Source organism: Mya arenaria, chromosome 4 (assembly GCF_026914265.1).
Source record: "Mya arenaria isolate MELC-2E11 chromosome 4, ASM2691426v1".
Classification (NCBI taxonomy): domain Eukaryota; kingdom Metazoa; phylum Mollusca; class Bivalvia; order Myida; family Myidae; genus Mya; species Mya arenaria.
This window is the reverse complement of record NC_069125.1, coordinates 70,856,940-70,929,028: the sequence shown is the minus strand read 5'-3', so window position 1 is coordinate 70,929,028 and position 72,089 is coordinate 70,856,940. Positions and strand designations below refer to the sequence as shown.

At 40.2% G+C, this 72,089-nt stretch overlaps 4 protein-coding genes across 4 annotated transcripts; all 4 read right to left on the bottom strand.

The window, feature by feature from the left end:
- Positions 1–12,761: 12,761 nt before the first annotated feature.
- LOC128229832 (amiloride-sensitive amine oxidase [copper-containing]-like) lies at positions 12,762–24,263 on the bottom strand. The gene is made up of 4 exons (XM_052941661.1): positions 23,955–24,263; positions 17,905–18,026; positions 17,093–17,326; positions 12,762–16,041 (listed from the first exon to the last, which is right to left on the bottom strand). Exons 1-4 carry the CDS (start codon positions 24,135–24,137, stop codon positions 14,079–14,081), a joined length of 2,502 nt encoding a protein of 833 aa, XP_052797621.1. The 5' UTR covers positions 24,138–24,263; the 3' UTR covers positions 12,762–14,078.
- Positions 24,264–40,167: 15,904 nt separating this feature from the next.
- On the bottom strand, positions 40,168–53,027 carry LOC128231054 (hornerin-like). Its single transcript, XM_052943474.1, has 4 exons — positions 52,739–53,027; positions 48,985–49,334; positions 47,366–48,537; positions 40,168–41,614 (listed from the first exon to the last, which is right to left on the bottom strand). Exons 1-4 carry the CDS (start codon positions 53,025–53,027, stop codon positions 40,168–40,170), a joined length of 3,258 nt encoding a protein of 1,085 aa, XP_052799434.1.
- Positions 53,028–56,516: 3,489 nt separating this feature from the next.
- On the bottom strand, positions 56,517–57,644 carry LOC128231053 (putative mediator of RNA polymerase II transcription subunit 26). The gene is made up of 2 exons (XM_052943473.1): positions 57,222–57,644; positions 56,517–56,867 (listed from the first exon to the last, which is right to left on the bottom strand). Exons 1-2 carry the CDS (start codon positions 57,642–57,644, stop codon positions 56,517–56,519), a joined length of 774 nt encoding a protein of 257 aa, XP_052799433.1.
- Positions 57,645–60,088: 2,444 nt separating this feature from the next.
- LOC128231052 (probable serine/threonine-protein kinase clkA) lies at positions 60,089–62,200 on the bottom strand. The gene has a single exon (XM_052943472.1). It carries the CDS (start codon positions 62,198–62,200, stop codon positions 60,089–60,091), a length of 2,112 nt encoding a protein of 703 aa, XP_052799432.1.
- Between the last annotated feature and the right edge of the window lie 9,889 nt (positions 62,201–72,089).

The following is a 72,089-nucleotide window of genomic DNA, read 5'->3' as shown; positions in this document are numbered from 1 at the left end:
TGTACAGCCGCACTCACATACATCCCTGGCAACGACAACGAACCTCCTTCACACATGCATACCTCGATACAACCACCAAACCTCTACACACATACATCCCTAGCTTGGACCACCAAACGCTACACTAACCACTAGAGTTTTATATTTATCATGTTTATTAGAACACGATAAATTACCTTAAAATTAACAAGTACAATTTTGAAAAAGGGGAACAACTATTTTTCCCTGTCTACACTAGGTACCAATGTTTAAATATGCCCGCAAAGTCGTTTTCATTTTTTATCAATTTTATTTAAAACGTTTACAGTGTGTGTTTACCACGTGATAAATTACGTCATATACTGTATGCTACGTCGGATGCTACATGAAGCTTAAAATAAAGACTTAAATCAAAGATAAATCAAAATAATGTTTTGACAATGCTCCGTCAGACGGCCATATTGTGAAAAGGTTTGTCGAAGTGTTTTAAGAAACTAAACTCTCCGTCAAACTATGGTTTAACGAAGGCGAGGCTCCGTAAGCGGCGTAGACTGAGCTATGTTTCATTTAATATGGTAAAGAAATGGTGAATTTATCCTTGTCTTCATTCCAAGCAAAATATTGCATTCCGAAGTAGCATTTATGACGCAATTTATCACGTGGTATACACACACTGGTTTATATTCAAGGGAATTGCATTTTAATGCGTAAATATCAATTCAAAACATAAAAGATGCATTAACATGGATCAGTCCTGAAAGGTTATGAAATGATGTAACAAATATTCCGCAAGTCACAGACTACACAGGTCATGGTTCAAAATTACGAGTATTTACAAACAAACGCCACATGTTATAATGAATTAATTTGGCATAACGTGTTTGGTGTTCAGAACTGCACCGGCAAAGAGGGGATTAATTTGGCATAACGTGTTTGGTGTTCAGAACTGCACCGGCAATGAGGGGATTCATTCCTGTTGTATGTCAGATTTTGTCATTCACCACAGAAATGGAATTGACTATCGTTGATGCTGCACATTTTTCAGCATTGCAGGTCTCTTTACCAGTGTCATTATTATAAAGAGTGAATTAAGGAAGTTGTTGGTGGACTATTTATAAGATACTAAGCATGATTTGTGTTTTTCCTCTGGCATTTCAGAATAAAAAAGAAGTCCGTTTTCGCAGTCACATGCCTAGCTGTATGTAACATCACGTGGTCAACTATCCTTATAAACTAAAATTTACACTGCACCTGGTTATTGGACGGATTTGTATGCCTGTGATAGGATAAATATTATATTTTGCAATGTTTCCTCTTCTATGTTGGTCAATTATTGGTATTTGTTTTCCTTCAGTAAAGCGCTCGTGGTTAAATATATTGATTTACTCACATTGATACCTGCTCAATTATATAATATCTACATACAGTAATACTACATTGTTCCGGACTTCATAGAAGAAAGTGACATTGAGGAATATCTGGCTGTATAAGTCAGAAAGTGACATTGAAGCAGTTATTGTGCCCGAATTCTATGACCTCTTAATCTCTCCTTCGTTTATTAGGCTACTGTCGTGTCTAAGAAAACACACATGTAGGCAACGTATATCGAGTTACGAATATTACAGGTTACAGGTATATACCGCTTGAAACGTGATGATACATACTTTTCCTTTTTGTACACTACGTATACGATCAAATTCGCTTTTAGCCTCATTTCTTTCGCATTTGATTCGCTCACTCAACACATACGTTTCATTAATAAATGCTTGTGTTTTACCTTCAAAGACGATAAAAATGATGTTTATTTGCAAACATATTGAATGCTATGCTTCTTTCAGCGCTGTAATACAGCCGTACATCCGGCGTCTTTTTTTCTGATTCTTTCATTATTTTCACATTCACTACCAAAGCAGCAGTTGAACGCATACCTATGTTAATACACAATTATGTGGTGCTCTGTGTTTTGTTTTAGTCCCAATCAAGTTTAAGATATAATGAATGGAATTGTCCCGTTTGTTTTTAATATTAATATATCTTGTTTTAGACTAAAATTGGGAGTATCATCATAATTTTGAACGCTGTGTTCTTGTTTTTTGTTTATACAGTTGTTTTTTTCTTAGCGAATAAGGATCATTCATTTTGATCATGATTCTCATTTCCATTTATCTTTAATAAACCCGTGCTTCTTGACCGGAAGTACAAAACTGTTACACAGTACGAATGGCTCGGGGCTCGGGTACTGTAATCGAAAGCTCTTTTATCATAATAAGGAATCATCTTTTGTACTTTCGATCAATTTAAAAGAGTGCTAGAGGCATTGGTTTGTGCTTTAACCATAAATTCAGCTCAAGACATTAACTTTAATCAAAGAAGTCATATAAACGATATTTCTTGTTGTTGAAATTTCACCGAATCTTTTCTCAACAAAGCAACGTCCCTAGAGTAGAACTACGCATTGCAGTTATGGATTACTGTTTGATTTTTCACATTCCATTAAATTACTCCATTATCGATATTTATACTAACGCTTTGAATAACAAAAACAAGTTTATTCAAAAATTAATGGCGTCGCTGGTTTTCACGTATAGTTAGTTATTCGTGACTTGTGACTTATTTTGTAAAATGCAGTTTTTATGACGAAATAAACTGTGGTAAATTTTAAGAAGTTTTAAAAACTTAGATATTGGTTTCTGGAACACTGCAACAAATATTGATTTATGCTTAAACATTGTCTTTGAAGTCCACGATTTTTAAATCGCGTTAGTAACGCTTTTCAACAGAAGGCTTAAAGGCTAAATTATCCCTCAGCTTATGTAAGAGTCCTTGTTGGTGAGCTGTTTTGTTGTCAGTTTTCTAAAAAAGTATTGAATGTATCGGCGTGGGCTCGCTCCCCACTTAAACAACTTATTTTTTTCTTTTTGCAATTTCGGTATCAAAGAGTAATGTAATTATAATATAAGTGTTTTAGATGAAAAAAGAATAAGCGCGGCCCTATAACTAATTCCAAGCGATTAAAATGTTGTCCAATTCAAAGTTGTTTAAACTATGAAGCTTTATTTATGACTCATACAGCATATGAATAGTAACTAGGAGTAGGATTAATTCTTCGGATACGGATTTAACTTTACTGGTAGCTATATGCTCTAAATCAAGATCAATTAACTGGAAAGGCATTAAAAGCACATGTACATGTAAAGATTATTATCTCCAACCAAAAATATAATATGTCAACTAATTGATGCCCCTGTGCTTCCGAAATATGGGGTTATACCAAGTAGAAAGAGATTAAAATAATTCACTTAAAATTTTGTTAACGTGTGTTTAATGTTTGGAAAAATACATGTATATCTAGAGTGTTTATGGAGGGCGATGCAAAGAATGTGAAATAGTTAAAGAACAAATGGTATTACACAAATGTTTTGTAAAATCTCGAGCTTTTCTGGAGACGATTTATGGATAGCGTTATGTAAATGTCTTAGTGCCAAAGTTTTCCTTGAGTTCAGTCATCTTAAACCTGATGAGCAATTTTTTTCGAACTGGTTTTCCGCAGCTATATATAGAGGACACAGTTAGAGTCAAGGCTTTCAAATCGGCACTGAAGTACATTAGGATACACCAAATAAATAACTCCCGTGAATATGACCTGGACTTTCGCTTTTTGGGCTAGCACGGTATTAATTCAAAATATAAACAAGAAATTGTTATATATGTAAACAAATCAATAACAATAAGACGTCGTAGAATGAGGAAAGGTAATGAAATTACAAAACTATGTTTCATTAACTATATATAGGTACATGTATAGATGCATAGTTATCATACAGTATAACTAGATGTATTATTTATAGTTATCCATCTTCCCTGATAATTTGTTTGTTGTATATAATTTATGTAAACTTTTGTTCTATATGTTTTCTTTGTATTATGTTCTGATTATAATGTGCCATGTCCCTTCATATCGGAGGAAATAAAGAATCTCTCTCTCTCTCTCTCGCGCGCGCTCTCGCTCTCTCTCTCTCTCTCTCTCTCTTTGTCTACAGTGCTATGATTATAATACGCACTGTGTATATATGCAAGCATTATCTGATTGTATAAACGGTAAGAATTACTTTGTATCTAAATTAATGTTAGAAAGCTTTTGAGCAATTATGGTTTCCTTATGACTCCTTTTAGCAAGAGTGGAATGGATCTATAGATAGTCAAGTTCTGTTTTTGTATACCAACAGTTGAATATGAAAATTACTTAGACGTTTTACATAAAAGTGTACGCCTTTTTTGTAGACATAAGCTTTCTGTTCATCATTTAAGAAGTCAAAAGGGCATACGGGTAGACATAACCGCAATCGTACTCAACGTGTAAAAGTATTATGTTTATGTTGCAACTCAAGAGATATAGATGACGAATTCAATTTTGAATGTATTTATCCCTGTTTTGACATTATTCGAAGAAAATATAATAAATGATGTTATTTTCTTCGACCGTCTTTAATTTCTAGATCAATTAACTGCAAAAATAGACAAGAACTTATGAAAAATTTCTATATGTAACAAAAAAGCTTTGTGTCTAGGACAAAAAATTTTGAATGTTATATTATTAAACAACTATTAATTATTAGCCACACAGCATTTGCCTCGCCCAATAATACAAAGGCCTCCTCTATTACAGTGCCAATATCTATATCAGGTAGCGCCCCCGGGCCGAAAAGTGATATAAATATAAAGTCCGCATTTTAAAGAATTTGATTGGCTAATTAAACAGGGCCAAAAAAATGATATAGATTCCAGCTGGAAATTCGGAAACGGCAGCCATTTTATTTTAAAGTCAGTATTAAAACGTTCGCCGACAATTTGAGCACGAAACTAATTCATAGTTAAAGCGTATACAGAAAAAAAACACGATTTAGTGGTATGTAACCGCTGTGTACGTAAAATTTACAAGCGTTTATATTCACTCGGATCAATGCAGAAGAATGTCGTCTAGAGCTGCTAGCTAATTATGTATTATCCATGGAATACAAGGAATCCTTTAAGTGCATGGAGTCATTTAATAAAATTTTTATAAAATAAGTGATTTGACATTGACCCTGTTATTTGTCCTCGGGACAGTCGTGCCAATACGACTGCCCTCGGACAAAAAACAGGGCCAATATCAAATCACTTATTTATTAACATATATTATAACACGTTTTGTTCATCCTCGCCTAATTTGATCATGTCCATATAATTAGTTTCATAGTATGTTGGTATTTTATATATTCTAGTATGGTTGTGAAGACGATGTACATTGTAGTAGTCTAAATAAATTATCTGTTCTTGTCTTTTCTGTTCTGTTTATAAACAAACTCGATTTAGCTCAAAATTAGTTAGTCTGAAATGAGACGTCAGACAGTTTACACTGCTGGGACGAGGGTGACACTCACTTATGTAGTGATAATTCCTAGTTCTCACGTACCTTGGTGGTTTCTGGATTCTCCTCTGTTTAGGATTAGAAGGGCTGCCGTCTAGCCTGGGCGGAACAGTCAATTCATTCACATCGATGCGACAAAAGTGACAAGCACTTAGAAAGTGAATTCTTAGTTCTCACCTTGTGAGTTTCTGGCTTCTCCTGTGTATTGGCGTTTGAAGTCAGTTCATTTAGAATTTAAGTGTTACCGAGGTAAATACTTATTTCTTTAAAGACACGGGGGTTTTGATCTGTTACACCGTCGGTGTTGTTATAGAAGAATAGGAAATAGGTTACACTTAGTCCATGTCAGTCTGTCGGTCGGTTGGTTGATCTGTAGATTAGACCTTGTCCAAGAGAACTCTATTGCCTAAGGTCCTACTGGGCAGAAAGATTCGAAATGACTATTAGATAAACCCTTTTGATTTTAGGTCAGTTGGTCAAAGATCAACGTCGCGGGACCTGAATATATTTTTATGTTAAGGCCGAACCAAATTAATCATCTGTTCTACAGATTTTCCTAAAAAAATCTGGCGAGCGAGCGAAAACCCCCCAACAAACTTTATTTTTATTTCAAAGATATAACGAAGCGGAGAAAGGCGATTTAATAAACAAATGAAACAACATTCTGAAGACTAGCGAAAAAACACGTCCGAACCGGATTAAAACTAAAGAACAAGTGAGAAAGGCGCCAACAAAGGTGCTCGTCACATTGCCTGGATACAGTAATACATTTTTTTTTTATAATTTTTTTTTTAATATATTTTTTTATTATTTATTTTGGTCAAAATAGTGAATATATGTCATTTAAAAATTATTCCACATTTTTTTCATGAAAGAAAATTAGTATAATATATAAATAAATATAAGGTAAACATGTGCAAAAACTCATCAATTCCAAACGGACCTTATCAATAGAGCATAGTTCCTAAAATAATTGAGATAATCTAATGATTTTAACTGTTCTGATAAGGTAAGATTCCCATCTACAAGAAAAATATAACTTTTATGCTAGTAAGATTGATCTTTACGGCATATTCAAACAAAATGCACCGACCAGAAGCTGAAATTCGCCATTACGAAAGAACCGGGAGGTTGAAAAACAACGGATTTTTTGCACATGTTTACCTTATATTTATTTATATATTATACTAATTTTCTTTCATGAAAAATTGTGGAATAATTTTTTAAATGACATGTATTCACTATCTTGACCGAAATAAACAAATAATTAAAAAAATATATTAAAAATAAGAAAATATGAAATAAGTATGTATTACTGTATCCAGGCAATGTGACGAGCACCTGTGGGCGCCAACATAAAAAAGGGCTGACAATTAAACATTCGGCGCTGAGTTCCCTCCCTTGATAATTATTAAATTTTCTTAAAATTTGTTATATTATCTTTATGCGTACAGATACAATATAAAATCAAATCGACATAGCAGTAGTTTTACATGAACAGTGCGTTTGAAATAGAAAGAACACCACTACCTGTACTCTTTTGTACAAAATGTCACACCACCATGTATTAAAATGTTATACATTGTTATACACTGGGAATTTGACATAAGGGAAAAATAGATGCTTGTGAACAAGCAGTCTATGCGAAAGACCAGGACACGAGGACATGTAATCTGAAAATTGTTACAAGACCGACTAATCTACTTCTCTTACACACCACTTGTAAATTGAGTCGTCAAAAACTGATGTTGATTACACATCATTTAACCTCAGGAGTCAGTAGAAGTCCTGTCCATATAAACAGGTCAACTGTCAATCACTGGGAGATTCTCTGGCCTTCAATATTGTTATTGTTTCTAGAGTTTGAATCATGGTCAAATCCTCATGGACTTTCTTCACGCCAGATTCTCAAATACAATCTATTTACTGTCATGATTGGTACACTTTGCCCATCTTATGTCTTGTCTTGTCGATATCCCAAGGAGCAGAAAACATTGGGAAACTGCTAAGCACACACACTTTCTGCTTTCAGGGTGTTTAGAACTCCATTTTTAGGCTCCCATCTTAAAATAAACTGAAATATAATCTCCTATTAGTCATGATAAGTCGAACCGCAAAATCATATCCGAAAACTGAACATGTCCGAAATGAATGACAGTAATTTACCACGACATTAACTGTTGTACCAAAAAGTCTTAATCAACCTGGTTTTACGTTCAGTATCAGGACGTAGGTGGCCCTTAAGTCGGCATATTTTGAATAACGCAAATTCTATTCCTGCTGATCACTCGAAGTGTGAAGGCGGGATCAATTTTAAACCAGAAATATTCAGCTTTCTTGTGCTATTGCTGCAAGTAAGTTATTTTTAATTACATAGAGGATATTTGTTTATTTCAGTGTAAGATCGTATTTTATTTCACGAGTGTCATAGAAAAACATATTTTCACGAGTGGCGAAGCCACGAGTGAAAATGTAGTTTTTTATGATCACGAGTGAAATTAAATACGATCTTACACTGAAATAAACAAATTTTCTGTTTCTTTTATGCTTATTTTCGGAGTTTTATTTGTTTTTTATTTATTTCTGAATTACCCCCTTTTTTGAAAAGGGTGGGCTTTACGCCGCTACCCGTGGGGCGCCCCTCATGCATAATTATAGCTGTCAACTTTTCTACTTTCGGTTTGCTGGGAAATAGTTCTCTGCTATTCATTCTTATTGCTTAATATTCGCTCGTTTTTTATTGCAAAGCTTTATGAATAGTAAACATGAAGTATTATTAGTGCACTAATGTTCCAAAAAATAATGAAAACACTTTTTATTTTAACCAAATTACTACGCCGCTATTTATAGAATGAAAATTTGGAAGGTCAAATGTGTTAGCAAAACAAATGTGGATACTCATTGGATTTTAACCATTCTTCTTAGTTTAAGACTGCATATACGCGTGTTTTTAAAGTAAGTTAATATTCAGTCATCTTACTGTCAGAGACCAGTCTGTTTCGCTTTAAAATGTTTGTTTTCCGGAAGAGTAAATGCCACGCTAGTTTGTTGACACATTTTGAGATGTGGGTGGGGTAAAAATATCGGATCTATCTGTAAATTGTTGTGTGAATTCTCCAGGAAGCTCATTTTACGTACTACAACGGTTAACAGTTCAAACTACATTTGAACGATGCTATAAAATTTTATTTATGTTCGAACAGTTGTTTTTGTCTGTTATTTGTTTGGAATGAAAGCAAATGTCCGAACATTCAGCTTCAAAGATCAGTAAAATGTTTGATAAACGGGATAACCGGTAATAAACGGTAAGTTGTTAATTTCCAATTATATATTTATTTAAATTTATAAAATATTTCTTTATTTTTTTAAACATTTTTTCACATTATTTACTGAAGTCCAGTGTTCTGTTTTGACCAAGGCAAGTACATGTAACAACAAAGGATTTTAAAAGTAGTTCTGAAAATTGATATTTTCACTCCTTATTTTGCAGTGAAAATATCAAATTTATATTTTCACTGTTGTTATTTCACTGTTAAAATCCCATATTTCATCGTAAAGCATGAAAGAAATATGCGTATTGCCTTTCCATTTCAATCACTAGTCTGAGAGCATATTCTGAAATCCAGGCGATGAAAATGCCAATTCTCACCCCTTTTGGCCGAACGCATATATACTGACTCACGAACCAATTGTTGAAACATTTATGAACAAGAAGTCGATACTAACTATTTAAGGTTTGTCTGAGTTGACTCCCTTTGACCATAAAGAACAAGAAATTTGCCGAAATGCGTGATAAAGTAGATGAAGACTTTTGGGGCACATTCGACGACTTTAAGGCCATGAATATTATCATGCATGAAAACGACTAACAGTGGGTTTTAATATAAGACAAAATAATTAATAAATGAATAGATGAATGCATGAATAAATTAATAAAAATTCAATTAATTGAAATTCAATGTATGAATGAATGAATGAATGATTGAGTGAAAGAGTGAGTGAGTGAGTGAGTGAGTGAGTGAGTGAGTGAGTGAGTGAGTGAGTGAGTGAGTGAGTGAGTGAGTGAGTGAGTGAATGAATGAATGATTGAGTGAAAGAGTGAGTGATTTTCAGACATGGAAAGAAATAAAAAGTCGCCGATTTAGGAAGTGGTCTCATGAAAGCATTCTAGAGGCTTATGAGTCCGTGAGAAATGGTCGGCTCAGTATTTCTGGTACTTCCAAAAAGAATAACGTGCCGAGAATGACCCTTGCGGACAGAATTTCGGGAAAAGTGAAACATGATGCAAAAAATGGGGTGCTCTACGTATCTCTCAGCAGATGATGAACGATCTTAGTGCAACTACATTGATTACAAGGCCAAAATAGGCTTTCCATTGACAATAAACGATATTAAAGGTTATTCCTTTTTAATGGCTAAAGAATTTGGAAATGCCGAAACATTTGAAATAGTTGGGCCATCGAGAATATGATGGAGGGGGCTAAAATAATAGGCACCCAGAGTTCGGACTGAGACGAACTGATGCTTTAGATAGAAGGAGGGCCCAAATGGGGGAGTGTCCGTGTTGTAAAGCAATACTCTTGTCCCTTGAAGGATACCCTTGATGCCAACAGCAAGTGGATAAACCTAAACTAGTATACAAGTGTGACGAGGCATCACTGTACCCGAACAAATCTTCACAAAAAGTCATCGTTCCTGTGCGTCAGAAGCATGCTCATTCTGTCGCCGCTTCATCCAATGAGCACATATCAGTGCATTGTTGTGTGAACGCGGCGGCCTGAGCCATACCTCCTATGGTCATATTCTCAAGCATTATACCTGGTGGTCCTTATCACGAGAACGGACCTATGCATGCGCTATAATCCTGTTCAGAATCGGGCTTCATGAACAAGGGGATATACTTCGAATGGTTCAAAAAGTGCTTTGTCAGGTATGCCGTCCCAGAGCGACTGCTTTTCCTAATACAAGACGGAGCGTCGTCACACATAAACATCCCACTTATTCGTTGTGCAATGGAAAACGACATTATCCTCCTCAGTTTGCCACCCACGACTTCTTATATACTACAACCACTAGATGTTGCAGTGTACAGGAAGTTGAAACTTGAGGCTTCTAAAGTCATGTACCAGGTTAATTATTACCTCATAGATATTATCTTACTAGGTCATAAAAATGTATGTAATTTTTGCAATGATAAGACGTTAAACATATCTACAATTTGCATCCAGTCTATGGTTAAACTCTATAATATTTTTTATGATGATAACACGTTAGTTAGTTTACAATTATTTCATGCTTAACTTGTAAATCAAATCTTTGGATGTCCAAGAAGTCTGTGAGCTTCGTCTTCAAAATTATCTTCGAGAAGTCGTTCACACGATCGTCGAGGGGTTACGGAAATGTGGCGTGTATCCTTGCAATCCCAACGCGATCGACGAAATCCTCCTCCTTCGTTCGTGTGAAGACATCTCCGCTAAAATATTGATTTGACAAAGAACGTGGAACAGGCAAACAGTACTGAGGAACAAAGTACCGCTGACGACGAACCATGTGTAGCTGATGGCACAAACACTCTCGACGCGTCAGTGTTAAATATGTCTCCTATCCCGACTTTCTGTGTCATTTACGTTTGGTCAGCTAATTTTGTCGTCAGCGAAGACGGCATTTTGATATTGGACAGGCCACACACAATCATGAGACTAATCCGGAAATATTGAGTACGACTATTTGCCCGCCGGAACTTGCGCTTAAAGCTGTAGAACGCTCCATGACACCGAGGAAAAATGTGCAGGTGTCCTTGAAAGAGACGATATACTTAGTAAATGGAAATCTCATAAACAAGAAATTGAATCTCACAGTTTCGACGCACTGACAATCTGTACTCCCACCCTGCCCTATCTATATCTACAGACGCAATGGCTACTGCAGTTCCAGTTAAATATGATTATGAAGAGAGTAAAAAAGACAGCAAAGTTCACCCCCTGTTAAGAGCCGGCCGAAGAAACAAAAAGAGGAAGAGAAAAAGAAAAGGATAAGACTGAGGGAACAGAACAAGTTAGACAGACTTATACTTCAAGGAAAAAAGAAAAAGGCAACGATTGCTAAAATAGAAGAGAGAAAGGTGAAAGAAAGAAAAGGAGTTAGAAATAAAAGAAAGACAAGACAGATAAACAAACAGTCAAGCTGGTTAGTTAACAGGCTACGGAAGCAAAAACAAATTAAAAAAAGGATTCCGCACGATTAGTTTATGAAATTATTACTTCCAGCCTGGTAAAATCTGACTTTTTCTTGAGGCCAACTGATCTTTCGTCCACAATTTCAAATCGCATTGGACCGCAGCAAAGTTGCGCATTTTTGTTTAAATGCGAGGAGGAACACATTCCTTTCGTCAGAAACATTGCTACAAGGCCCCGTTATCAACTGACTGGTGTATACGTACAAGTGATGGAACTTCCGCAAGGCATAAAACATGACATATTATTATTCAATTACTTTTATGAGCAGTTAAAACATTGCATCCTCGGACGATCACAAGTTTTGTGTTGTTGTTTTATGTAGTCAATATGGGCAAGACATTTGCTCATATTTCAAATAAACTCGTTCGTTCATGATAGTTAGTTTTTTTTAAATGTTTGGTTATTGTAACGTTTCAAAATGTTAATGGCCAACCATGTATTGATACGTTTATGTTAAGTGTGGTGTTTTCATACAAGTAAAAGTGACTGTGTTGTTAACAACATACTGACGACATAAGGTCCGTAATGACAACTTTTGGACCATGACAATGACTACTCGAGGGCCTGCTGGTCCCAATGTCAGCAGGGCTACCCCTGTATACGTATAACGATGTAAAACTACATGTATTTAGATTGCCATGTGTATAGACAATTGAAATAGCTCCCCTGATGTTCATTGTATCACATAAGACCGTTTTCACCGAAAGACAATGATTTCGTTGAGTTCAACGTAGCAGTGAGACTTAAGGAATACGTACCATCTACACGTATTAAACAAACAATTCAGACAGTTTGACGAATTCGATTTATCCAAGAAAATGCGTTTTTTTCCGATTCGTTATTGTTGATATTCTCGAGTTATCGACTTCCGGTTCCGCCAAGGATGATGTAATTTGCCAGTTTATTTGAAGATTTACTTCTTGAAAACAAAGCTTATATGATTTTAACAAATAGGCATCAATAAGTTTGATAAAAAAAATTGAGAGGACATATTTAACATTTAATATGTAAACTTTTCAAGAAATAATACGAACAAATGTTAGTCTTAGCAAAATTCTAGGTACGGGCGCCAATATTGTTTAAAAGTACTTTTTGCATTTTGGAAAAAAAGAGGTTCAGTAAATCCGACGAACAACTGATCAATTTGTTGTGACCTTTAATGGAATATCATACAACAATGTGTGTTGCATAAAATTGCTGTTTACAAACAATATCAAGTACAGTTAAAAAGCTGTAGTTTTTTCTCAGCAATCACAAGTTTAAGTATTTAGTCTGTTGATGTAAAATATGTAGCTAAATGCCCATTTTTGTTTTAAATACTCTGTAATATATTGCTTTACCAAATGATGCAATTAGGCTAGACCATTAATTTACAAAAACATATCGTTATAAAATTTTGCATTATTAATTTTGGGTTCATACAACATTAAATTCACCATATATTGTTTAATCTCTTTAATTTAAAATGCATTTTAAGATGAATCCACGGGAGGTTTCTTTTAAAAAAATTGGTCAGTAAAGTTGACTGAATAATTATACATAATAAATGTCTTTAACAGTACACGTTAAACATTCAGACCCCGTTGAAGACATTGCGTAGAATTAGTTGATATAAATGCAATCATTGAAACATTAGTATGACTTTAAGAAATCTAGCGAGTTATTCAGCAACGTCATAGTCGATAAGCTTATATATTAGTTTGCAGGGGGTCCAACGTGTTTTGTGTTTGCCGAATTTTAAGTGAGGGAATTGTGTGATGCGCCTACTCGGAGGCCAGACGTGTAAGCTCCTCTCAGTTTTTAAACCTATCTTTCTAGAGGCATTAACAAAAAAGTTATTGAATGTATAAGCTGAGCGATTACTAGTTTACAAAGTAAAAATAGAAAATTGCGTGACATGAAACTGTTTTTAGTCATGTGCACCTTCCTTGTACCTATTTCAGCTATTTTTCGTTGAATATTTGCATTTTTTTCGACGATAAGTGCTCTTTCATGGGCACTATACGGCCGATTTTTCTATGTTTAAACACCTTTTGTGTTGGGCAAGGAAATATTATGCAATTTGTGTGTGATGCAGAATCAGAATAAGCGTGCGTTAATAGATGTGTAACCCCTGATCGGTGTATCTAATATCTAACATAATTATGTAAGCACAGTTGTGAGATATGTGAAAGCGTTGATGGAAACCAATACAGCCACTACTGGATTTCGAACTCTTGTGTGGAAAGACACCTACACCACACGGGCAGCTCAACGTTTTCATCTTTTTAACATTTAACAAGCACTTACACTTTTATCAAGAAAGCAGTACTAAGACATACACGGGATATATACGTGTAGTACAGAAATATAACTCATCAACACATTGTTATGTCAACAAACATAATCAGCTAAACGAAATATCATACATACGTTGAGCAAAATAAGGGTGTTTAAAATACAAGATTAAGGATTTCTCATGGTTCTGGTTCCAAACAAGGGCTGAAGGGTGGCGGGCGCTCGGTGCGCCAGTCCCCGCGTGTGTTAAGGTACGCCGGTAGGTCAAACACTGCCGTCTTGTCGAAGAAATTGAAGGGCTTCAACATAAAGCCGGACTCCACCCTGTTGGTCATAGGCGAATCCTCCGATGTGGGTAGGTGAAGGAAGCCCACAGTCACCCAATTGACGATATCCGTGTCCCGGATGTACTCGTTGTCTTCAAGCATCTTCTCTAGGTGTTCAATCGGCTTATCCAGTCTGTTTACGTCACTCGTGGACGATAGATACTGTTCGCTTTCTTTCCTTTTGGTCACCGTACAGTGGTGTCTGGTGAACGATAGAGCCGGTAGGGCGGGGTGAGCGTCCGTCAGCGTCTGAGCGGCTGTAGTAAGGGGCTGAATATGATAGCCACGCATTGCTCCCCATTTGTTCCGCTTGTTTTCATTCACGACCGTCCAGAACTTGGGCATACTCATTTCAATGCTGTAAGCAGCTTCGCGTTCAATTATCTCGTATTCCAGATAGCGGGTGATGTTGTTGAGGAAGTATGGAGGTATGCCATTCACTGATGGCACCTGGCTCCTCAGAGCTGTAACCACGTCCCCTGTCTTCCAGTGTACCACCTCCATTGTATTATTGGTTCCAGCTATATCTAAGTCAACCTTAAAACCGAACATGTGATCATGTATTTGTCCATGTGTGAAATCATTCACGCGATAACCAAAAGAGTCCCTCGATTTATCAGTGCCCATGAATGGGTTCTGGTCGTCCCAGAAGGCGCCCTGAATGTACCCACTTGCGCTCACGATCGTATATATCTTCCCGTCCAAATAAAAGTGCCACTCAATAATGTAGTCATAGTTGTCAATGGTTGCTGATAGGCGAACAACGAGGAAGTTGTTTCTCAGCCCGCCTTCAAACTCGTACCCTTTGTGTCTCCACAGGGCATTTTGTCCGTCCGCCTCGTACACGCAGATGGACTTGTGGACGACGGGCTTAGAGAGGTACACATCCCAGTGGCTGGTCTCTAGGAGAGTCGAGTGTTCCGGGCAGTCAACTGTTTTAATTATGCCGTAGTATTCGCCGATACCGTAAGAACTGTCCGTGTATATAATGTTCGTTTGAGCTGCGGATCCGCTGCCGTAAACGACGCCGATCTCATTCAGTGCGATTTCGTATGCGATACTTTCCCCTTTGAATTTTATGTCGAAGAGAGCAGGTCCGCGCAATTGACCAGAGGTTGCAGAAAATTCCCAACCCATCCAGCTGACAGTGTGACCAACGATTGAGTAGCGTGGCCCTTCTGGTTCGTAGGCCCGCGGCGGTGGCATCCGGGACTTTGGCCTAAATGGTTCATCAACATCTCTGTCCGGCAAATGGCGATCAAGAATCGTATTCCTGTATCCTTTGGGATGCGCAAATTTTCGGATGGTACCAGCGTTGTAAGCTTCCATAAGAGCAGTTGCATTTGCGAACGGGCCTTGATTCAAATAGTAGTAACTATGAATATACCAATCTTCGTAAACGTTTCCTGGGCAGTGTATAGTGGCGCTGAGGGGAAGGAAATCATGCTCAAGGAAATCATATCCGTTCGGGGCCAGGGGATTCAGGTAGGCTATGAACCGCGTCTCCCGCTCATCTCCCTTATCCCCCGGAGGACCGTTGAAGTACCAGAAAGCAAAATCGTTGTTTTCTCTCGGATAATATGCGCCGTCGAAGCTCTCTTTTGTAAGAGGTTCTAGGATCTTAAAGTCCGGGGTCACTATTCTTTCGTAAAGGGCTGTCTCCATGTAATCGTACGGGCGGCTGTTGAATGTAAGCTCGCCGTCCTGAACTAGCGCTAGAGCGGTGATAGAGTCGGGGCGGTCCAGCGGCCCGACCTTGTACTCCATGTAGTCCGGTACCATGCGGTCACCGCGAATCACATTCACTCGGGCATACCTGCAGTACATAAAGTACGTAAAACATGTGAAATTCGTAATGCTGTTTCCCTCAGTGCAACTGGACGTAACCACGAATTGTAAAATGAATATTGGCTTTAACGTGTTGTGCCCCTTGCAATGTGGAAAATACAAATATCTGACTGTGCAATAAAGCTTGGAATATGGATAGCATAAAGTTAGCAAAATATATTAACAATGTGTGTATGCATTTGTCACACACTTATTAACCAATAAATGAAGGTGCATTCCCATTTGCCCTCCCCTCCGCGTACTGTAAACTCCTTACTATTATATCCGAAACATGCCCAACGCATACTAACAATTTAAGGGGATCAGAGTCTGTTAGAGAAAGCCCTTAATTGTAAATAAAGATGATGCAGCGCAGACGGTTTCCAAGGATAAAATTTTGTTTACAATTGATTAGGTCGCTTGCCATTCTCTGACAGCTAAATTGCAATTAAACACTGTCACTGAATACTAAAAAGGAACTAAACGCGAAGCTCACATATCTATTACCATTTCGAGGAGAGAATGCGAAAAGGGTCTAAGTGACATTAAATAAAGAAGAAAATAGAACCTTTTTGCTTTCATCCTTCGATTTGTATAGCCACGTTTTACTATAGAAATATGATCACCAACGAATATAAGATTTTGCAACCCCACCTGGGCCTTATTTATGACAAGTATAATATTAAAGTAGAATATTCTCAAATCTTTATAAAAAAGGTATTACAGATGAGCGACGTTCGTTTACATGAGATCATTTAAATAAGGGATATTTTAAGCCATGGTTCAGGTTGTATCACTACTTACAGTATCAAACGTGCACCGCCGAATTTAAGAAGAAAGGGCGCCATTCTATGAACGAACTTATATATGTATCGGCTGCCATTTCCAATTGCTTCAAATACTATCGTGTTTGAATTTAATAATATTTTGGTCAGTTAAGAAAAAGTTTATTTGATTATTCCAGTAAATTTGTTTTAATTTATTATTTTGATACACACTAATTAATTAATTAATTGTAAAATTTCATCGTGAAAGCTGACCTTCCCGGGTAAGACCCTGTCCCGGCCTTGTAAGCGAGCACCTTCTGTTTGTCAGGAGGAAACAGTGCCATATAGGGAGCGTAGTTCGTCCTCAGGGTCACCATTTCATCCAGTCCCCGCCGGTGCACGTAGTTGTTGTCCACCAGGAAGTTGTACACAGCCTGCATCTCGTCCGCTGTGAGCGGAGCAAACAGCTCCGGGTGACTGCCTGTCCATGGCTGTCGGGGTTCAGGCCTGTGCAAACAACACCAATCGTTCAATGATGCTTGGTAATGGATGAGACTTATCGTACTAAATAGTTTATATCTCACAACATTTATATTCCTTAAGTTATTTGGTATATTGAACATCCTTAATCTTTATCTGGGACAGAAAAAAAACCCCTCACTAATTAAAGTCCCACATAAGAAGGTCAGACTCAATCGAGATACTAGTATTTACCTTTAACAGGGCATTGAACGGAAAACTCAATAAGGTCGCTTCTTGTCAGCGTAGTCACGTTTAGCGCGTCTTAAGAGATAACCAGTTGAGCCAGAGCTATCAATGAACAGTCTGTTATTACCTAGACTGTTGATGTAGTGTGTGCCTGTGAGAGCTCTCACTTACCAAATAAGCAGAGTCGTTTGAGTGTTTTAACCTATCCAGTACATAGCCTCTTGCGTCTTGTTACGACGGACGAGTCCCTTCAAGGATTGAGTTAAAATGCGTAGCTTGCATTACAATGTATTATAAAACTATTAAATACCCATCATGCATTTGAAATATACCATACGTATTACATGAAAAAGGTATATTGGTGGTAGTTGTCATACCTGTGGCAGTGCTGACACTGTCCAATGGCGGGTGTGGGCCGAGGAGTGGCGGCCGATGTTTGGTTGTTTGGTCGCGCCGTTGTAGCCGGGGTAGGCGTCATCTGTATACTCTCCGGGAGGTTCTGAAGTTATAAAGTGGCAAAGAAAATTAGTTTCAGCAACAAATATGTCATCTTGCGCGTTAAAGAGGATGCGATGTAAGCAGTTAATACTGCATTATAGAGTTGCCTCCCTTTGAAGGACAGGTATCAAAAATAGTACTGCAAATGTTAACTGCGTTATGATATCTTAGATCATATTCAATAAATGGACAACATATTAAACATAATGCTACCTTTCACCAATATGAATATGTTTGTTACATAACTAGCAAATAAATGAATCAAAACTAAACCAAAGGACAAGCTTTTACTGGACTCCGGCCGGCCCCGAACTATTGACCGGTCAAAATATATTGGATTAGAAAGTCATGTTATAGATGTTAATGTTAGGTATAGTACGCTAAGAACACATTATTCAAAATTCAGTCAAGCTCTTTAAGTAGCTCACACATACTTATTTATAAGTTAAAAGTGCAGGTTTTATTTATGGCTTACAAAGAGATTCAAAATATGCAACTAGAGGTATAGACGTCTTATTGAAATTATACAAATGTCTCGTGAATATTATCTTTAAAGCAATTTTGTGTCAAGCTTTTTGAAATAAACTCGGTTCTTGTGTCCGTGTTTCTATACGAAAATACTTGACGGAACTTTTCTTTTTGTCGCACTCCTTCTATGCAATAGTTTGTGTGAGTTAAGAATAAAAACAACAACAAAAACAACAATAAACATCAACAAAAACACTTTTATTGCATTGGCGATTACATATCGTAACATAATTATCATATCGAATCAAAATCTCAGAGGAGATATGCAACCATAGGAACTAATATATAGATCATTTTAAAGCATTTCAAGGTAGCATACCAGCAATTTGTAAATTAAAATAGAAACAAGGTATTTCCATTATTCAATAAGTCTCATCCTCATACAACACTGTAGTCCATGTGTAACAACGTACACACATGCCAGGCACTCAGTTATAAATTGGTACGGTATCATGAGAAAGTCCATATTGTTGATGAGGTGAACAATTTTGATCGTGATTTGGATATTGCAGTTTTGACTAAACATATATAGAATCTAGTCAGCAGCTGCGACACCATAGTTTTGCAACCTCGTACATATTGTTTCTCTAAGCAGTACGACTACATACGTCCTGTACACAGTTGACGGAGAGACAGTTGGTTATTAAATTCTAAAACGAGCAAAGTCAGAGTCTGCCATATTTCTGTTTCTCCAAATTTCTGTCTTATCAATTGCTTCACAGATTTTTTTCATACATATTTACTCGGTAAAGTAGTCGGATCTGTTTGGTTAAGGAGGACTATAACGCCTTAACAAAGTTTGGAAAGCAAGCTTAGACCCCTCAGGCTAGTATTATGCAATTTGATGCGTAAACGACTATAGGTTTAAATGCAAACTATAGTAATGATACGACTTATATTCCACTTCGTATTTTAATGAAATCCGTGACATGTGACACATGTTACCATACATTTTGTGCACTCACGTATTACGATTTAATATTGTAAAGTTACCAAATTTGGCCAATCCTTTGATTCTAATGAGTATGAGCATTAGGATCATCAAACGGAAGTCGCAGAATGGCTTTGTCATAGGACATTCGTAGGACTGTCCTGGGTTTAACGTAGACAATTGTAATTATGTCGTAGGAAATTCCTACGATTTTAAGGGCCTCACATGGCCAAAAAACGTCCGAAAGTCGTAAATCTATCGCAACATAGTAGGAGGACGTCATAGAACATCGTACGACATACAACTGGCGTCGATAATAAATATGAGTTTGAACTCGAATTTTTGAGTTCAAAACTCTGCGGCAAAGGTCTACGACAACTCTTCCGTCGCAACACCCATGCATTTCCTACGGCACCGCCATGACTGACCTTATATCCCCCCACCCCAATTTTCTGTAGAATTTTAACTGTTCTACGATGCATGGGACATAAAAGACCCAGTAAAATTACAATACGTGTACATGTCACTGGCTGAATATAACCTACAAACATCGAACCCAAATACAAATATGGGATAAAATGACATTTGATATCGTGTGCTTTTATCAAAAGTAAATGTCTCTGAGACACTATACACATGTATCTAGGCCAAAAGTGTGACAACTCTACCATGACTGCATCATGTTACGTACTTTCGTAAAGCTGCACTCTCACAGATTTACCATTTTGACACCTTTTTATTTTTTGTCTTGAAATGAGCCAATGTTTGTGTAAATATCTACAACCTATTGATATATGACTGCTGACAAAAGATCAGATCGCATATTTTCATATATCTGTTCGAAAATTAATCTTTTATGTCTTAAACCGTTACTAACTTTTCATAGTTTATTTAAAACCCCCATCAGAAATCAGGTTGGAAAATGAATTATATATATTCAGTGGAACATCATGTTTCTCCCTGGTTCTGTTTTGACATGGTGTTTGGCTGCGGGCATGCTATTGACAGGACACGTCTTCAGAAAGCAATGCAATACAAAATTGCAAACAGGAGTGTGTACCAACATAATAGCAACAAATGCACACACAAAAAAACTTAATAAATTCATTTCACAATGATTAGTTTCGTATGAGCGGACAATGGAATTTTATTGTGAGTATAAATAAGAGCTACTACTGCCTGAGACTTGTCTGTCAGATATCAGCCGGTATTAGTTATAGCCCCTTTATTAGTATTTACACAATATATAAACTACTAAATTTCTAGACGTATATTATTTATTGTATTCTGTCTATTACATAAAAGGTCAATATGCATACGGGCTTTGACTATACAGAGTTGCCACGCCCCGAATGAGAGGCATATACAATAGTCACACTTCCCCTGAGTTCGTCCGTCTGTCCGTTAATGCGTACATTTGTTTTAGTTTCCACTATCCCAATCGTTCCTTTTTTCTTCCCGCTCGACCCTACACATTTTTTGAGTTTTGACGGACAACTTTTTAAGACATTTCCTAAATAAACGAATTTACTTGACTTAACATGTTAAGGTCGCTACATTTAGTCAGCCTCAAAGGGACTCGCTCATGTTTTTGTAAAATGCACTTAGCGAGTACCTTTAACTGAAAACTTATGTTACTAATAGGAATTTTCTAGTAAGAAATTTTGAATCAGGTGTTAATATGTCACTTTAAATCGGGGATTGATCGAAAAACAGATTACTGAATCAATGCGTGTTTCTACCAAAAATTGTGTAAAAACAGCTGAAAACTAATCGAATTGCTTTCATTCGAAAATGTAGAATCTGACGAAATTGATTTTTTTTTATAGTAGATTGTATTCATATAGTTACAATTAAAAAGAGAATATTTAGCATATCGAAGGATGACACTTGAATTTGTTCACAAACATTTTTTGATGAAAAATTGGATTTGTTCACCATAGTGGACGCTCTTATAAAGTAATCAAGTAGTTACTAGCGGAAATTATAAGATGTATTTGATACGGGTGACATATTTCTTACCCACCGTGCCAGTTTATCAGTAAAATAGTATTAAGATTGTATTTGATCCGTATTTAATAGTTACTTAGATCAATCTTACGTTTAAGAGTAGAATCTGAGTGTTTTGATTGGACTGTATAAATAGTGGCCAATGGACTGAGGCATATCTAAGGATAAGGATTATGTTGAATACTGCTCCTGACCTAAGCAAATGATTTAGAAGACGAACGATATAGTGCTCACGTTATAATTTCAAACAGAAATATTACGAATCAGAATGTCCACAATATTAAGCCCGCATGTGTACACGGAGAAAGAGCACAATGACTCTGCGCGATGAATGGCCGCATAAAGTATGATATTCATACACTGGCCTTGAACAGAACTGTGATTTAATGGAATTCGATACTGCGTTATTTATTTAAAAGGTTTATCCTCTGTTTAGGTATGACGTCACCATTGCGTCATATGTACTTCCGTTGTGTGGAAAATTCTCAATAAAAAAATAATGTTTTTATGACTAATAGACATGTTTTCACATGCTCAATACACTGTAAATCAAAAATATCATTATTCCTGAAACTTTTATACCTTGAGTTTCTATTATTGCTTGATTTATCATTTAGAATAGAGATTTAAGCATAAACTTCTGCCCTATGGTTGAAAGGTCATTTTGGAAGAACTGTCATGGCGGACTGTGCAATCTTTAGAGTTTGTTTTTCAAGTGGAGAGATTTTTCTTAGGAATAACTAGACCCCCCTTTTTTATTGGCTTAAAAGGTAATTTAAAGCTTGTACTTTAAGAATATATATGTTTATCATAGTCTGCATTCGCTCGAAATGCCTTTAAATGTTGTCTTAAATAATCATTTCACATTGAATTATAGAGGAAATGACAATGGTGGTGTGTAACCTTTATGCAGTGAAAACATAGCTTTTTCTACGTTTATCCGAGTCAAAGCTCGTCATTGGACACCGTGCCGAGTAGACTGGAAAAAGGAATGTTATGTTCTTATACAGCCCTTTCTCTAGTCGGGAAGTATAATATAACTGGGACGTCGCTGGGCCGAATAATGAAAAAAAATTCTTCATTTTTGGCGACGAATGTGTCCTTTTATAAAAAGAATCTTACAATCGTACTACTATAAGCCATTTATTTCGAATAAACAGTTATCTCTCAAAACTTAATAAGGTATTTCTAATTACCAGATCTTCTTTAACATATATTGAAAGCTATTTTCTTTTATTCTTGTCATTTGATTTCAATAATCGTAGAACTTTTTACGTAGATGGATGCATGAAGTAACAACGTTTAAACATTTCTTTCGAAGATCAGCATAACATGCATACATACAAACATTGGAATTCATTTTCAATATCTACATTTAATTATTACAAAACAAACAATATATTTCTTTACGAGACTTTCGATTTCGGATATATCCTTAGTTGATGTACAAAATAGTCCAAGCCTAGTAGGTTCATCCTCCGAAGGATTTATTGTCGAAAACATTTGAAGAAAACCCCGCAAAGAGTACTTGATTTATACGGTAATTTTGAAAAATAAATAAATAAATAATATAAATGACGTAGTAAATTGCCTCGTACAAATCATTTCAAAGATTCATTTTTATGAAACACCCATGGAGATTAGAGCTGTAATTAAAATTGGTGGGAGTATTTTTCAAAATGGTCCATATTGCTTCTCGTTTTACGCGGCAGAACTCAACAGTTGCGCTAGGCTTGAGCGTTTAATTTCCACTTATAAATACAGATTTACCAGAATAGATTTATTGCAATCTTGTACACTGATCTAGGTTTTAAATGACGATAGGCAGCTGGACTAGTAAATTATTTTGCCATTTGACAGTTTACGACATTTTAAGTAAAATAAGAATAGTGCGAAGGTACCGAACCGAAGTTTTAATGAGCAAACAGTGTTAAAATATGAGCTTGTTGACTATGTCTTATTTTACTTCATGAAGCTTCAACTAAAACATGTAAGATAGTTATCTGTTTAATTGTTTTTTTATGTGTGGCCTTCTTCGTATATATTAAAATATTTCTGTTTGGTAAAACTAATGTATTTGCTGATATTGCCAATAAACTGACACACTAGAACGCGTACTTTAATCTTGAAATTTTGAGATTGTTTAAATATGTGCAAACAATTGAAATTGTGTAGTTAAACAAAAACAAAATGCACTTGAAAGCACACTAATTATATAACGACAGTTAAGGTGGTTCTGATGGGAAATGGAAAATTGAACGACAGAAAAAGTGTCAAAAATTAAGTTGAGTAATATTTTGCATTGACTGTGCTTCGGCAAAATAAATTACTGTCATTCAGTATCCATGTACTAAGTTTTAATTATGCTATTAAAATCCTGTATTATAATCAAATTAAAACTTTGTCTTAAATTTAATTACTCACTGTTTTAAAAATACATCAATGCTACGCAAATCTTACCTTACAAATAACTTCAAGGTCTTTCCCGCCGTGATAGGCGTATATCCCAATGAGAAGACCGCCGACAAGGCCCAGGACGAACAAAAACACTCCGAACAACTGGGCACGGCATGCCTGCTTGCCGGACATCCTTCCGGAGTCGCTGCTGCCGCTGGACACGGCGTACTTATTTGTCTCCTCCATGTTCCCTCTTAAGCCGTTAGAGATCAATTGAAATGCAACGAACTTGAGCTTGTGTTAATATGTCGAGCACTTCAACCAGACCAAATTTACTTTTGTTGAGCATTGAATATAACTAGGTCGTCATAGATTTTAATATGCTTTTGAAGCGAATCAAATACGGGGACTGTCCATGAAGTTTGTGGACTTTTTACGTTAAGATGTCATTAAATTTAATCTCAACGAAATACATGTATAATTTTATTTGTCAGAAATAAGATATTGTTAGAAGAAAAGCTGCAAAACGGGATTTCAAAGGGACGTTTGAACGTCATTAGTTTTATAGCATACACCCATATTCAATCATATATTCTTTGATGACTATCAAACGGTATGCACGTCCTTCTGACATTTAACAGGTATATCACATGCGTTTTAGGGAACAACATATGGGCAAGTAACACTTATCAACGTTTGGCTTATAATATAATGTATATGTCGGTGTTCTCCTATTGCACCAGTCAATTGTAACCACGGACCCCCAGGTCCGGGGAATAGCGGGGACTTTGACTTTTGGTCCAGCCAACCCCGGCTAAAATCCCCGCCCTGCGGGAACGAACAGATGGTAAAATCCCCGCCAAATGCCCCCGCACCCCAGGGACCCTAGGTTAGGCCCATTCCCCGCTATATTTAAAGCAAAGACAAAACCACCGCATTTACCCGACTCTGCGGGGCCACCTGAAAGGTAAAAACACGGCCCATTTCCCCGGCTATCCCCGGTATACCCCCGGACATGGGGGGGGGGGGCGTGGTTACAATTGACTGGTGCATAATCTTATGTGACGCGTGCCGCCCTAGCGTTACATGGCTTCACGTTCTGTCTATCGGACAAAAAATCGGTGCAGTTTTAGCAATTAGCTTACTGTTTATCCAGTCCCAGATGATATAAATACATCATCAAATTTAGTTATTAAATATGTCTTCTAATAGATATAGCCCGGATTTCACAAAACTGAGTTTCCCATGCCGGAATAAATATAATGTGAATTTGAAGCTATTGAATTTCATGTAACAGACCAATGACTCTATTGTTTCCAAAGTACATGTGTTATGCACCAGTCAATTGTAACCGACTTTCGGTCCAGCCATCCCTGGCTAAAATCCCCGCCCTGCGGGGACGAACAGATGGTAAAATCCCGCCAAATGCCCCGAACCTGAGGGACCCTAGGTAAGGCCCATTCCCCGCTATATTTAAAGCGAAGACAAAACCACCGCTTTCACCCGGCACTGCGCGGCCACCTGAAAGGTAAAAACACGGCCCATTTCCCCGGCTATCCCCGGTATACCCCTGGACCTGGAGGGGCCGTGGTTACAATAGACTGGTGCATTATTAAAACGGTATAATTTTGTTTGTATCGGAGGATTGGCTTTGGAAAACCAAAATATTTATAATTCCGGGCTTAAACTATTTCTTAAACATCCCTCGTAAAACACCTTGTAAAACAAATACTAGTACTTGTTAAGATATGTAATTTTATCATGCGTGCCGACGATTTATGCCTCGTCTCGCTATCGGAGCAATTGTAGAAATTAGCTTACTGTAGGGGATAAATTAATAACATGTTTGTGTTTATCCAGTCGCAAAATAATTTAAATATGTCATAAAATTTAGAAGTTATTAACGATGTCTTCGAATTTCCTAATCATCCCTCGGAAATCAAATATTTGCTCAGATATGTAATTTGATCATGCCGGCACCTTACTGGCGATTGTTTGAATGAGAAACTTACAACGAAAACATATTATCAAACTTATAGACGTAAATATAAGATTCGTTGTACTGCTGACTAATACCGCTACCACTAATAACTAATAGTTTCATGGCACGAAGTAAAATCTTAATTATTACAAATGGGCAGAGTGAGCATAGCAAACGAGCCCTTCTTAATAATAAAGAAATTACTTTAGGTCATCAAACTAACTTAGAATACAATCTCATTGGCTGACACATTGTGAACGGAAAATCTGACACAGAGAGTGTGTTTCGGATGAGTTGCAGTAGGCGGACCTTGAAACACCCACAAAAAGAAATAAAATCTTAATGATTAAACCTAGAATTTTATGATTGCCTTTAAATCATTCTTCATATCTTCATTTCTTTAGAATTGACTTTAGTTCTTAACTTCTTGCCTATATTCTTTTTCGTCAAAGTTTTCAGAAATGTTTTATACTTAATGCTTCAAGAATGTGACTTTAAAAGTAGCAAGCACTGAAAACAACATGTGGTCGTTTATATACCTAAAATAACCAGAAGACTTATAAATAAAACTCTGCCACATTTTACACTGCGTAGTTTCGCCTGGATAGTTCAGTTGCCACATTTAACATTTTGCCTGGATAATTCACCTGCAGCATTTATTATTTCGCTTGGATAATTCACCTGCCATATTTAACATTTTGCCTGGATAGTTCAGTTGCCATATTTTACATTTTGCCTGGAAAGTTCACCTGCAACATTTATTATTTCGCCTGGATTATTCACCTGCCACATTAAACGTTTCCCCTTAATAATTCACCTGTCACATTAAACGTTTAACGTGACAGGTGAATTATCCAGGCGAAACGTTAAACGTGGCAGGTGAATTATCCAGGCGAAACGTTGAACGTGACAGGTGAATTATCCAGGCGAAACGTTTAATGTGACAGGTTAATTATCCAGGCGAAACGTTTTACCTGCCACGTCAAACTTTTCGCCTGGATAATTCACCTGCCACGTTAAACGTTTCGCCTGTATAGTTCACCTGCCACAGTTAACATATTGCCTGGATAGTTCACCTGCCACAGTTAACAAATTGCCTGGATAGTTCACCTGCCACAGTTAACATATTGTCTGGATAGTTCACCTGCCACAGTTAACATATTCCACAGTTAACATATTGCCTGGATAGTTCACCTGCCACAGTTAACATATTGCCTGGATAGTTCACCTGCCACAGTTAACATATTGCCTGGATAATTCACCTGCCACAGTTAACATATTGCCTGTATAGTTCACCTGCCACAGTTAACATATTGCCTGGATAGTTCACCTGCCACAGTTAACATATTGCCTGGATAGTTCACCTGCCACAGTAAACATATTGTCTGGATAATTCACCTGCCACGTTAAACGTGTCGCCTGTATAGTTCACCTGCCACAGTTAACATATTGCCTGGATAGTTCACCTGCCACAGTAAACATATTGCCTGGATAGTTCACCTGCCACAGTTAACATATTGCCTGGATAGTTCACCTGCCACAGATAACATATTGCCTGGATAGTTCACCTGCCACAGATAACATATTGCCTGGATAGTTCACCTGCCACAGTTAACATATTGCCTGGATAGTTCACCTGCCACAGTTAACATATTGCCTGGATAATTCACCTGCCACAGTTAACATATTGCCTCGATAGTTCACCTGCCACAGTTAACATATTGCCTGTATAGTTCACCTGCCACAGATAACATATTGCCTGGATAATTCACCTGCCACGTTAAACGTGTCGCCTGGATAGTTCACCTGCCACAGTTAACATATTGCTTGGATAGTTCACCTGTCACGTTAAACGTGTCGCCTGTATAGTTCACCTGCCACAGTTAACATATTGCCTGTATAGTTCACCTGCCACAGTTAGCATATTGCCTGTATAGTTCACCTGCCACAGTTAACATATTGCTTGGATAATTCACCTGCCACAGTTAACATATTGCCTGGATAGTTCACCTGCCACAGTTAACATATTGCCTGTATAGTTTACCTGCCAGAGATAACATATTGCCTGGATAATTCACCTGCCACGTTAAACGTGTCGCCTGGATAGTTCACCTGCCACAGTTAACACATTGCCTGGATAGTTCACCTGCCACGTTAAACGTGTCGCCTGTATAGTTCACCTGCCACAGTTAACATATTGCCTGGATAGTTCACCTGCCACAGTTAACATATTGCCTGGATAATTCACCTGCCACGTTAAACGTGTCGCCTGGATAGTTCACCTGCCACAGTTAACATATTGCCTGTATAGTTCACCTGCCACAGTTAACATATTGCCTGGATAGTTCACCTGCCACAGTTAACATATTGCCTGGATAATTCACCTGCCACAGTTAACATATTGCCTGGATAGTTCACCTGCCACAGATAACATATTGCCTGGATAATTCACCTGCCACGTTAAACGTGTCGCCTGTATAGTTCACCTGCCACAGTTAACATATTGCCTGGATAGTTCACCTGCCACAGTTAACATATTGCCTGTATAGTTCACCTGCCACAGTTAACATATTGCCTGGATAGTTCACCTGCCACAGTTAACATATTGCCTGGATAGTTCACCTGCCACAGTTAACATATTGCCTGGATAATTCACCTGCCACGTTAAACGTGTCGCCTGGATAGTTCACCTGCCACAGTTAACATATTGCCTGGATAGTTCACCTGCCACAGTTAAAATATTGCCTGGATAGTTCACCTGCCACAGTAAACATATTGTCTGGATAATTCACCTGCCACGTTAAACGTGTCGCCTGTATAGTTCACCTGCCACAGTTAACATATTGCCTGGATAGTTCACCTGCCACAGTAAACATATTGCCTGGATAGTTCACCTGCCACAGTTAACATATTGCCTGGATAGTTCACCTGCCACAGATAACATATTGCCTGGATAGTTCACCTGCCACAGTTAACATATTGCCTGTATAGTTCACCTGCCACAGTTAGCATATTGCCTGTATAGTTCACCTGCCACAGTTAACATATTGCTTGGATAATTCACCTGCCACAGTTAACATATTGCCTGGATAGTTCACCTGCCACAGTTAACATATTGCCTGTATAGTTTACCTGCCACAGATAACATATTGCCTGGATAATTCACCTGCCACGTTAAACGTGTCGCCTGGATAGTTCACCTGCCACAGTTAACATATTGCCTGGATAGTTCACCTGCCACGTTAAACGTGTCGCCTGTATAGTTCACCTGCCACAGTTAACATATTGCCTGGATAGTTCACCTGCCACAGTTAACATATTGCCTGGATAATTCACCTGCCATGTTAAACGTGTCGCCTGGATAGTTCACCTGCCACAGTTAACATATTGCCTGTATAGTTCACCTGCCACAGTTAACATATTGCCTGGATAGTTCACCTGCCACAGTTAACATATTGCCTGGATAATTCACCTGCCACAGTTAACATATTGCCTGGATAGTTCACCTGCCACAGATAACATATTGCCTGGATAATTCACCTGCCACGTTAAACGTGTCGCCTGTATAGTTCACCTGCCACAGTTTACATATTGCCTGGATAATTCACCTGCCACGTTAAACGTGTCGCCTGTATAGTTCACCTGCCACAGTTAACATATTGCCTGGATAGTTCACCTGCCACAGTTAACATATTGCCTGGATAATTCACCTGCCAAGTTAAACGTGTCGCCTGGATAGTTCACCTGCCACAGTTAACATATTGCCTGGATAATTCACCTGCCACGTTAAACGTGTCGCCTGTATAGTTCACCTGCCACAGTTAACATATTGCCTGGATAGTTCACCTGCCACATTTTTAAATATTCCTGGCTAATTCACCTGCAACATTTATTTTTTCGCCTTGATAATTCACCTGCCATGTTAAACATTTGGCCTGGGTAGTTCAGCTGCCATATTTCAGACTGCGTTGTTTCGCCCATGATAGTTCAGCTGCCACATTTTACACTGCGAGGTTTCGCCTGGATAGTTCAGCTGCCATATTTTACATTGCATGGTTTCGCCTGGAAAGTTAACCTGACACATTTACACTGCGTGGTTTCGCATGGATAGTTCAGCTGCCACATTTTACATTGCATGGTTTCGCCTGGAAAGTTAAACTGACACATTTACACTGCGTGTTTTCGCATGGATAGTTCAGCTGCAACATTTTACATTGCGTGGTTTCGCCTGGAAAGTAACCTGACATATTTACACTGCGTTGTTAGTTTTAGCACTCCTTATCATTTGCCATACTTTTTTGTCATACAAAAAAGTGCATTTAATAAAAGTATGAGCTAGTCACTTTAAGATATGTCATTAATATTTTACATCTGATAAGAAAATGTAGCCTAGGGTGTAATGCATATTAACACAATTTACGGACATACAACACATTTATAGGTACTTGAACTGTATCAGCGACGAAAAATTTATATTTTTATTTAGTTATATAACCTTATTTATCACAGCACTTAAAAACGTGAAGAGAGTTCTTGGGGTGTATCTTGAATTTGCCAAGCGACACGATTATTATCGCTTTTGTTTGCTTGTAGTACGAGTTAAAAGGTATTCCCGTCGTCAAAAGGTTGTGGTCGAGGTATTAAGGTCCACAAGTGCTTGCCCGGTCGAAGTACGAGTTTTAAGCCTACCAGTGCTTGCCTGGATGTAATACAAGTTATAAGGTCTATCAGTGCTTGCCTGGATGTAGTACGAATTATAAGGTCTACCAGTGCTTGCATGTATGTAGTACGAGTTATACGGTCTACCAGTGCTTGCCTGGACGTAGTACGTGTAATTAGGTCTGTCCGTCTTGTCTGGCTGTATTACGCGTCGTAAGGGTGCCCGTGCTTGCCTGGATGTAGTACGAGTAATAAGAGTGCCCGTGCTTGCCTGGATGTAGTACGAGTAATAAAAGTGTCCGTGCTTGCCTGGATGTAGTACGAGTCATAAGGGTGTCCGTGCTTGCCTGGATGTAGTACGAGTCATAAGGGTGCCCGTGCTTGCCTGGATGTAGTACGAGTAATAAAGTCTGTCCGTGCTTGCCTGGCTTAAGTACAAGTTATAAGGTTTGACGGTGCTTGCTTGGTTGTAGTACGAGTTATAAGGTCAACCCGTGCTTGCCTGGTTGTGGTACGAGGTATAAGGTCTGCTAGTGTTTGCCTGTTTGTAGTACGAGTTATAACTTATAACTCGTACTACAAACAGACAAACACTAGCAGACCTTATACCTCGTAACTTATAAGGTCTACCCGTTCTTGCCTGTTTGTGATACGAGATATAAAGTCTGCCAGTGCTTGTCTGGTTGTAGTGCTAGTTACATGGTCTGTCCGTGCTTGCTTGGTTGTAGTACGAGTTATAAGGTCTGTCTTTGCCTTGTTGTTGTTCGAGTTATAAGGTCTACCCGTGCTTGCCTGCTTGTAGTACCAGTTATAAATTCTATCCGTTCTTGCCTTGTTGTAGTACGAATTATAATGTTTGCATGTGCTGGCCTGGTTGTAGTACAGGGTAAAATGTCTGCCCGTGCTTGCCAGGTTGTTTTACGACTTAAAAGGTCTGCCCGTGCTTGACTGGTTGTATTAAGATTTATAAGTCCCACCCGTGCTTGCCTGCTTTTAGTACGAGTTATAAAGTCTACCCGTGTTTGCCTGGTTGTGGTACGAGTAATATGGTGTGCCAGTGCTTGACTGGTTGTAGTACAAGTTATGAGGTCTACCAGTGCTTGCCTAGTAGATGTACAAGTTATAAAGTCTGCCTGTGCTTTTCTGGTTGGAGTAACAGTAATAAGGTGTGCCTGTGCTTTCCTGGTTGTACAATATGTTATAAACTGCCCATGTTTGCCTGGTTGTAATACGAGTTATTAAGCCCACCCTTTCTTGCCTGGTTGAATTACGAGTAATAAGGTCTGCCCGTGCTTGCATGGATGTAGTCCATGCTCACATGGATATAATACGAATTATAAGGTCTTTCCGTGATTGCCTGGTTGTGGTAAGAGTTACAAGGCTGCCCATACTTGACTGTTTTTTTTCTATGAGTTATAAGGATGCCCGTGCTTGTCTAGTTGTAGTTTAGACAATAAGGTCTTCCCGTGCTTGCCTGGTTGTAGCACGAGTTATAAGGTCTAGCTGTGATTGCCTGGTTGCAGTACAAGTTATGAGGTCCACTCGTGCTTGCCTGGTTGTAGTACGAGTTATTAGGTCCACCCCTGCTTGCCTGGCTGTAGTACGAGTTATGAGGTCCACCCCTGCTTGCCTGGCTGTAGTACGAGTTATGAGGTCCACCCCTGCTTGCCTGGCTGTAGTACGAGTTATTAGGTCCACCCCTGCTTGCCTGGTTGTAGTACGAGTTATGAGGTCCACCCCTGCTTGCCTGGCTGTAGTACGAGTTATGAGGTCCACCCCTGCTTGCCTGGCTGTAGTACAAGTTATGAGGTCCACTCGTGCTTGCCTGGTTGTAGTACGAGTTATTAGGTCCACCCCTGCTTGCCTGGCTGTAGTACGAGTTATGAGGTCCACCCCTGCTTGCCTGGCTGTAGTACGAGTTATGAGGTCCACCCCTGCTTGCCTGGCTGTAGTACAAGTTATGAGGTCCACTCGGGCTTGCCTGGTTGTAGTACGAGTTATTAGGTCCACCCCTGCTTGCCTGGCTGTAGTACGAGTTATGAGGTCCACCCCTGCTTGCCTGGCTGTAGTACGAGTTATGAGGTCCACTCGTGCTTGCCTGGTTGTAGTACGAGTTATTAGGTCCACCCCTGCTTGCCTGGCTGTAGTACGAGTTATGAGGTCCACTCGTGCTTGCCTGGTTGTAGTACGAGTTATTAGGTCCACCCCTGCTTGCCTGGCTGTAGTACGAGTTATGAGGTCCACCCCTGCTTGCCTGGCTGTAGTACGAGTTATGAGGTCCACCCCTGCTTGCCTGGCTGTAGTACAAGTTATGAGGTCCACTCGGGCTTGCCTGGTTGTAGTACGAGTTATTAGGTCCACCCCTGCTTGCCTGGCTGTAGTACGAGTTATGAGGTCCACCCCTGCTTGCCTGGCTGTAGTACGAGTTATGAGGTCCACTCGTGCTTGCCTGGTTGTAGTACGAGTTATTAGGTCCACCCCTGCTTGCCTGGCTGTAGTACGAGTTATGAGGTCCACCCCTGCTTGCCTGGCTGTAGTACGAGTTATGAGGTCCACCCCTGCTTGCCTGGCTGTAGTACAAGTTATGAGGTCCACTCGTGCTTGCCTGGTTGTAGTACGAGTTATTAGGTCCACCCCTGCTTGCCTGGCTGTAGTACGAGTTATGAGGTCCACCCCTGCTTGCCTGGCTGTAGTACGAGTTATGAGGTCCACCCCTGCTTGCCTGGCTGTAGTACGAGTTATGAGGTCCACACCTGCTTGCCTGGTTGTAGTACGAGTTATGAGGTCCACACCTGCTTGCCTGGCTGCAGTACGAGTAATGAGGTCCACCCCTGCTTGCCTGGCTGTAGTACGAGTTATGAGGTCCACCCCTGCTTGCCTGGCTGTAGTACGAGTTATTAGGTCCACCCCTGCTTGCCTGGCTGTAGTACGAGTTATTAGGTCCACCCCTGCTTGCCTGGCTGTAATACGAGTTATGAGGTCCACCCCTGCTTGCCTGGCTGTAGTACGAGTTATGAGGTCCACCCCTGCTTGCCTGGCTGTAGTACGCGTTATGAGGTCCACACCTGCTTGCCTGGCTGTAGTACGAGTTATGAGGTCCACCCCTGCTTGCCTGGCTGTAGTACGAGTTATAAGGTCCACCCCTGCTTGCCTGGCTGTAGTACGAGTTATGAGGTCCACACCTGCTTGCCTGGCTGTAGTACGAGTTATTATGTCCACCCCTGCTTGCCTGGCTGTAGTACGAGTTATTAGGTCCACCCCTGCTTGCCTGGCTGTAATACGAGTTATGAGGTCCACCCCTGCTTGCCTGGCTGTAGTACGAGTTATGAGGTCCACACCTGCTTGCCTGGCTGTATTACGAGTTATGAGGTCCACCCCTGCTTGCCTGGCTGTAGTACGAGTTATGAGGTCCACTCGTGCTTGCCTGGTTGTAGTACGAGTTATTAGGTCCACACCTGCTTGCCTGGCTGTAGTACGAGTTATGAGGTCCACCCCTGCTTGCCTGGCTGTAGTACGAGTTATGAGGTCCACTCGTGCTTGCCTGGTTGTAGTACGAGTTATGAGGTCCACCCCTGCTTGCCTGGCTGTAGTACAAGTTATGAGGTCCACCCCTGCTTGCCTGGCTGTAGTACGAGTTATGAGGTCCACCCCTGCTTGCCTGGCTGTAGTACGAGTTATGAGGTCCACCCCTGCTTGCCTGGCTGTAGTACGAGTTATGAGGTCCACCCCTGCTTGCCTGGCTGTAGTACGAGTTATGAGGTCCACCCCTGCTTGCCTGGCTGTAGTACGAGTTATGAGGTCCACCCCTGCTTGCCTGGCTGTAGTACGAGTTATGAGGTCCACCGCTGCTTGCCTGGCTGTAGTACGAGTTATAAGGTTTGTTAGTGTTTATCTTGACTGGTTGTAGTAAGGATACCTATGTTATGACCATACTTATGCTTCACCGTTTACGTAATATTTTTTTATTTAAGGTTTGATTAATGAAGCAGAAACTTATGTAAACTCCGCAGTCAGTTTAAGTTTTAGTTAAGCAATTAGGTTATTTTTTACTTGAAAAAACATGAACGTATTTATCCAGTTCAAAAAATGGTATAAATGCGTCATAAAATTATAAAGTATGTTCGTGCTTGACTTCAATTCAATATTTTATTGCCTCCAAGAATGATGATAGGAAAATACATATGTAATACACGAAACACATACAAAGGGATTTGGTGAATAAACATGCATATATATATATATATATATATATATATATATATATATATATATATATATATATATATATTTATATTTATATATATATTTATATATAAACTATTGTCAAATGGATATATATGAACGAAATAATGAATAAAAGCAAATATACAAGGTGATCAATGTGTTAAATAACTTAGCGAAACGAAACAGAAGGTATTTTAAAGAACACAAAAAAAATCAAATTAACAATAGAGAAAAACACACACTATATAACAATTGTGCCATATCCAGTCGATATACAAGATACAGTACATAATTGAGGTAGTAATCATACGTTGCTTGAACGCTTTCGAAATAATTTAACACTTGTGTATCGGAAGACAGCAAAATATGCTTAGGGCCATTTATAAGTGTACATGTACCTAGACATCGGACATACTTCTACTAAGAGAAGTAAGCTTTCATGCATTACACAATAAAAGAATACGACACGTTAAGGAATGCGTATTCATCCGAACTATCAAGTAATGGCGGTAAAGGAGCGCCAAGGAGACGGAGACAGAAACCAATGGCATCAAGACTAGCAAGTTCGGTTACTAAGTCATTTGAACAAAATGACAATACATGCACTAAGAACTCATTAAGTAGGCGGACAGTGCTGTCGCATTCGGCAATAACATGCGACAATTCTTCTTGGTAAATACAATTACATTTTATACAGTACATGTTCCTTAAAAGGGTTGGTTTGCACCATAGTTTAGCAATAGCTAGCGTCGTGTTTCGAAATGATCGTTGTTTATTTACGACGTAAATGACACATGGGTGGATACATGGATGCAGTATACGAAATAACATAAATTCTGGATCATTTGCTATTCTAGTGTTCCACATGTCGATTTCATTAGCTTTGATGGTTCTTTTGACATGTGCTTTCCAAACGTATTTGGATGGCAAAACAGATTCAACAATGTAATCATTTATAATATGAGCAATATTATACTTTTGTAGGATATAGCAGATATCGGGAATAAATCCTGATCTAACTGTGTTTCTTTCACGTATATACATATAATACTTGCAAGTAAATATTTGTTTCGTATTACAATGGTCAGGAAGGGACAATATTTTATGTAAGAACATAAGCTTTCTACTATCAATATCAGAACATATTCTGTGTAGCCCTAGCATAGACTGTACCATATCTGACCTCGAACGCAATGCCAATCCCTGAATTTTCTTTGATACAAAGTGTTGGAAGACATCAATTTTTATTTTCATCGGATTAAGACATGTCATTCCATACTTCAGATCCATACAGAAGTGTTGGTAGAACAACCTTTTTATACAAACTTACTGATGTAAGAGGGTTCACGCATAAGGGGTGAACGCCCTGTGAAATGATTGAACAAAGTGAGTTTCGAGCCTTTTGAATTCGACCACTTATTCGTTCACCTATTTTTAAGTTCGACTGTTGAAGAATACCGAGATGATTTGCAAAAGGTGCATTTGATATAAGAGCGTTGCCATAGACAACACTTATCGGGAGGGGACGACGACGTTTTGAAAATGTTATGGTTGACGATTTTGTTACATTAACTTCGATATTCCATCGGCGGCAATATCTATATACGATGTCGACTTGACTCTGCAGACTGTTGGGGGAAGTTGCTAGTAAGTAGATGTCGTCTGCGAATGTAGGGTTATTACATTTAACAGACATCACTTTTCCACCATATTTACTTTTTTCTAGAGTATGGAGTAGCTCGTCGACGTAGACTAGATACAAAAACTTAGATATGACCCCACCCTGACGGACCCCACGCACAATTTCAAAGGCGTTAGATGACTGGCCGCTATATCTGATGACGCAACGCAAGTTATTAAATGACGATTGAAGCAGGCGAAGGGGCTTACCCCTGACGCCAAGACGTCCGAGCTTCAGCATTAAAGAGCCGTGCCGCTCGGTGTCAAAGGCGGCGCGCTGGTCAAGACACACCACGTAGACGTCGCACCATATTTACTTTTTTCTAGAGTATGGAGAAGCTCGTCGACGTAGACTAGATACAAAAACGTAGACATGACCCCACCCTGACGGACCCCACGCAAGACACACCACGTAGACGTCGCTGCCACGTTCAATATTGTACAGAACAGTCTCTTGAAAGTTAAAGGACGTTGTTATGCAACTTAAGTTTTTCTGGAATCCGTGTTGTTGTTGGCAAGGGAAGTCCATTTTCATTAGTTTTGTGAATGTGTTAAGCCTATTAAGGATAACTTTTTCGAATATTTTACAGAAACATGGTATCAAAGAAATTGGCCGATAACTAGCGGGGTCGGATTTATCCTTACCCTTTCCCTTGTGGACGGGGATGAGGTCACTCGTTTGCCACGATAACGGGACGCGCTCGTTCGCGATAATGCTATTGAACAGTAAGGTCAATCCCGAAGTGAACTCAGTGCCTGAATTAATTACGTGTTCATTAAGTACGTTGTCTAAACCTGGGCTTCTTCTTCGTGCAAGGCTTTTTATGACGTTATTCACCTCTGCGAATGTAATTAATTTAGTAATAGTGTTCGTGACATACGTATCTTCTTGCAAATAGTCATTTAATTCGAATTTTTGCCTTGAATCAATCTAGATTATCAGCCGATGTCATCGCACCAAATACTTTCGAGAAATGGTGTTTGAATCCCTCAGCGACCTCTTCATGTTTGTAAGAATGGTTATCTACGGAAATACAATTACATATTTCGAAATTTTTGCCACTTCTTGCGCGCAATAATTTCCAAAATGTTCTGTGATCTAATTCAGCGGATTTATCAAGGTCATCAAACACTTTGTTTTCGTACGTATCACGATGGTGTCGCTGTGTGCGCCGAAATTCACGCTTGGCGCTTTTATAGTCCCAAAAAGTCTGCGAATGGACGTCGCGGGGTTTACCTTGATCATGTCATTCTTTCTTTGCACGCCGGGCATGCGCATAGGAATGCTCGTTAAAGGTGCTTATAGGAAGGTGTACCGAGGCTGAATGAAGCGCACTGACGAGTCTCTCGTTTAACTCGTCCGGATCGCACGTTACTGTACTATTACAGAGTATGTCAATAAGGGTATGGGCTATACATGTTTTGTAATTGACTAAATGAGCGTGCGTGCACTTCGTCCATGATATACACTGTCTTTTAATGATCTTATCGGATTTAGTTATTGACGCTTGCATTTTAAAAGAAGTTATTATGGGCAGGTGGTCTGACGTTAAGATTTGATCAGGTGACAGAGTTCTGTATGAGCACACGTCATTGATCGTTGATTTTTCAATAAATACATGATCGAGTACCGTACGATTAGGAATAAACGTAAAATCAGCGTTGAATTCTTTCACACTCTGAGCAGATTGCAGGTTATTCTGATGCATAAACCGTTTTAGCAATACAGATTTAGGTGACATAACACCTTGAGCTATTTGCCCGTTCCAATCGCCTGCTAGAATGAAGGTACCTATTCTAGAATAGAATGCGTACAAGGCGTTCACATCATTTAAAGTTTCTTTGTACAAATCGAGATCGTTACAGGCAGGCATATAAATACCAAATATATAAAGAGGCAGGTGATTATCAATCTTAAGTTCAATTCCGAGAATTCGGCTGTTGTTAATATTGTCTAGTTTTGTTACATACTTGCACAAGTGCTTATTTATACTGTTTTGTCATACAAAAAAGTGCATTTAATAAAAGTATGAGCTAGTCACTTTAAGATATGTCATTAATATTTTACATCTGATAAGAAAATGTAGCCTGGGGTGTAATGCATATTAACACAATTTACGGACATACAACACATTTATTGGTACTTGAACTGTATCAGCGAATTTATATTTTAATTTAGTTATATAACCTTATTTATCACAGCATTTAAAAACGTGAAGAGAGTTCTTGAGGTGTATCTTGAATTTGCCAAGCGGCACGATTATTATCGCTTTTGTTTGCTTGTAGTACGAGTTAAAAGGTATTCCCGTAGTCAAAAGGTTGTGGTCGAGGTAATAAGGTACACAAGTGCTTGCCCGGTCGAAGTACGAGTTTTAAGCCTACCAGTGCTTGCATGGATGTAGTACAAGTTATAAGGTCTATCAGTGCTTGCCTGGATGTAGTACGAATTATAAGGTCTACCAGTGCTTGCGTGTATGTAGTACGAATTATACGGTCTACCAGTGCTTGCCTGGACGTAGTACGTGTTATTAGGTCTGTCCGTCTTGTCTGGCTGTATTACGCGTCATAAGGGTGCCCGTGCTTGCCTGGATGTAGTACAAGTCATAAGAGTGCCCGTGCTTGTCTGGCTGTAGTACGAGTTATAAAGTCTGTCCGTGCTTGCCTGGCTTAAGTACAAGTTATAAGGTTTGACCGTGCTTGCTTGGTTGTTGTACGAGTTATAAGGTCTACTTGTGCTTGCCTGGTTGTGGTACGAGGTATAAGGTCTGCTAGTGTTTGCCTGTTTGTAGTACGAGTTATAAGGTCTTCCCGTTCTTGCCTGTTTGTGATACGAGATATAAAGTCTGCCAGTGCTTGTCTGGTTGTAGTGCGAGTTACATGGTCTGTCCGTGCTTGCTTGGTTGTAGTACGAGTTACATGGTCTGTGCGTAGTTGCCTGGTTGTAGTAAGGGTTATAAGGTCTGTCCGTGCTTGCTTGGTTGTAGTACGAGTTATAAGGTCTGTCTTTGCCTTGTTGTTGTTCGAGTTATAAGGTCTACCCGTGCTTGCCTGCTTTTAGTACCAGTTATCAATTCTATCCGTTCTTGCCTTGTTGTAGTACGAGTTATAATGTTTGCATGTGCTGGCCTGGTTGTAGTACAGGGTAAAATGTCTGCCCGTGCTTGCCAGGTTGTTTTACGACTTAAAAGGTCTGCCCGTGCTTGCCTGGTTGTTTTACGACTTAAAAGGTCTGCCCGTGCTTGCCAGGTTGTTTTACGACTTAAAAGGTCTGCCCGTGCTTGCCTGGTTGTATTAAGACTTATAAGTCCCACCCGTGCTTGCCTGCTTGTAGTACGAGTTATAAAGTCTACCCGTGCTTGCCTGGTTGTAGTACAAGTTATGAGGTCAACCAGTGCTTGCCTAGTAGATGTACTAGTTATAAAGTCTGCCTGTGCTTTTCTGGTTGGAGTAACAGTTATAAGGTGTGCCTGTGCTTTCCTGGTTGTACAATATGTTATAAACTCTGCCCATGTTTGCCTGGTTGTAATACGAGTTATTAAGCCCGCCCTTTCTTGCCTGGTTGAATTACGAGTAATAAGGTCTGCCCGTGCTTGCATGGATGTAGTCCATGCTTACATGGATATAATACGAGTTATAAGGTCTTTCCGTGATTGCCTGGTTGTGGTACGAGTTACAAGGCTGCGTATGCTTGCCTGTTTTTTTTCTATGAGCTATAAGGATGCCCGTGCTTGTCTAGTTGTTGTTTAGACGATAAGGTCTTCCCGTGCTTGCCTGGTTGTAGCACGAGTTATGAGGTCCACTCGTGCTTGCCTGGTTGTAGTACGAGTTATTAGGTCCACCCCTGCTTGCCTGGCTGTAGTACGAGTTATGAGGTCCACCCCTGCTTGCCTGGCTGTAGTACGAGTTATGAGGTCCACCCCTGCTTGCCTGGTTGTAGTACGAGTTATGAGGTCCACACCTGCTTGCCTGGCTGTAGTACGAGTTAAGAGGTCCACCCCTGCTTGCCTGGCTGTAGTACGAGTTATGAGGTCCACCGCTGCTTGCCTGGCTGTAGTACGAGTTATGAGGTCCACCCCTGTTTGCCTGGCTGTAGTACGAGTTATGTGGTCCACCCCTGCTTGCCTGGTTGTAGTACGAGTTATGAGGTCCACCCCTGCTTGCCTGGTTGTAGTACGAGTTATGAGGTCCACCCCTGCTTGCCTGGCTGTAGTACGAGTTATGAGGTCCACCGCTGCTTGCCTGGCTGTAGTACGAGTTATGAGGTCCACCGCTGCTTGTCTGGCTGTAGTACGAGTTATGAGGTCCACCGCTGCTTGTCTGGCTGTAGTACGAGTTATGAGGTCCACACCTGCTTGCCTGGTTGTAGTACGAGTTATTAGGTCCACCGCTGCTTGCCTGGCTGTAGTACGAGTTATGAGGTCCACTCGTGCTTGCCTGGCTGTAGTACGAGTTATGAGGTCCACTCGTGCTTGCCTGGCTGTAGTACGAGTTATGAGGTCCACCCCTGCTTGCCTGGCTGTAGTACGAGTTATGAGGTCCACCCCTGCTTGCCTGGCTGTAGTACGAGTTATGAGGTCCACTCGTGCTTGCCTGGCTGTAGTACGAGTTATGAGGTCCACCCCTGCTTGCCTGGCTGTAGTACGAGTTATGAGGTCCACCCCTGCTTGCCTGGCTGTAGTACGAGTTATTAGGTCCACCCCTGCTTGCCTGGCTGTAGTACGAGTTATGAGGTCCACCCCTGCTTGCCTGGTTGTAGTACGAGTTATGAGGTCCACCCCTGCTTGCCTGGCTGTAGTACGAGTTATGTGGTCCACCCCTGCTTGCCTGGCTGTAGTACGAGTTATGAGGTCCACCCCTGCTTGCCTGGCTGTAGTACGAGTTATGAGGTCCACCCCTGCTTGCCTGGCTGTAGTACGAGTTATGAGGTCCACCCCTGCTTGCCTGGCTGTAGTACGAGTTATGAGGTCCACCCCTGCTTGCCTGGCTGTAGTACGAGTTATGAGCTTCACCCCTGCTTGCCTGGCTGTAGTACGAGTTATGAGGTCCACCCCTGCTTGCCTGGCTGTAGTACGAGTTATGAGGTCCACCCCTGCTTGCCTGGCTGTAGTACGAGTTATGAGGTCCACCCCTGCTTGCCTGGCTGTAGTACGAGTTATGAGGTCCACCGCTGCTTGTCTGGCTGTAGTACGAGTTATGAGGTTTGTTAGTTTTTATCTTGACTGGTTGTAGTAAGGATACCTATGTTATGACCATACTTATACTTCACCCTTTACGTAATATTTTTTTTTATTTAAGGATTGATTAATGAAGCAGAAACTTATGTAAACTCCGCAGTCAGTTTTAGCTTTAGTTAAGCAATTAGGTTATTTTTTTACTTGAAAAAACATGAACGTATTTATCCAGTTCAAAAAATGATATAAATGCGTCATAAAATTATAAGGTATGTCCGTGCTTGACTTCAATTCAATATTTTATTGCCTCCAAGAATGAAGATAGGAAAATACATATGTAATACACGAAACACATACAAATGGATTTGGTGAATAAGCATATGATGAATATAAACTATTGTCAAATGGATATATATGAACGAAATAATGAATATAAGCAAATATACAAGGTGATCAATGTGTTAAATACCTTAGCGAAACGAAACAGAAGGTATTATAATAAACACAAAAAAAATCAAATTAACAATAGAGAAAAACACTATATAACAATTGTGCCATATCCAGTCGATATACAATATACAGTACATACTTGAGGTAGTAATCATACGTTGCTTGAACGCTTTCGAAATAATTTAACACTTGTGTATCGGAAGACAGCAAAATATGCTTAGGGCCATTTATAAGTGTACATGTACCTAGACATCAGACATACTTCTACTAAGAGAAGTAAGCTTTCATGCATTACACAATAAAAGAATACGACACGTTAAGGAATGCGTATTCATCCGAACTATCAAGTAATGGCGGCAAAGGAGCGCCAAGGAGACGGAGACAGAAACCAATGGCATCAAGACTAACAAGTTCGGTTACTAAGTCATTTGAACAAATTGACAATACATGCACTAAGAACTCATTAAGTAGGCGGACAGTGTTGTCGCATTCGGCAATAACATGCGACAATTCTTCTTGGTAAATACAATTACATTTTATACAGTACATGTTTCTTAAGAGGGTTGGTTTGCACCATAGTTTAGCAATAGCTAGCGTCGTGTTTCGAAATGATCGTTGTTTACTTACGACGTAAATGAAACATGGGTGGATACATGGATGCAGTATACGAAATAACATATATTCTGGATCATTTGCTATTCTAGTGTTCCACATGTCGATTTCATTAGCTTTGATGGTTCTTTTGACATGTGCTTTCCAAACGTATTTGGATGGCAAAACAGATTCAACAATGTAATCATTTATCATATGAACAATATTATACTTTTGTAGGATGTAGCAGATATCGGGAATAAATCCTGATCTAACTGTGTTTCTTTCACGTATATACATATAATACTTGCAAGTAAATATTTGTTTCGTATTACAATGGTCAGGAAGGGACAATATTTTATGTAAGAACATAAGCTTTCTACTATCAATTTCAGAACATATTCTGTGTAGCCCTAGCATAGACTGTACCATATCTGACCTCGAACGCAATGCCAATCCCTGAATTTTCTTTGATACAAAGTGTTGGAAGACATCAATTTTATTTTCATCGGATTAAGACATGTCATTCCATACTTCATATCCATACAGAAGTGTTGGTAGAACAACCTTTTTATACAAACTTACTGCGGTAAGAGGGTTCACGCATAAGGGGTGAACGCCCTGTGAAATGATTGAACAAAGTGAGTTTCGAGCCTTTTGAATTCGACCACTTATTCGTTCACCTATTTTTAAGTTCGACTGTTGAAGTATACCGAGATGATTTGCAAAAGGTGCATTTGATATAAGAGCGTTGCCATAGACAACACTTATCGGGAGGGGACGACGACGTTTTGAAAATGTTATGGTTGACGATTTTGTTACATTAACTTCGATATTCCATCGGCGGCAGTATCTATATACGATGTCGACTTGACTCTGCAGACTGTTGGGGGAAGTTGCTAGTAAGTAGATGTCGTCTGCGAATGTAGGGTTATTACATTTAACAGACATCACCTTTGCACCATATTTACTTTTTTCTAGAGTATGGAGTAGCTCGTCGACGTAGACTAGATACAAAAACGTAGATATGACCCCACCCTGACGGACCCCACGCACAATTTCAAAGGCGTTAGATGACTGGCAACTATATCTGATGACGCAACGCAAGTTATTAAATGACGATTGAAGCAGGCGAAGGGGCTTACCCCTGACGCCAAGACGTCCGAGCTTCAGCATTAAAGAGCCGTGCCGCTCGGTGTCAAAGGCGGCGTGCTGGTCAAGACACACCACGTAGACGTCGCACCATATTTACTTTTTTCTAGAGTATGGAGAAGCTCGTCGACGTAGACTAGATACAAAAACGTAGACATGACCCCACCCTGACGGACCCCACGCAAGACACACCACGTAGACGTCGCTGCCACGTTCAATATTGTACAGAACAGTCTCTTGAAAGTTAAAGGACGTTGTTATGCAACTTAAGTTTTTCTTGAATCCGTATTGTTGTTGGCAAGGGAAGTCCATTTTCATTAGTTTTGTGAATGTGTTAAGCCTATTAAGGATAACTTTTTCGAATATTTTACAGAAACATGGTATCAAAGAAATTGGCCGATAACTAGCGGGGTCGGATTTATCCTTACCCTTTCCCTTGTGGACGGGGATGAGGTCACTCGTTTGCCACGATAACGGGACGCGCTCGTTCGCGATAATGCTATTGAACAGTAAGGTCAATCCCGAAGTGAACTCAGTGCCTGAATTAATTACGTGTTCATTAAGTACGTTGTCTAAACCTGGGCTTCTTCTTCGTGCAAGGCTTTTTATGACGTTATTCACCTCTGCGAATGTAATTAATTTAGTAATAGTGTTCGTGACATACGTATCTTCTTGCAAATAGTCATTTAATTCGAATTTTTGCCTTGAATCTAGATTATCAGCCGATGTCATCGCACTAAATACTTTCGAGAAATGGTGTTTGAATCCCTCAGCGACCTCTTCATGTTTGTAAGAATGGTTATCTACGGAAATACAATTACATATTTCGAAATTTTTGCCACTTCTTGCGCGCAATAATTTCCAAAATGGTCTGTGATCTAATTCAGCGGATTTATCAAGGTCATCAAACACTTTGTTTTCGTACGTATCACGATGGTGTCGCTGTGTGCGCCGAAATTCACGCTTGGCGCTTTTATAGTCCCAACAAGTCTGCGAATTGACGTCGCGGGGTTTACCTTGATCATACCATTCTTTCTTTGCACGCCGGGCATGCGCATAGGAATGCTCGTTAAAGGTGCTTATAGGAAGGTGTACCGAGGCTGAATGAAGCGCACTGACGAGTCTCTCGTTTAACTCGTCCGGATCGCACGTTACTGTACTATTACAGAGTATGTCGATAAGGGTATGGGCTATACATGTTTTGTAATTGACTAAATGAGCGTGCGTGCACTTCGTCCATGATATACACTGTCTTTTAATGATCGTATCGGATTTAGTTATTGACACTTGCATTTTAAAAGAAGTTATTATGGGCAGGTGGTCTGACGTTAAGATTTGATCAGGTAACAGAGTTCTGTATGAGCACACGTCATTGATCGTTGATTTTTCAATAAATACATGATCGAGTACCGTACGATTAGGAATAAACGTAAAATCAGCGTTGAATTCTTTCACACTCTGAGCAGATTGCAGGTTATTCTGATGCATAAACCGTTTTAGCAATACAGATTTAGATGCCATAACACCTTGAGCTATTTGCCCTTTCCAATCGCCTGCTAGAATGAAGGTACCTATTCTAGAATAGAATGCGTACAGGGCGTTCACATCATTTAAAGTTTCTTTGTACAAATCGAGATCGTTACAGGCAGGCATATAAATACCAAATATATAAAGAGGCAGGTGATTATCAATCTTAAGTTCAATTCCGAGAATTCGGCTGTTGTTAATATTGTCTAGTTTTGTTACATACTTGCACAAGTGCTTATTTATACTTTTTTGTCATACAAAAAAGTGCATTTAATAAAAGTATGAGCTAGTCACTTTAAGATATGTCATTAAAATTTTACATCTGATAAGAAAATGTAGCCTGGGGTGTAATGCATATTAACACAATTTACGGACATACAACACATTTATTGTTACTTGAACTGTATCAGCGAATTTATATTTTAATTAAGTTATATAACCTTATTTATCACAGCACTTAAAAACGTGAAGAGAGTTCTTGAGATGTATCTTGAATTTGCCAAGCGGCACGATTATTATCGCTTTTGTTTGCTTGTAGTACGAGTTAAAAGGTATTCCCGTAGTCAAAAGGTTGTGGTCGAGGTAATAAGGTACACAAGTGCTTGCCCGGTCGAAGTACGAGTTTTAAGCCTACCAGTGATTGCCTGGATGTAGTACTAGTTATAAGGTCTATCAGTGCTTGCCTGGATGTAGTACGAATTATAAGGTCTACCAGTGCTTGCGTGTATGTAGTACGAATTATACGGTCTACCAGTGCTTGCCTGGACGTAGTACGTGTTATTAGGTCTGTCCGTCTTGTCTGGCTGTATTACGCGTCGTAAGGGTGCCCGTGCTTGCCTGGATGTAGTACGAGTCATAAGAGTGCCCGTGCTTGTCTGGCTGTATTACGAGTTATAAAGTCTTTCCGTGCTTGCCTGGCTTAAGTACAAGTTATAAGGTTTGACGGTGCTTGCTTGGTTGTAGTACGAGTTATAAGGTCTACCCGTGCTTGCCTGGTTGTAGTACGAGGTATAAGGTCTGCTAGTGTTTGCCTGTTTATAGTACGAGTTATAAGGTCTACCCGTTCTTGCCTGTTTGTGAGACGAGATATAAAGTCTGCCAGTGCTTGTCTGGTTGTAGTGGGAGTTACATGGTCTGTCCGTGTTTGCTTGGTTGTAGTACGAGTTACATGGTCTGTGCGTAGTTGCCTGGTTGTAGTAAGAGTTATAAGGTCTGTCCGTGCTTGCTTGGTTGTAGTACGAGTTATAAGGTCTGTCTTTGCCTTGTTGTTGTTCGAGTTATAAGGTCTACCCGTGCTTGCCTGCTTGTAGTACCAGTTATAAATTCTATCCGTTCTTGCCTTGTTGTAGTACGAGTTATAATGTTTGCATGTGCTGGCCTGGTTGTAGTACAGGGTAAAATGTCAGCCCGTGCTTGCCAGGTTGTTTTACGACTTAAAAGGTCTGCCCGTGCTTGCCTGGTTGTTTTACGACTTAAAAGGTCTGCCCGTGCTTGCCAGGTTGTTTTACGACTTAAAAGGGCTGCCCGTGCTTGCCTGGTTGTATTAAGATTTATAAGTCCCACCCGTGCTTGCCTGCTTGTAGTACGAGTTATAAAGTCTACCCGTGCTTGCCTGGTTGTAGTACAAGTTATGAGGTCTACCAGTGCTTGCCTAGTAGATGTACTAGTTATAAAGTCTGCTTGTGCTTTTCTGGTTGGAGTAACAGTTATAATGTGTGCCTGTGCTTTCCTGGTTGTACAATATGTTATAAACTCTGCCCATGTTTGCCTGGTTGTAATACGAGTTATTAAGCCCGCCCTTTCTTGCCTGGTTGAATTACGAGTAATAAGGTCTGCCCGTGCTTGCATGGATGTAGTCCATGCTTACATGGATATAATACGAGTTATAAGGTCTTTCCGTGATTGCCTGGTTGTGGTACGAGTTACAAGGCTGCGTATGCTTGCCTGTTTTTTTCTTTCTAGGAGCTATAAGGATGCCCGTGCTTGTCTAGTTGTAGTTTAGACTAAAAGGTCTTCCCGTGCTTGCCTGGTTTTAGTACGAGTTATTAGGTCTAGCTGTGCTTGCCTGGTTGCAGTACGAGTTATAAGGTCCACTCGTGCTTGCCTGGTTGTAGTACGAGGTATGAGGTCCACCCCTGCTTGCCTGGTTGTAGTACGAGTTATGAGATCCACCCCTGCTTGCCTGGCTGTAGTACGAGTTATGAGGTCCACCCCTGCTTGCCTGGCTGTAGTACGAGTTATGAGGTCCACCCCTGCTTGCCTGGCTGTAGTACGAGTTAATAGGTCCACCCCTGCTTGCCTGGCTGTAGTACGAGTTATGAGGTCCACCCCTGCTTGCCTGGCTGTAGTACGAGTTATGAGGTCCACCCCTGCTTCCCTGGCTGTAGTACGAGTTATTAGGTCCACCCCTGCTTGCCTGGCTGTAGTACGAGTTATGAGGTCCACCGCTGCTTGTCTGGCTGTAGTACGAGTTATGAGGTCCACCCCTGCTTGCCTGGCTGTAGTACGAGTTATTAGGTCCACCCCTGCTTGCCTGGCTGTAGTACGAGTTATGTGGTCCACCCCTGCTTGCCTGGCTGTAGTACGAGTTATGTGGTCCACAGCTGCTTACCTGGCTGTAGTACGAGTTATTAGGTCCACCCCTGCTTGCCTGGCTGTAGTACGAGTTATGAGGTCCACCGCTGCTTGTCTGGCTGTAGTACGAGTTATGAGGTCCACCCCTGCTTGCCTGGCTGTAGTACGAGTTATGAGGTCCACCCCTGCTTGCCTGGCTGTAGTACGAGTTATGTGGTCCACCCCTGCTTGCCTGGCTGTAGTACGAGTTATGTGGTCCACCGCTGCTTGCCTGGCTGTAGTACGAGTTATGAGGTCCACCCCTGCTTGCCTGGCTGTAGTACAAGTTATGAGGTCCACCCCTGCTTGCCTGGCTGTAGTACGAGTTATTAGGTCCACCCCTGCTTGCCTGGCTGTAGTACGAGTTATGAGGTCCACCCCTGCTTGCCTGGCTGTAGTACGAGTTATGAGGTCCACCCCTGCTTGCCTGGCTGTAGTACGAGTTATGAGGTCCACTCGTGCTTGCCTGGCTGTAGTACGAGTTATGAGGTCCACACCTGCTTGCCTGGCTGTAGTACGAGTTATGAGGTCCACCCCTGCTTGCCTGGCTGTAGTAAGGTTTGTTAGTTTTTATCTTGACTGGTTGTAGTAAGGATACCTATGTTATGACCATACTTATACTTCACCCTTTACGTAATATTTTTTTTTTTATTTAAAGATTGATAAATGAAGCAGAAACTTATGTAAACTCCGCAGTCAGTTTAAGTTTTAGTTAAGCAATTAGGTTATATTTTACTTGAAGAAACATGAACGTATTTATCCAGTTCAAAAAATGATATAAATGCGTCATAAAATTATAAGGTATGTCCGTGCTTGACTGGTTGTAGTACGAGTTATAAGGTCTACCCATGCTTGTCTGGTTTTAGTACGAGTTAAAAGGTCTGTCCGAGCTTGCCTTGATGTAGTTCGAGTTATAGGGTCTGTCCATGCTTGCCTGAATGTAGTACGAATTATAAGGTCTGTCCGTGCTTGCCTGGATGTAGTTCGAGTTATAAGGTCTGTCCGTGCTTGCCTGGTTGTAGTTTTAATGTCTGTCCGTGCTTGCCTGGATGCAGTACGAGTTATAAGGTCTGTCCGTGCTTGCCGGAATGTAGTACGAATTATAAGGTCTGTCCGTGCTTGCCTGGTTCGAGTACGAGTAATAAGGTCTGCGGTTGCTTGCCTGGTTGAAGTACGAGTTTTGAGGTCTGTCCGAGCTTGCCTGGTTGTAGTACAAGATATAAATCCCGCCCGAGCTTGCCTGGATGTAGTACAAGATATAAATCCCGCCCGAGCTAGTCTGGATGCAGTACGAGTTTTGAGGTCTGCCCGAGCTTGCCTTGTTGTAGTACAAGTTATAAATCCCGTCCGAGCTTGCCTGGATGTAGTACGAGTTAAATGTCTGCCCGAGCTTGCCTGGTTGTTATACAAGTTATTAGGTCTGCCCGTGTTTGCCTGTTTGCTGTACGAGTTATCTGGTTTACCCGTGCTTGCCTTGCTGTATAGTACGAGTTATTAAGATACACGTGCTTACCAGGTTGTAGTACGCGTTATAAGGTCTGCTTATTTTGACTGTTCGTGGTAATGATACATATGTTATGGCCATACCTATATTGCATCATTTTCGTTATTTTATTTTGATTCAGTGATGAATGAAGTCAAAAGGTTTCATGTAAACTGTTGTTTGTGCATGTTTAGCAAACAGGTTGTTCTAAGTAGAAAATAAAAAGAATGTTGGTATCTATCCATCCTCGTCCATAACCTTATTATGATACCCATGGGCAAATCAGCTGTAAAAATCTCGTACTTATGAGTAATTAATAAGGTGAGATCCAGCAGCTTGATTGGTCGCATGTGACACACCGCATGCGGTGCGGAAAGGGTCGAGAAGTTACGGATGTAATCTCGGTTCGAAATTATCCAATGAGATCACGGCTTACAAATCGTTTTAGGCAGGATATTGTTAAATGCGCTTTTCACAAAGGAGATTCTTTCCTTTTCGTTATCGGCTATTTCATTGGTCGGAAAATGCTTATGAATATTCAAGATTTACGAAGTTTCCCTAGGCTGTTCAAGGTATCACACAGGTTATGATACGCTGGTATGCCGAGGATGGTATTTATCCAGTCCAAAAATGATATAAATACGTCATAAAATTTAGAAGTTTTTAAATTTGTCTTTGAATTTCTTAAACACCCCTCATAAAACAAATGTTAATTAGATATGTAATTCATCCATGCGCGCAACCTGTCGGCGAATTATGCCTCGACTGTAGAGCGTACCAGTGACTAAATATGCGTGTTAATGGAGATCATAATAATATCCATTCTTGTTTAGTGAAGAATACATGAAAACGTTGAGCAAGGACATGCATAAGATACGTATGCACGATTTTGCCCTAAAATAAGTTCTGGTTGATATATTTATTTTTCATTTGTAATTGTGGTTTACATGTTTTTGTTATGAAACACTTTTTGCGCATATTTTTCAATACAGTAAGGGATGACTAATACTTTGCACACATTCGGAACTCCTCGGCCATTTTTCATCGAAACAACCTCGGATGTAAATGGACTGTTTACAATGTCAGAAATATTAACATTTAGTTACATTGTTAGCAATTAGCATTTACCTAAATGACTTTACTCTTGGGAATCTTAATTATTTATGGAATAGAAACCTCAATGGGAATCAATTTAAACATAGACATCGACATAGCCGTTAACACAACTTAATTAAATTTATTATTCGAAATTTTACGAACTACTTCTACTCGTGAACCGGTGTGCAGCCGGGGTTGTTTTCAATTCAAAATGGCCGCAGAGTTCCGAATGCTTATTAAATTAATCATTAACAGACTCCACTTAAAACTTCCTTACGTCCTTGGCTGGCGATCCAAGCGATCTAGTGGATTTCTTCTTGCTCTCGAATGAGAAACTTGCAAATGGTTAACATATCTCAAATGCAAAAACTGTCGAAATACATAAATATTTAGGTCAATCATTGATGTTATAAATATACTCATAAACATTAAATTACTTGTACTGCTGACAAATTTCGCCACCATCACCATTAATAAGCTTGTTTATTTGCTCAATGTATATAAAACATGACAGCTATACACGTCTGTGACATACCTCTTTTACTGCAGACCCATAGTACAAACGGTCAATTTATTTCTTCAAAATTTTCAGAAATGATTTGCATTTTTATTTTGGGCTTCAAGAATGGGATTTTAAAAGTTGCAAGAACTGAAAAAAACGTGCGGTCGTTAAACATATGCTTATACAGGAAATTTCAGATATAGATCCACTTTAACAAAACGTATATATGTATAACAAACAAAAAAAGCTGTCACATTTAACACTGCGTGGTTTCGCCTAACTAGCTTACCTGCCACATTTAACAATACGTTATTTCACCTCGGTAGCTTACCTGCCACATTTTACACTGCGTGGTTTCAGCTGGCTAGCTTACCTGCCACATTTTACAATACGTGGTTTCACCTCTCTAGGTTTCGCCTTGATACATGTAGATTAGCTGCCACATTTTACACTGCGTGCTTTTGCAAGGATAATTCAGCTGCCACATTTTACACCGCGCCGAATCGCCTGGATAGTTTAGCTGCCACTTTTTAAACTGCGTGCTTTCGCCTGGATAGTTCAACTGTCACATTTTACACTACGTGGTTTCGCCTGGATAGTTCAGCTGCCACATTTTACACTACGTGGTTTGGCTCTGATAGTTCAGATGCCACACTATTTACTGCTTTGTTTTGCCTGGGTAGTTCAGATCCATATTTTTTCACTGTGTGGTGTCATCCTGATAGTTCAACTGCCACATTTTACACTGCGTGGTTTTGCATGGATTGTTCAGCTGCCACATAAAACACTGCATTGTTTCGCCTGGATAGTTCATATACATTTTTTGCACTGCGTGGTTTCACCTGGAAAGGTTAGCTGCCACATTCTTCACTGAGTGGTTTCGCCTAGATAGATATACTTTCAGTTGCCACATTTTACACTGCATGAATTCTCCTGTATAGTTCAGCTGCCACATTTAACACTTCATGGTTTCGACCGGATAGTTCAGTAACCACATTTTACACTGCGTAGTTTCGCTCGGATAGTAGAGCTGCCACATTGTACACTGCTTGGTTTCGCCTGTATAGTTCAGCTACCACATTTTACACTGCTTGGTTTCGCCTGGATAGTTCAGCTGCCACATTCTACACTGCTTGGTTTCGCCCGGATAGTTCAGTTGCCACATTTTACATTGCTTGGTTTCGCCTGGATAGTTCAGCTGCCACATTTTACACTGCTAGGATTCGCCTGAATAGTTCAGCTGCCACATTTTACACTGCTTGGTTTCGCCTGGATAGTTCAGCTGCCACATTTTACACTGCTTGGTTTTGCTTGGATAATTCAGCTGCCACATTTTACACTGCTTGGTTTCGCCTGGATAGTTCAGCTGCCACATTTTACACTGCTTGGTTTCGCCCGGATAGTTCAGTTGCCACATTTTACATTGCTTGGTTTCGCCTGGATAGTTCAGCTGCCACATTTTACACTGCTTGGATTCGCCTGAATAGTTCAGCTGCCACATTTTACACTGCTTGGTTTCGCCTGAATAGTTCAGCTGCCACATTTTACACTGCGTGGTTTCGATCGGATAGTTCAGCTGCCACATTTAACACTGTTTGGTTTTGCCTGGATAATTCAGCTGCCACATTTTACACTGCGTTTATTCGCATTGATAGTTCATCTGCCACATTTTACACTGCTTGGTTTCGCCTATATAGTTCAGCTACCACATTTTACACTGCTTGGTTTCGCCTGCACAGTTCAGCTGCCACATTTTACACTGCTTGGTTTCGTCTTGATAGTTCAGCTGCCACATTTTACACTGCGTGGTTTCGCCTGTATAGTTCAGTTGCCACATTTTACACCGCTTGGTTTCGGCTGGATAGTTCAGCTGCGACATTTTACACTGCTTGGTTTTGCCTGGATAGTTCAGCTGCCACATTTTACACTGCTTGGTTTCGCCTGTATAGTTCAGCTGCCACATTTTACACTGCTTGGTTTCGCCTGGATAGTTCAGCTGCCACATTTTACACTGTTAGGTTTCGCCTGTATAGTTCAGCTGCCACATTTTACACTGCTTAGTTTCGCCTGGATAGTTCAGCTGCCACATTTTACACTGTTAGGTTTCGCCTGTATAGTTCAGCTGCCACATTTTACACTGCTTGGTTTCGTCTGGATAGTTCAGCTGCCACATTTTACACTGCGTGGTTTCGCCTGTATAGTTCAGCTGCCACATTTTACACTGCTTGGTTTCGTCTGGATAGTTCAGCTGCCACATTTTACACTGCTTGGTTTCGTCTGTATAGTTCAGCTGCCACATTTTACACTGCTTGGTTTCGCCTGGATAGTTCAGCTGCCACATTTTACACTGCTTGGTTTTGCTTTGATAATTCAGCTGCCACATTTTACACTGCTTGGTTTCGCCTGGATAGTTCAGCTGCCACATTTTACACTGCTTGGTTTCGCCCGGATAGTTCAGTTGCCACATTTTACATTGCTTGGTTTCGCCTGGATAGTTCAGCTGCCACATTTTACACTGCTTGGATTCGCCTGAATAGTTCAGCTGCCACATTTTACACTGCTTGGTTTCGCCTGAATAGTTCAGCTGCCACATTTTACACTGCGTGGTTTCGATCGGATAGTTCAGCTGCCACATTTAACACTGTTTGGTTTTGCCTGGATAATTCAGCTGCCACATTTTACACTGCGTTTATTCGCATTGATAGTTCATCTGCCACATTTTACACTGCTTGGTTTCGCCTATATAGTTCAGCTACCACATTTTACACTGCTTGGTTTCGCCTGCACAGTTCAGCTGCCACATTTTACACTGCTTGGTTTCGTCTTGATAGTTCAGCTGCCACATTTTACACTGCGTGGTTTCGCCTGTATAGTTCAGTTGCCACATTTTACACCGCTTGGTTTCGGCTGGATAGTTCAGCTGCGACATTTTACACTGCTTGGTTTTGCCTGGATAGTTCAGCTGCCACATTTTACACTGCTTGGTTTCGCCTGTATAGTTCAGCTGCCACATTTTACACTGCTTGGTTTCGCCTGGATAGTTCAGCTGCCACATTTTACACTGTTAGGTTTCGCCTGTATAGTTCAGCTGCCACATTTTACACTGCTTAGTTTCGCCTGGATAGTTCAGCTGCCACATTTTACACTGTTAGGTTTCGCCTGTATAGTTCAGCTGCCACATTTTACACTGCTTGGTTTCGTCTGGATAGTTCAGCTGCCACATTTTACACTGCGTGGTTTCGCCTGTATAGTTCAGCTGCCACATTTTACACTGCTTGGTTTCGTCTGGATAGTTCAGCTGCCACATTTTACACTGCTTGGTTTCGTCTGTATAGTTCAGCTGCCACATTTTACACTGCTTGGTTTCGCCTGGATAGTTCAGCTACCACATTTTACACTGCTTGGTTTCGCCTGGATAGTTCAGCTGCCACATTTTACACTGTTAGGTTTCGCCTGTATAGTTCAGCTGCGACATTTTACACTGCTTGGTTTCGCCTGGATAGTTCAGCTACCACATTTTACACTGCTTAGTTTCGTCTGTATAGTTCAGCTGCCACATTTTACACTGTTAGGTTTCGCCTGGATAGTTCAGCTACCACATTTTACACTGCTTGGTTTCGTCTGTATAGTTCAGCTGCCACATTTTACACTGCTTGGTTTCGTCTGGATAGTTCAGCTACCACATTTTACACTGCTTGGTTTCGTCTGGATAGTTCAGCTACCACATTTTACACTGCTTAGTTTCGTCTGGATAGTTCAGCTGCAACATTTTACATTGCTTGGTTTCGCCTGGATAGTTCAGCTACCACATTTTACACTGCTTGGTTTCGCCTGGATAGTTCAGCTACCACATTTTACACTGCTTGGTTTCGCCTGGATAGTTCAGCTACCACATTTTACACTGCTTGGTTTCGTCTGGATAGTTCAGCTACCACATTTTACACTGCTTGGTTTCGCCTGTATAGTTCAGCTACCACATTTTACACTGCTTGGTTTCGTCTGTATAGTTCACCTGCCACATTTTACACTGCTTGGTTTCGTCTGGATAGTTCAGCTGCCACATTTTACACTGCTTGGTTTCGCCTGGATAGTTCAGCTACCACATTTTACATTGCTTGGTTTCGTCTGGATAGTTCAGCTGCCACATTTTACACTGCTTGGTTTCGTCTGGATAGTTCAGCTACCACATTTTACACTGCTTGGTTTCGCCTGGATAGTTCAGCTACCACATTTTACATTGCTTGATTTCGCCTGGATAGTTCAGCTGCGACATTTTACATTGCTTGGTTTCGCCTGGATAGTTCAGCTGCCACATTTTACATTTTATCAAACTATACGTTGATCGGAAAAGCGATTCAATGCGTTTGTCTTATACGATAATGTTTGATCGTTTCAAAATATATATACCTCTTATTCTGCTTTAGTGAGTTGCGAACCCACGTCAGAACAGTCAAGATCATTTTTAAAAAGCTGACAACAAAATATCATGCCTACAAAAACTCATACACATATATTAGGATTACTTTACGTTTAAGCCTTTTGTTGAATACCAGTTACTAATGGTTTCCAGCCGTCAGTAATTTAGTTTTAAAACTCGTAATGATATTCACACTTTATTTCGTCATACAAAAAAGTGCATTTTACAGAAAAAACATAACCCTTTAAAACATATCATAAACAGTTTACATCTAGTAAAATAAAAAAATGGCATAGATTGTAATGCTTTTGTGTTCAAAGAGTATAATCATCCGGTGGGGTACTGTGTTATTAGGGTAGACAAGTATACAATACAATTAACTATGTTTTATGATTTGAAACATATTTTGCACTGAATTAACGCACACGATTTATATGTAATTTAAATGTATCAGCGACACGTATGACTGTTTTGTATTTAGTTTTATAACCTTGTTTACCATGAATCATGAATTTGCCAAATAAGACGATTCTTATCGCCTTTGAAGGCTTGAAAAGAAAGTCTGTCCATGCTTGCCTGATTTTAGTACGAATTTGAAGGTCTGCCCGTGCTTGCCTGGCTTAAGTACGAGTTATAAGGTCTTTCCTTGCTTGTTTAACTGTAGTACGAGTTTAAATGCCTGCCCGTGTTTGCCTGGCTGTATAACGAACTGTAACGTATGTTCGTGCTTGTTTGGCTGTAGTACGAGTTAAAATATCTGCCCGTGCTGACCTGGATGTAGTACGCGTTATATGGTCTGCCCGTGCTTGTATTGATGTAGAACGAAGTACTGCTCATGTTTGTCTGCTTGTAGTACGAGTTATAAGGTCTGCCCGTGCTTGCCTGGTTGTAGTACGAGTTATAATGTCTGCTCGTGTTTGTCCGATTGTAATACGAGTTATAAGGTCTGCTCGTGTTTGTCTGCTTGTAGTACGAGTTATAAGGTCTGCCCGTGTTTGTCTGCTTGTAGTACGAGTTATAAGTTCTGCTCATGTTTGTTTGCTTGTAGTACGAGTTATAAGGTCTGTCCGTGCTTGCCTAGTCGCAGTACGGGTTATAAGGTCTGCTCGTGCCTGCCTGGTAATAGTACAATTTATAAGGTATTTCCTTGCTTGCCTGGTTGTAGTACGAGTTATAACGCCTGCCCATGTTTGCCTGGTTGTAGTACGAGTTATAACGCATGCCCGTGTTTGTCTGGATATTGTACGAGTTATAACGCCTAACCGTGTTTGCCTGGTTGTTGTACGAGTTATAACGCCTGCCCATGTTTGCCTGGATATTGTACGAGTTATAACGCCTGCCCATGTTTGCCTGGATATTGTACGAGTTATAACGCCTGCCCATGTTTGCCTGGATGTTGTACGAGTTATAACGCCTGCCCGTGCTTGCCTGGATGTAGTACGAGTTTTAACGCCTGTCAGTGCTTGCCTGGTTGTAGTACGAGTTATAACGCCTGCCCATATTTGCCTGGTTGTAGTACGAGTTATAACGCCTGCCCGTCTGTGCTTGCCTGGTTGTAGTACGAGTTATAACGCCTGCCCATGTTTGCCTGGTTGTTGTACGAGTTATAACGCCTGCCCATGTTTGCCTGGTTGTAGTTCGAGTTATAACGCCTGCCCATGTTTGCCTGGTTGTTGTACGAGTTATAACGCCTGCCCATGTTTGCCTGGTTTTAGTACGAGTTATAACGCCTGCCCATGTTTGCCTGGTTGTAGTACGATTATAACGCCTGCCCATGTTTGCCTGGATGTTGTTCGAGTTATAACGCCTGCCCATGTTTGCCTGGTTGTAGTACGAGTTATAACGCCTGCCCATGTTTGCCTGGATATTGTACGAGTTATAAAGCCTGCCCATGTTTGCCTGGATATTGTACGAGTTATAACGCCTGCCCATGTTTGCCTGGATGTTGTACGAGTTATTAGGCATGCTCGTGCTTGTCTGGTTGTAGTACGAGTTATAACACCTGCCTGTGTTTGTCTTGATATTGTACGAGTTATAACGCCTGCCCATGTTTGCCTGGTTGTAGTACGAGTTATAACGCCTGTTCGTGTTTGCCTGGATTTTGTACGAGTTATAACGCCTGCCCGTGTTTGCCTGGTTGTAGTTCGAGTTATAACGCCTGCCCATGGTTGCCTGGATATTGTACGAGTTATAACGCCTGCCCATGTTTGCCTGGATATTTTACGAGTTATAACGCCTGCCCATAGTAGTAGTAATAGTTTTATTCGTGCATTATGCGAATAACAGTACATTTTACATCAATATAGGATATATCACATTTGTATTTGCATGATATTTAGAGTCCTAATAAGTTATATCACAGAAAGTTTAACATGAAATACTTAATACTAGATCTACTAAAACAAGTATAACTTCTGGTGTTAATGAAAAAGCTATCCAATTTATTACCAAATAAAGTTTTACCAAATAAAGTTTAACATAATAAATGACATTGCACAGGATAACCCGTAAAGATTTGCACAAGTACAAAAGCTTATTTCCAACGGGGTCCATGTCTAAGGTATTAAAGTTGGCATTTAATGATTTAGTGAACAGTATTATATAATATTATATCATATACTCAGATGAATTAAATTAATATATGACATTCATCACAAATAAACTACTATCAGTATCACATAATTATATAATATACCACACAATTATACAAATAGTTAAGGAATATTTAAAAATTACCAAAGCAACTATATAAAAATTGTGCGTATTCTTAGAAAGCGCACTTATATTTATCTAATACATAACAATTATGAATACAAAAAGACAGACTTTTCAAACTTCTCCATCTCATTTAAGCGGTGAGTTTTGACTAATTTCTTAAAAACATACTTTGATTCTGTGTCTTCGATGTTATTTGGAAGCATGTTCCAATCCCGTATACCATTAAAATAAAAAGAAGCTGCTGTAAAACCACCATTATGTGGACATAGAATTTTAAGTTGGATCTTCTGCCATATGAGTGAACATCGTTACATTTGGCAAACTTATCCTTCATGTAACTTGGACACTTGTCATAAAATATGTTGTGTACATGATTTAGCCTAAGTTGTCTACATCTTTGTTCGACATTTAAAAAACCAAGATCAGCAAAACTTGCCACTGAAAGCGAGCTTCTACAATGAAAATTATTAATAAAACGAACAATTTTATTTTGTGCCACCTGGAGTCTATTTTTAGACTTCATAGTAAGGCCACAGTACCAAGATGATGAAGCATAATCAAGATGACATTGAACTAATGCATTACAAAGAGTTTTCCTAAGAGATTTGTTTAAAAATTCACGTTGTCTATATAAAATTTTGATTCTAGAGTAAACCTTTTTAACAATATTGTTCACAGTAGATGTACCTGACAAATCAGAGTCCAAAATTGACCCAAGATATTTGACTGAATCTTGAGACTTGATTTCATGGCCATTACATTGAATGCTGAAATCCCCTATTTTGCCAAGTTTACGTCTGGAGCCAAAAAGAATGCATTCGGTCTTTCCTAAATGAAGGGATAATTTGTTATCAGTTAACCACATACTGCAGTTTTGCAATTCTTGACCAAGAACTTGTCTAATAATATCAGGGTCTTTATGAGAAAATAAGATAGCGTTGTCATCAGCATAAAGTATCAGTTTGCATTTAGAACTGATGCTTGTATTCATGTCATTAATGTAGCATAAAAACAGCAGAGGACCTAATATACTTCCTTGAGGTACACCACACACAACTTGATCAAAATCTGATGTGGTATTGTTAACATAAACAGACTGTTTTCTGTCGGTTAGGTATGAGCGAAACCACTCCACCGACTCCACACCCAAGACCTGTAGCTTTCGGCATAAAATATCATGATCTACTGTGTCGAAAGCTTTTTGTAGATCCAACATGGTCATGCCCGTAAATTAATCTTTAGAAGACTGTCTACGTATATTATCTGTAAGGTGTATTAGGCAGGAGTCGGTAGAGTAGTTACCACGGAACCCGCTTTGATATTCATACAACAAACCATTTTTTACTAGAAAGGATTCCAGCTGAGTGTAGACAGCTCGCTCAAGAATTTTGGACACAATTGATAAAATGCTAAGAGGCCTATAATTTGAAACTTCTGCACCAAAAAGCATCAAATTTGGAATAATCAATAAAATCTTCAGATGAAGTATGACTAGAATCATGTTGTTCAGTATTATTGTAGTCTGGTTGATTAGAAGTAACACTATCAAGGTCACTGGAGGTAATATCATCAAAGAATGAATCATTAAATTTATATGGATTAGGACACTCGTGACATGTCCAAGGATCTTCACTGGTGGATAGTTCAACAAACTCGGAAGGTGAGATTCTGTGACACTTTATGTGCCACCGCTGATAGCAAGCAAAACATTTTACAGCACGATGGTTGCAGGCAATTGGACGATAACATTCTGTGCAGGGGTTACGGATCGGACCTGGGTTGGCATGTATATTTCCTGCTAATAGTAGTAGCAAACGGAGAATGATCCGGGGTTTGAATCTTCTTACGGGTAGTATATTGCAGGTGATACTGCACTTGATATATAAGTTCAGTGAAACTGTCCGAGGATATCTCGACGTTGTAGTAGTTTGTTAGAAGCCCATGTTTGCCTGGATATTGTACGAGTAATAACGCCTGGCCATGTTTGCCTGGATGTTGTACGAGTTATTAGGCATGCCCGTGCTTGCCTGGTTGTAGTACGAGTTATAACGCCTGCCCATGTTTGCCTGGTTGTTGTACCAGTTATAACACCTGCCCATGTTTGCCTGGTTGTAGTACGAGTTATAACGCATGCCCGTATTTGCCTGGATATTGTAGGAGTTATAACGCCTGCCCGTGCTTGCCTGGTTGTAGTACGAGTTATAACGCCTGCCCGTGTTTGCCTGGATGTTGTAAGGGTTATAACGCCTGCCCGTGTTTACCTGGTTGTAGTACGAGTTATAACGCCTGCCAGTGTTTGCCTGGATGTAGTACGAGTTATAACGCCTGCCCGTGCTTGCCTGGATGTAGTACGAGTTATAACGCCGGCCTGTGCCTGCCTGGTTGTAGTACGAGTTATAACGCCTGCCCATGTTTGCCTGGTTGTAGTACGAGTTATAACGCCTGCCCATGTTTGCCTGGTTGAAGTACGAGTTATAACGCCTGCCCATGTTTGCCTGGTTGTTGTACCAGTTATAACACCTGCCCATGTTTGCCTGGTTGTAGTACGAGTTATAACGCATGCCCGTGTTTGTCTGGATATTATACGAGTTATAACGCCTGCCCGTGCTTGCCTGGTTGTAGTACGAGTTATAACGCCTGCCCGTGTTTGCCTGGATGTTGTAAGGGTTATAACGCCTGCCCGTGTTTACCTGGTTGTAGTACGAGTTATAACGCCTGCCCGTGTTTGCCTGGATGTAGTACGAGTTATAACGCCTGCCCGTGCTTGCCTGGATGTAGTACGAGTTATAACGCCTGCCTGTGCCTGCCTGGTTGTAGTACGAGTTATAACGCCTGTCCATGTTTGCCTGGTTGTAGTACGAGTTATAACGCCTGCCCGTGTTTGCCTGGTTGTAGTACGAGTTATAACGCCTGCCCATGTTTGCCTGGATGTTGTACGAGTTATAACGCCTGCCCATGTTTGCCTGGATGTTGTACGAGTTATAACGCCTGCCCATGTTTGCCTGGATGTTGTACGAGTTATAACGCCTGCCCATGTTTGCCTGGATGTTGTACGAGTTATAATGCGTGCCCATGTTTGCCTGGTTGTAGTACGAGTAATAACGCATGCCCGTGTTTGCCTGGATGTTGTACGAGTTATAACGCCTGCCCATGTTTGCCTGGATATTGTACGAGTTATAACGCCTGCCCATGTTTGCCTGGATATTGTACGAGTTATTAGGCATGCCCGTGCTTGCCTGGTTGTAGTACGAGTTATAAGGTCTGTCTGAGCTTGCCTGGTTGTAGTACGAGTTATAACGCCTGCCCGTGTTTGCCTGGATGTTGTACGAGTTATAACGCATGCCCGTGCTTGCCTGGTTGTAGTACGAGTTATAGCGCCTGCCTTTGTTTGTCTGGATATTGTACGAGTTATAACGCCTGCCCATGTTTGCCTGGATATTGTACGAGTTATAACGCCTGCCCATGTTTGCCTGGATGTTGTACGAGTTATTAGGCATGCCCGTGCTTGCCTGGTTGTTGTACGAGTTATAACGCCTGCCCATGTTTGCCTGGTTTTTGTACGGGTTATAACGCCTGCCCATGTTTGCCTGGTTGTAGTACGAGTTATAACGCCTGCCCGTGTTTGTCTGGATATTGTACGAGTTATAACGGCTGCCCATGTGTGCCTGGTTGTAGTACGAGTAATAACGCCTGCCCGTGTTTGCCTGGATGTTGTACAAGTTATAACGCCTGCCCGTGTTTGCCTGGTTGTAGTACGAGTTATAACGCCTGCCCGTGTTTGCCTGGATGTAGTACGAGTTATAACGCCTGCTCGTGCTTGCCTGGATGTAGTACGAGTTATAACGCCTGCCTGTTCCTGCCTGGTTGTAGTACGAGTTATAACGCCTGCCCATGTTTGCCTGGTTGTAGTACGAGTTATAACGCCTGCCCATGTTTGCCTGGTTGTAGTACGAGTTATAACGCCTGCCCATGTTTGCCTGGATGTTGTACGAGTTATAACGCCTGCCCATGTTTGCCTGGTTGTAGTACGAGTTATAACGCATGCCCGTGTTTGCCTGGATATTGTACGAGTTATAACGCCTGCCTATGTTTGCCTGGATATTGTACTAGTTATTAGGCATGCCCGTGCTTGCCTGATTGTAGTACGAATTATAAGGTCTGTCTGAGCCTGCCTGATTGAAGTACGAGTTATAACGCCTGCCCGTGTTTGCATGGATGTTGTACGAGTTATAACGCATGCCCGTGCTTGCCTGGTTGTAGTACGAGCTGTCCAAGCTTGCCTGGTCGTAGTACGAGTTATTAGGTTTGCCCGTGCTTGCTTGGTTATAGTACAGGTTATGAGGTCTGCCAGTGCTTGCCTGTCTCTAGTCAGAGTCATTATGTCTGCCCGTGCTTGCCTGCTTATAGTCAGAGTTATTATGTCTGCCCGTGCTTGCCTGCTTGAAGTACTAATTATGAGATCTGCCTCTGCTTGCCTGTCTGTAATCAGATTGATGAGGTCCGTCCGTGTTTGTCTGTTTGTAGTACAAGCTATAAGTGGTAGTGGTTGTGGTATTAGTAGTACTAGAAGTCGTATCGTGATGGTGGTTGTGGTGGTGGTGAAGGTGATTGCGATGGGCATGGCGGTGATGGTCCTGGTGGTGGTGTTGGTGGTGGTAGTGATACTTGTAGAGTAAAATCGATGGCTTTGTACAATTCATTTCTAATTTAATACTTATATTTATTATAAATTTTATAAATGCAGTTGGCTTTAGTACATTGTATTAATAACTTGTAACAAAAATTTCATGCATTTTAGTAAGGAAATCATATGTTTTACGTTTGAATCCGGGTCAGGTCCTTTCAAGTGACTTCCGGTGATGTGTGTCTTCATAAACAACGTCAACCAGCACCCGTGTATGCCGGCAGGAGCAAGGATAGGAAATTTGACAGGGGGCGGGGGGGGGGGGGAGGGTAACTTAGGTGCGTAATCCTTTGACTTGCAGGGGGTTCTAAATTTCCCTGAAGCAAATTGATACAATTTAGATATTGTTACAGCTCAGATGCCCAAACGTGGTTAAACTGTCATCAGTACACATTCAGATGGTGAAACTACAAAAAAATGACCATTAAAGCGTGTATACAGTAAAAAAGCGCCAGGAAATTACAATACTTAATTTGAATAATGTTGGAGCGAAACCATTGCAAAAAGTGTGAAATTTGTTCGAAAATGATATTTAAGGTGGAACGCGACTATGAATTTTTTTTCGAGTTACTGTCTGAAAATTGGTATACGAATAGAAGAGCATATGCCCAATCAGGGACTGTTTTTACATTTTCAATATTCGGAACAATTTTTAAACTATGACTCCTCAAAATATACCACTGACGTCAATTTTAAGACGTCTCTCTTATTTTTGCGTTCCAGCTACATTAACCGATAGTTTCACCAATTCTTCGTTTACCGAAATTTAAACCTCAAATGCGTCTTGTGAAAACGTTCACGCTCATATATTTTTCTTTCTCTTCTTTTACGTTATTTATTTAAAATTCTTCTTTAACGTCATTTTTCGCGGGAAAAACGGCGTCGTGTTTCGGCGAAAAAAGTGCGCCTTTCTTTAATTCTTGAAAAATTGCTCGTTTAATTTTTGATTTTTTTAAATACATGTATTCAATGTTTCATTACAAATCGCCTGATATCAAAAAAAGGGTACCTCACCGACTTCGTTTTTGCGCAGTATCAAATAATCTAACCCCTATACCTGTTCTTTTTCATTACGTATTGTTATAAAACGTTTAGCATGACGTAAATCAAACTATTATTTACGCTAATAAGAGCTTAGTTTTGAATAATAATAATAATAATAATAATAATAATAATAATAATAATAATAATAACTTTATTTTACGTTTATTAAACCACTGATCAATAACATATAACAGTTGTTGTTAATTTTAGTCAAATTGATATTTCAACATTGTTTTCTTCTGTTGAATTCCGAATAGTTAACATTATTAAGTAATTAAAGCACTGATTATAAATGAACTATAGTTAAAGTGACATGCTTATCCAAAATCCATTCATAAACATGTATAACAAGATCAATTTTGTCTAGTAAAACTTTTACTTCTTACTCAATTATGCATTTATGGAAAATATTAATTACTGGTTACAAGATTTTAATTGCGTGTTTAATAACAGAATGCACAAAAACATTAAATTATTGGTGAATGCTAAAATATTTACTGTGGTCTACTCTTATCTCATAATGTAAAAATACCATGTTTTATGCTCATTTCTTTCAAATCAACTCGGTATTTCTCATAAGAACCTTTGTTTTCGACAAGATTTTTGCATCCAAGAGTCAGATCACACACGACCTTACTATCATGGAAGTCAAATAGACTTATTTTATTTGCATGTAGAATGTAAACTTTTTATTTATACATATATATAGCTATATCCTACCAATATAAATATTTTGACAACAATATGCTACAATTTTAAACTGTACTATTATTGTATATAATATTTTTTATGTTCTATGTCTATCAATGTTTGGATATATTATACATATGTCCAGCCATGGGGAAAATTAAGATATTGAGTTGAGTTGAGATTGGAGAGTAAGTGTGCATCTTTAAATAGTTACTAAAACTTATTTTGTTAAGGGTTGTTATAGCTTACATACAAACACATAACGTACAATAAAGTCACGTACGCAAGCACGCGTAAAAACGCACCCCACACACCATCCCACACTCAAGCACGCGTGCACATGCATGCATATATGCGCACGCGCTCGCGCTCTCGCACACGCGCACGCCCGCAAGCACGCACATACACACAAGCACGCACGCACGCACGCACGCACACACACATACACACACACACACACACACACACAAACACACACGATCATACGCACGCCCATACACACGCACGCGCACACGCACACACACGCTCTCACACACATGTACGCTTTCACACGCAGGCATGTATGTACACACGCTCGCGCGTGCGCGCGCGCGCGCACACACACACACACACACACACACACACACACACGTACGCCCGCATGCACGTACGCACGCACGCAAGCGTGTACAATACGCACGGCAGTAACATTGAGTGCGGGATAAGGTAGCTATGTTGGCTTCTGTATCATGGGCATTGAATGCATCGCCGAAAGTTGACTCATGAATTTGCTTGTACGCACGAGAAGCTCATTTGTTAACATCAGACTGGTCGAAGGCTTTCCTTCAATTACTTTTTTTATTCCGTTATCTTATAACTTGAAATAATGAGCCGAGAGAAACACGGAAATTGTAGAGCCGAATGTGCCTCATGATATTTTTAAAATAAATAATTTATACTACTTACCAGGCAAAAACAGGTTGCAAAAATCCCATTTTTTAACATTTCGCCACCATCTTTCAGCTCAGATTCAAAATCCTCGATTAACCGTTGCAGATTCGGAATACGTGTTCCCCCTTGTATTATAGCTTACAACTTACGATATAAAATAACTTTGATAGGAACTCATTGTGGAGGAGGACGACGGCGAGAATACAAATGGGGTCATATATTTTTCACATTGGTTCTGCCATTGTGGTAAAGCCAAATAAAACAAATAGGAAATGTCCAGCAAAATAGATTCTAAAGTATCACACTTAGTTCACACATAACGATAAGGGTAATGTTACATAGTTGAAACATTAGATGGGAAATTGATATCAGCTGGATTTTAAATCGACCAACAGCAACCCCTCGCGAGCAACAGACGAGTGACGAAGCAGCAAATAGATGAACTCATGGTCTGCTTCGGAAAAAAGCCAATCTTATAAAAAGTATTCGTGGTTAGTGGCATTACCTTATTAATTCTTTATGTCAAGCAACAACTCACAAACAACATAATGTCATTTTTTAACCAGTCTGTCTTACGTCCCCCTTCTGACATAAATGAATTTTCAGAGGCAAGGAAGCGTAAATATGAAATCATTTCTACACGGGCCAATATTTATTTACTGCGTACATTCTCTCTCATAATGGACACAGTTGACTAGATTTAAAAAAAATGAAGAACTTATCGCATCGATTGAATATGTCCTTAATTATATAATTCATTGAAATGACGGTGCAACATTTCGTAACACAATATGAAACTATACAACAAATAACTTTACGAAACTAAGTTGAGGCAGACATTCGCCCCAATAATTGCAAAACATGGTCTCATAATGCATGTGCAATGTACCGCAAGAGCGACATAACAATATGACATTTTCCACACTTGATTGAGCAAACTTCTTATGCAAAACATACAATTAGAATATGCATCAATATTTCGATATGCTCAATGTCACAATGATTATTTAAGGTTGTCATTGCCATTACTTTAGCTAACATCGACCATATCATTTCCGCCTACATGGATTTCAACATCAAAGACTACCACAAAACAATAACATTTACTGCGTGTATAAAAAAGAATGAATACATATGACTAAAATTGGTTGTGCGCATTCTAATAAACGTTTTATGTTAATATTTAAAAGTTTAAAGAACTTTAACTGCAGTTAGCTACATAAGTAAAAATGTACATATGTTTTCAGTCCGCTGTACACGTTTGTTTTAAACAATAATGCCATATGCATTACGGATTAAAAGATATGTGTTGTTTGAACCTTTTGAGTTTCTCGTCCAATGTCCTTTTGGTCATGGCATTGTGCCTTTAATCAGGGCGTTTAGTAAAGTTTGACACACACACACACACACACGCGCGTGCATCGTAATCGAGCTCTTAAGATCTCAGATTGTTTAAGCGTTGAATATTTTATTTCTCCACGAACGATTTTTTTCTAAAACGTAAAACAGATAATCTTTCAAGGATATATAAAACGAGTAAAACGCTAAAAATAATATACTCATTGTTTGCGGCCTTGATTGTTTTCAGTGTTATACGGTCCTGCTTTGTTTTCCTTCCTTCCGCTAAGACCTGCTAAACATTCGGGTCTGTCTCTGTCAGTTCCATACCCAACAATACAGGACGCTGTTTCTGTTAGATCCACAAGTCACGGTGAAGGACGATTTCTATGTAAATTCAAGATCACACGATGCAGGACGCTGTCTGTTCGTTCCAGATCCAACACTGCAGGATGCAGTCACACACGGTTCCCGACTCCACAGTGCAAGATGCTGCTTCCGTCGGTTTCTGGCCAAACAGTGCATAGCGCCATCTCTGTCAGCTCCGGACCTCACAGTACGGGACGCTGTATCTGACACTTCGATACTTCAGAGTGTACGAAACTTTCTCCATCAGTTCCATACCAAAAAGTGGAGGACGCTGTCTCCGTCAGTAGTCCCATAACCAACATTGCAGGACGCTATCTCAGTCAGATCCACACCTAACACTGCAGGGCACTGTCGTTGTCAGTTCGACACCCCTCAGTGCAGACCGCTGTCTCTGTCAATTTACAATGCAAGACGCTCTCTCTGTCAGTTTCAGATCCCACAGTGCAAGATGCTCTGTAAGTTCCACGCCTCACAGTGCAGAATTCGAAGTATCACATTTCCCGATCCCACAGTGAAAGATGCTGTTTCTGTGAGCCCCATGACTACCAGCGCAGGACACTGTCCCTGACAGTTTCGAACCAATTAGTGCGGAACGCTATCTCTGTCAGCTTCAGACACCACAGTGCTGGACGCTATCTCTGTCAGTTCAAGCCCCATAGTGCAGGACGCTATCTCTGTCAGTTCAAAATCCCATAGTGCAGGACGCTATCTCTGTCAGTTCAAGCCCCGCAGTGCAGGACGCTATCTCTGTCAGTTCAAGCCCCATCAGTGCTGGACGCTATGTCTTTCAGTTCAAGCCCCACAGTGCAAGACGCTATCTCTCTCAGTTCAAGCCCCACAGTGCAGGACGCTATGTCTCTCAGTTCAAGCCCCACAGTGCAGGACGCTATCTCTCAGTTCAAGCCCCACAGTGCCGGACGCTATATCTCTCAGTTTAAGCCCCACAGTGCAGGACGCTATGTCTCTCAGTTCAAGCCCCACATTGCAGGACGCTATCTCTCTCAGTTCAAGCCCCACAGTGCAGGACGCTATCTCTGTCAGTTCAAATCCCACAGTGCAAGACGCTATCTCTGTCAGTTCAAGCACCACAGTGCAGGACGCTGTCTCTGTCAGTTCAAGACCCACAGTGCAGGACACTGTCTCTGTCAGTTCAAGCCCAACAGTGCAGGACGCTATCTCTCTCAGTTCAAGCCCCACAGTGCAGGGCGCTATCTCTGTCAGTTCAAGACACCACAGTGCAGGACGCTACCTTCGTCAGTTCAAGATCCCACACTGCAGGACGCTATCTCCGTCAGTTCAAGATCCCACAGTGCAGGACGCTATCTCCGTCAGTTCAAGCCCCACAGTGCAGGACGCTATCTCCGTCAGTTCAAGCCCCACAGTGCAGGACGCTATCTCTGTCATCTCAAGCCCCACAGTGCAGGACGCTGTCTCTCTCAGTTCGAAATCCCACAGTGCAGGACGCTGTCTCTGATAGTTCCAGACACCACAGTGCAGTACAGTATCTCTGTAAGTTCCAGACCCCACAGTGCAGTACGCTATCTCTGTAAGTTCCAGACACCACAGTGCAGAGCGCTATCTCTGTCAGTTCCAGACCCCATAATGCAGGGCGCTATCTCTGACACTTGAAGACGCCACAGTGCAAGACGCTATATCTTTCAATTCGAGACAGCACTGTGCAGGACGCTGTCTCTTTCAGTTTCAGTTCCCACAGTTCAGGACGTTATCTCTGACACTTCCAGACACCACAGTGCCGGACACTATCACAGATATTTCCAGACCACACAGTGGAGAACGCTATCGTCAGTTCGAAACACAACAGTGAAGGACAATGTCTCTGTCAGTTTCAAACACCATGGTGCAGGACCTTATCTTTCAGATCCAGACCCGACAGTGCAGGTCGTTAACTTTGTCAGTTAAAGACCCCACAGTGATGGACGCTATCTCTGTCCATTCGAGACACCACAGTGCGGGACCCTTATCTCCGACACTTCCAGACTACACAGTGCAGACGCTACCTCTGTCAGTTCCAGACCCCACATTGCAGGACGCTATCTCAGACACATCAAGACCCCACAGTGCAGAACGCTATCTCTGTCAGTTCGAGACAGCACAGTGCAAGACGATTGCTCTGTCTCTTCGAAACCCCACAGTGCTGGACGCTGTCTCTGTCAGTTCGAGATCCCACAGTACAGTACACTATCTTTGTCAATTCCAAACCCCACAATGCGGGACGTTGTTTTTGTATGTTTCATACCAGACAGTGCAGTGCGCTTTCTCTGTCAATTCTAAATTGGTTTCTTTTTCAAAGCATTTATACATTTTTTTTAAAACAATGATTTTATGGATTCTATCAACATCCTTTAGCGAATATCTTCATTTCTCCCAAAATTCGACCAAGCTGCCGCTAGGCCGCTAGACCACCAGCCTGCTAACTTCACGCCGCTAGGCAGCTAGGCCGCTGAAGTGCTTGATCGACTTTTTTGAAAAAAATGTTGATAATCGCTTTAGAGTGATAATTTTGGTATAAAACAGTTAAAATATCATTGTTTAAGAAGAACAGCTATGTATACATGCTTTGAAATAGGATACCGTTTTAGGCCGCTAACTTCACGCCGCTGGTACGCTAGGCCGCTGAACTGCTTGATCGACTGTTTTTGAAAAAAATGTTGCTATTTTTTTTAGAATGATAATGTTTGCATAGAAACAGAAAATATATCATTGTTTAAGAAGATTTAAGGCCACTAGGCCGCTTACTTCACGCCGCTAGTCCGCTGAAGTGCTTAATCGACTTTTTTGAAAAAAAGTTGAAAACGCTTCATAGTGATAATTTGTGCATAAAAAGAGTAAATACATCATTCTTTTAGAAGAACAGGCATGAATACATGCTTTGAAATAGGATACCATTTTAGTCCGCTAGGCCGCTAAGCCGCCAGGTGGCTAGGCCACTAGGCCGCTGAACTGCTTGATCGACTTTTGAAAAAAATGTTCATAATCGCTTCAGATTGATTATTTGTGCATTAAAACAGTTATTTTATCATTGTCTTAGAAGAAAACGCTTATAAAAATGCTCTAAATAGAAAACAAATTAAGGCCGCTATGTTAATGTATGAATAAAAACATAGATTTATCATTGTTTTATATAAAAAAAAACATGAACGATTGCTTTGGGCCGCTAGGCCGACAACTTCACGCCGCTAGGCTGCCAGGCCACTAGGCCGCTAACTTCACGCCGCTAGGACGCTATCTTCAAGCCGCTAGGCCGCTAACTTCACGTACATATACTGTAATTATCCTATCACTAGGAAGAGCAGTGTGCTGTACTCTACTGTTTAATTTATTCCTTTAAAGAAAAAAATATTCATATGTTGTTATCATTGTTAACAAACATGTAATATTCTTATGAAGTAATTAACATCTAGTTTCATACGCAAGAAATAAGTGATGAAAAAATGTAGAAACCAGGTAGACCAAGCATTAAGGCATAGGTAGGTATGTAGTTATATTTGACCCGGGTACCCGATCGTCAAATACCCGCGGGTTCCCATGTCGCAGAAAAAAAACATGACACATTAAAGTAACCAGGTCGTCTGAAACAAAAGCAAGTACACTTTGGATTTTTTTGATCGGGTATCATAATTATGAAAAGACGAAATTCCCTCTCTGCTTATACTAACACAGTGACAGAGGTGGGGGCATCAAAAACAGTAGGCGAAAAGGCTCAAAAGACACAATACCGTACAACATAATATGGTGTTGTTGTAATGTTTGAGTACCGAATACTAAAATTGGACCTGGGTACCAGCAAAAACATACACGTAACCCGGGTCCCTAGGCGTGCTCGAGTCGCTCTCCAACTAGGCGTCGTTCTGTAACACCGGAATAAAATATTGCACAGCCATGATTTAAACAATCTCTGTCAATGTGCGTTAAAAAGATAATTTGCAAAAATTCCCTGTTTATCAAATGTCAACAATAAAATTATTTATTTTTTTTGGGGGGGGGGATTTTGGGGCTAAATTTATCGATGTCAGAGTCAATGAGAGGCGACGTAACACGTGGTCAGTATATTCACTAAACTATATGATAACAAAATAGTGTAGAAGTCATATCAATTTCTAATTACATAAATGTAATGAAGATATAACGTTATACGGATATATTAAAAAACCAAGACGTAGTGAACATACCTGGGAAAAAACTTTCTCCAGTATTGCATCACTATTCATTTCAATTTCGTCATTATATCTAAAATATGTCCATGACGGAGTGTACCGGATTAGAATATTCTTGAGTATGATTGATGACGACCCTGGTAATCCACATATCACGAAGAGACATACTTGATGTCAAATATCAGATACTAGTTATATATTAAATCCTTTGAGTCTTATGTCAACTTTGTCTGAATGAACGGAAGTGTGCTTCGTTTCCATGGAGCCAGCAGTAGTGAAACAAGACTATAATTGCAATTTACATAACCTTGAGGTATGTTATTAGCACAATTAAAAGTTATAGTTATCGCTTAATAACTGTTTTGTGATTTTAACATGATATAAAAACACTTGATGTGCGAAATATGTTCACGAACTAGTACTATAACTCATACATTAGCTTGGTAACATTACGATCCAAATATAAACGAAACATTTGATTGTCATATTAATGATCATAAAGGTTTCAAAAACGATGTTCCTGAACAAATGAGCCGTTGTCATCTGAGACTTTAATAATATATTGTACTTGTTTACACATGTAAGTCGACCACAAAACGCGTGTCAGTGTTTGTCCTTTCCCCCCTCGGTCCGTATATAAGCATCCCTTCCAGTGTCTCATAGAAACACTCCGGTAAGGTCTGCAGTCTCAGGTATGTTATT

Excerpts from the sequence above, each read along its gene's own strand:
- LOC128231052 (XM_052943472.1), bottom strand. The coding sequence starts at position 62,200 with ATGCGTTATAACTCGTACTACAACCAGGCAAACATGGGCAGGCGTTAT.
- LOC128229832 (XM_052941661.1), bottom strand. The coding sequence starts at position 24,137 with ATGGAGGAGACAAATAAGTACGCCGTGTCCAGCGGCAGCAGCGACTCC. Across the intron at positions 17,327-17,904 it reads CAGTGTCAGCACTGCCACAG|GCCTGAACCCCGACAGCCAT; the intron begins GTATGACAACTA and ends TTGTTTGCACAG. Across the intron at positions 16,042-17,092 it reads ACAGGGTCTTACCCGGGAAG|GTATGCCCGAGTGAATGTGA; the intron begins GTCAGCTTTCAC and ends TATGTACTGCAG.
- LOC128231053 (XM_052943473.1), bottom strand. The coding sequence starts at position 57,644 with ATGGGCAGGCGTTATAACTCGTACAATATCCAGGCAACCATGGGCAGG. Across the intron at positions 56,868-57,221 it reads ATAACTCGAACAACATCCAG|GCAAGCACGGGCAGGCGTTA; the intron begins GCAAACATGGGC and ends TACTACATCCAG.
- LOC128231054 (XM_052943474.1), bottom strand. The coding sequence starts at position 53,027 with ATGTGGCAGCTGAACTATCCAGGCGAAACCAAGCAGTGTAAAATGTGG. Across the intron at positions 49,335-52,738 it reads TGCAGGCGAAACCAAGCAGT|GCAAGCTCGGGCAGACATTT; the intron begins GTAAAATGTGGT and ends TATAACAACCAG. Across the intron at positions 41,615-47,365 it reads ACAGCTAGACCTAATAACTC|CCAGACAAGCAGCGGTGGAC; the intron begins GTACTAAAACCA and ends CTCGTACTACAG.